Here is a 60,948-nt window from a genome sequence, read left to right as displayed (position 1 = left end):
AATAATCAATTGAGTTGTCAAATAAGTAAGTGGTGGTAAAAAATGTATGAAAGATGCCACACGTATAGATGACCCACGCTGAACTGTCCCGCCAAACTCAATGACAGGGGGGCGCTACCATCGTTCAACTATATGGTTTCCAACATGGCAAAAATCTGAACCAGCGATCCGGTATTGACGGTGGCGCCCCACTGTCAATGTCATCGACAGGACAATCCAGTATTTTGGAACTATACTCCTAAATTTCACTTCCATCTAGGCTGTCTGTTTAACGAGGCTTTTATTTTATTTTTCAGGTTTTAACATGACAAAAACAATCTCAAAACTATAGGACTAGCGTTTAACCAGAGTAAATACAAATGAGTAGGTCATCTTCATAGAAACGCACCGAGCGCGGTTTGTATGTGAGCGCGCCAATATACGTATGCGGCGCGCACGCACACACTGACAAAATTTAGCGGGGATTAGCGGGGAGTTGCAGTATTTACTCTGGTTTAACTACGTCAGTGCCTGAGGTACGAGAGGGTGTTTTAACGTCAAACGTCAGTGAGACTTCAGATTTTCTTCAAATTTGTATACCTACTATAGTTCCAAAATACTGAACTGTCCTATCCATGACATTGACAGTGGGGCGCCACCGTCAATACCGGATCGCTGGTTCCGATTTTTGCCATGTTGGAAACCATATAGTTGAACGATGGTAGCGCCCCCCTGTCATTGAGTTTGGTGGGACAGTTCAGCGTGGGTCATCTATATGTCATAATATGTCAATGTCACCCCTGACTGAAGAACTGACTGAGTTAAAGCTCTGGACCTATAGTTCGTATCATACGATTACAGAACATAAATCAATACAATTTTATAAAAAAAAGAAGTGTGCATGCAAAGAAATCATTGTCCAATTTTATTAGAGATGTTTCAGAATATTAAACATAAATCACTTAAAAATATTCTCAAAACGAAAGCAAAATAATATTATTTTGTCTTCTACCCATATAGCACTTTTATTTTGTTTTCTTCAAAATCATCATAATTTATTTTAATTTTATAAATTCGTATGTTTATTATATTATTTTAGTATCTGGTATAATAGGAATGTATGGGTATACATTGTGGTATTGTAATGTTGGTGAGCGAGTGATTTGGGGCTCATCAAATGGATCAATAGCGATTTAATGGGTTGATGTGGGGCTTTAATGGGGGCGTGGGTTTTTAATGGGCGGTTGTAGGTCTTTAATGAGTAGGTTTGGGTTTTTAATGGGTAGGTGTGGGTTTTTAATGGGTAGGTGTGGGTCTTTAATGAGTGGGTTTGGGAATTTTAATGGGTAGGTGTGGGTCTTTAACCCTTCATTTGGCAAGACACAAATTGTTTGATTTTTTCAATAAAATCTATTTAGACCTAATTTTTACTATCAAATAAAGTTAAGAAAAATAGTAAAAAAAATATTTGGTTGGTATTTTCGCGAAAAACGATTGTTGCTTATTTACCACATTGCCAAATAGGGGTACTTAAATAAAACATTGAGATATATTATAGAATAATTTTTTTTATATGAAAATCTTAAAAAAATCAATCGTATTTCACATTTTATGCATTAAACGTTTTTTTGGGCATTTTCGCAAAGTCGACAACGACCTTTTTCTCCCACATTTGATAGATGACGCATGTCATCATACTTCACGATCAATATGCCGAGCCAATGTTGGCTTTTTATTTTCTCTTTAGTTTCTGAAACTGGTATGTTACCGTTATCTGCTATAGTTGTTGACTTCAACGCAAGAAAAATGTGTTTATCATTTAAATCAGTTCAGCGGTATAAGTGTGAAGACAGACAACACAGAGACAGACAGCAAATTCTTCCTCTCTCCTAAAATGCTGTGCCCGACAGGGTCCATAATTGCATCAAAAGTAATTACCTACTATACCATCTCTATAACCTTTTGTACCCTTTGCACCACCGGCCTGCACCACTGGTGGTGCAAAGGGTATTTTTAAATCCCTCTTGCACCACCAACAAATAGTGCTGTGCTACCATCGACTGTAAAACTAGTAGTAGACTGTAAAATACTTAATAATTTAATTGTTATAAATAAATCAAACCTACCTAAAAGTTTTAATTTGTGTGTGTGTAAGTGCCTATAAACATTTCACTTCAAACCCACGATACCCCGGACCTACATCCTACATACAACGAATAAAGTACCAGGGCAACATAACCATAAAGGAGCTATACATGTTTTTTTCTCGGATCAACCAAGAAGAATTTGATATAGCTCCTTTATGATTATGTTGCCCTGGTACTTTAGGAATATTATTCGTTATAAAATATGTAGGTATGAATGGTTGTTATTTATTTTTATGTTATGTTGTCTAAATCTGTCCAGTAGTTTCGGAGCCTATTCAGTACAAACAAACAATCAATCTTTCCTCTTTGTAATATTAATATTATATGATTATAGATAATCGTTTTACAGTTAATGGTAGGGCAGCACTATTGGTGGTGCAAAAGGGATTAAAAAATACCCTTTGCACCACCAGTGGTGCAGGCCGGTGGTGCAAAGGGTACAAAAGGTCTCTATAACATTATTCATGTAATACATGACACTCTTTTGTATTAACAAAAAGCTAAACCTATTTTGTTAGATGTTTGGCACTGTAGCTTCTAGGCAACATCGAGGTTCGGAAGCATGTCATGTATTAGAAAACACAGTTTCTACGCCAAATATTGCTTTATATGATTAGTTTGATTTATAATTAATAAAATTTTGACAAAACAAAAACAATTAGAGATGATAAAATAGTACAAAATCATAAAACTTCCGTCGTTGTTAATCTCTTTGCGCGTCATCTTGGCGTCTGACAGAAATATGGATATGAAATCACTCAAAACTCAGTCGACGACCGATTTACTAGTGTTTTGCTGAACTAAGCTTCGTAACAAAATCGAATTATTTGCACAAAACTTATTATTTGGTGCTGTAGAAATATTCAAAGTGGTTGTTGCTTAAAAGCATCACTGCCAAATGAAGGGTTAATGAGTGGTTTGGGTTTTTAATGGGTAGGTGTGGGTCTTTAATGAGTGGATTTGGGTTTTTAATGGGTAGGTGTGGGTCTTTAATGAGTGGGTTGGGTTTTTAATGGGTAGGTTAGGGAGTATTTAATGGGAGATACATGGGTGACTGATGTCCGTTTTCACCATCAATCCCTAATTTTTAAGTGATCTCTATGAAAACAAAATTCCTGTTATGAGTTATCTTAGGGGTCACTTAAAAATTAGGGATTGATGGTGAAAACAGACTTGAGTGTGTCGTCAATTTACTGAGATCGGGTAAATGTCCAAGCATGCTCCGCGTGGCCACTAGAGCAGCAGTCAGGTAAGTGTCCACCTACCGTCCACATGGTAGGGTAAGTGTACACCTACCGTCCACATAGTAGAATAAGTGTACACCTACCGTCCGCATAATAGGGTAAATGTACACCTACCGTTCACGTTTCCACATGATAGGGTAAGTGTACAGTCACCAACCGCGTGGCCACAAAAGTTACAGTAGGGTAAGTGTCCACCTACCATCCATATGGTAGGGTAAGTGTACACTCACCGTCCACGTAATAGAGTAAGTGTACACCTACCATCCATATAATAGGGTAAGTGTACACCTACCGTCCACATAATAGGGTAAGTGTACACTCACCGTCCACGTAATAGGGTAAGTGTACAATCACCGTCCACGTGATAGGGTAAATGCACAGTTACCGTCCACATGATAGGGTAAATGCACAGTTACCGTCCACATGATAGGGTAAGTGTACACTATCCGTCCACACCGCACGAGAGCAGCATCTCGCGCTGCGCGAGGTCTCGCACGAGCGCTGCCAGCTCGCCCGCGCCGTAGCCGACCAGCTGACGTAAGTCGCACACGAATTTGTACACGAACCTGAAAGATGGCCGACAGTGAACATTGAGAAAACTTCCCATGCTAAAACGCACGCGTCTGGATGTTTGTTACTCTTTCACGCAAAAACTACTGAACGGATTTTGATGAAACTTTACAGTATTATTGTTTATAACCCAGAATAACATATAGGCAATAATTTAGATAGATAGATATATGGTTTATTGGCAAAACACATTGACAAAATTACGATCTGTGACAAAATAAATTTCACGCGGGTGAGGCCGCGAGCAAAAGCTAGTATACAGGGTGTTGGTAAATGGGTATATGAGCCGACACTAGCCCATGTTAACATGGTCATATAAATGGTATGGTGAAGTCAGGAAATTGATATCTTCATTTTAATTATTTTAATTTTCATACAAATCGGATTTTAAGAAATTTATTTTGTATGAAAATTAAAAAAAATAAAATGATATCGAATTTCTGACTTCACCATACCATTTATATGCCCATGTTAACATGGGCTAGTGTCGGCTCATATACCCATTTACCTAACACTCTGTAGATTATAACCCAGAATAACATATAGGCTATAATTTATGACGATCTGTGACAAAATAAATTTCACTCGGGTGAAGCCGCGGGCAAAAGCTAGTATACAGGGTGTCATTTTAATTTTTTATTTTTCATACAAAATAAATTTTATAAATGAAAATTTAAATAATTAAAATGAAGATATTAATTTTCTGACTTCACCATACCATTTATACGCCCATGTGTGTCGGCTCATATACCCATTTAGCTAACACCCTGTATAGTATTCCAAACGAATAACTCACCGTTTCCCCGGCACCTTGGCTATCATATCCCCGTCGTAGTAGTATCGCAACGCGCGCGATAACTTCTCATAGTTCATGGCGGGTTTGTGCTTCCGAGCGCCCCATAGGCGCGCCACTCTTTCAGGCTCTAATAACTTGAATTCGCCTTCGGTACCTGTATACAGAGCATGTCTAAATATAGAGCTACCAAAGATATATACAGGGTGTCCGGCGAAATATACAGAGCTACCAAAGAAATATACAGGGTATTCGTCGAAATATACAGAGCATTCGTCGAAATATACAGGGAGCTCGTCGAAATATACAGGGCATTCATAGAAATATGCACGGTATTCGTCGAAATATGCAGGGTATCCATCGAAATATGGCACTCGTCGAAATGTACAGATTACTCGTCGAAATATTTAGGCCACTAATCTCACTCACCGTCCCAGCGTATGACATTACTTATAGAGGGCAGTCATCAAACTCATACAGGGCACTCACCACAGTAGACAGGGAACTAATCTAAATACACAGGTCACTCGTCGAAACATACATGGCACTCGTCTAACTATACAGGGCATCCACCGAATTATACAGGGCATCCACCGAACTATATAGGGCATCCACGGAACTATATAGGGCATCCACCGAACTATACAGGGCATCTACCGAACTATACAGGGCACTCACCAAAGCAGACAGGGCAATTATCTCACCGTGCCAGCGTATAACGTCGTAATTCTCAGCGCTGGTGAGCAGTTCTAATAGGAACTGCCACAGCTGCACTTGGCCGTTGTTGCCGGCTCGCGCTGGTAAGTCTTCTGTTGTAGGCGTTGAGCGAGTCGTTTTGTCGCTAACTTATACAGGGTGGTCATCAAACTCATACAGGGCAGACATCAAACTCATGCAGGGCAGTCACCATAGTAGACAGGGCACTCACCATTAGTCACCATAGTAGACAGGGCACTCGTCTAACTAAACAAGGCAACCACCGAACTATACAGGGCATCCACCGAACTATACAGGGCATCCACCGAACTATACAGGGTATCCACCGAACTATACAGGGTATCCAACGAACTATACAGGGTATCCAACGAACTATACAGGGCATCCACCGAACTATACAGGGTATCCAACGAACTATACAGGGCATCCACCGAACTATATAGGGCATCCACCGAACTATAAAGGGCATCTACCGAACTATGCAGGGCACTCATCGAAAGAGGGCAATTATCTTACCGTGCCAGCGTATGACGTCGTAATGCTCAGCGCTGGGCAGCAGTTCTAATAGGAATTGCCACAGCTGCACTTGACCGAGTCGCTTTGTCGCTAACTCATACAGGGCAGGCATCGAACTCATACAGGGCAGCTTATACAGGGCAGTCATCAAACTCATACAGGGCAGTCATCAAACTGTACAGGGCAGTCATCAAACTGTACAGGGCAGTCATCAAACTGTACAGGGCAGTCATCAAGCACATACAGGGCAGTCATCAAACTGTACAGGGCAGTCATCAAACTGTACAGGGCAGTCATCAAACTGTACAGGGCAGTCATCAAGCTCATACAGGGCAGTCATCAAACTCATACAGGGCAGGCATCGAACTCATACAGGGCATCCACCGAACTATACAGGGCATCCACCGAACTATACAGGGCATCCACCGAACTATATAAGGCATCCACCAAACTATACATGGCATCCACCGAACTATACAGGGCATCTACCGAACTACACAGGGCATCCACCGAATTATACAGGGCATCCACCGAACTATATAGGGCACTCACCAAAGCGGACAGGGCACTCACCAAAGCGGACAGGGCACTCACCAAAGCAGACAGGGCAATTATCTCACCGTGCCAGCGTATGACGTCGTAATGCTCAGCGCTGGTGAGCAGTTCTAATAGGAACTGCCACAGCTGCACTTGGCCGAGTCGCTTTGTCGCTAACTTATACAGGGCAGTCATCAAACTCATACAGGGCAGTCACCATAGTAGACAGGGCACCCACCATTAGTCACCATAGTAGACAGGGCACCCACCATTAGTCACCATAGTAGACAGATTTATAGAAGCAGACATAATGCAAGTTTGTTAAGGCAAACTTACATATAATTTATAGAAGCAGACATAATGCAAGTTTGTTAAGGCAAACTTGCATATACTTTATAGAAACACATTAATGCAAGTTTGTCGCTCGGAAACTAGAAAGTTTGATTTAAACTTGCCTCAAGTTTACATACTTGCCATGGCAAATTTGAAACAAAGCTTCATTTTTGATACATCAAACTTACTGCAAGTCAGATTCAAGTTTAAATTGTTATCTGGGCAGGGCACCCACCATTAGTCACCATAGTAGACAGGGCACTCACCATTAGTCACCATAGTAGACAGGGCACTCGCCAAAGCAGACAGGGAACTAATCTAACTACACAGGTCACTCGACGAAACATACAGGACACTAATCCAACTACACAGGGCACTCGTCTAACTATACAGGGCAACCACCGAAATATACAGGGCACTCGCCGAAGTAAAGACCTGCATACAGGGCACTAATCTAACTACACAGGACACTCTTCGAAATAGGGCAATTATCTCGAAACAGGGCAATTATCTCACCGTGCCAGCGTATGACGTCGTAATGCTCAGCGCTGGTGAGCAGTTCTAATAGGAACTGCCACAGCTGCACTTGGCCGAGTCGCTTTGTCGCTTACTTATACAGGGCAGTCATCAAACTCATATAGGCCAATCACCACAGTAGACAGGGCACTCACCAAAGCAGACAGGGAACTAATCTAACTACACAGGGCACTCGTCGAAACATATAGGGCACTAATCTAACTCACCGTGCCAGCGTATAACGTTACTTATACAGGGCAGTCATCAAACTCATACAGGGCAGTCATCAAACTATACAGGGCACTAATCTAACTACACAGGTCACTCGTCGAAACATACAGGGCAATAATCTAACTAAAGAGGTCACTCAACGAAACTTACAGGGCACTAATCTAACTACACAGGGCTCTTACCGTGCCAGCGTATGACGTCGTAATGCTCAGCGCTGGTGAGCAGTTCTAATAGGAACTGCCACAGCTGCACTTGGCCGTTGTTGCCGGCTCGCGCTGGTAAGTCTTCCGCTGGAGGCACGGAGCGAGTTGCTGTTAGCTGGAAGACAATAAGATTAATATTAAACAACACGAATAAACTTTAAAAAAATCTTAGAAAGCAGTTCTTTCTTTTAAAAACAAAAAACCCAACTGCGTAAAAATGAACTTAAAAGATAAATAGAAGCCTTAGTGTTCACAAATGTGCATTATTTTGGGAACACTAAGGCTTGTTTTATTCTAATCAATTTTTATAATAATTTTATAATAATCAAGAATAATTTTATTTTAATCTTTTTAGTTAAATAACATACCATTTTTGTAAGCTACTTAAAAATCCCTTTATTTTGATAGGTTTTGAGAAAAAAAACATTTTTTTAAGACATTAAGGCGCCTGTATTCGACATGGCCGACGTGCTATTATGATAAGAACCTCATGCATTTACCTTACCTTTGGTTTTTTCTTTATGGCTGACTGCTGCATATTGTCTATTTCTAAAGGGTCTTTGTTCGCCGGGCTTTCTTCACTCTGCACGACAGCTGTGAAATATATATTATTTATTAACTAATCTACACTAACATTAAACGATTATAAGTTTATGATTTTGTTTGCAGAAATTATTTTTTGAAATTATAGAAAGAAAAGGGCCTATAACTTTTTTTGAAGTGATTAAAAAAATTGTACTAGTAGAAATAAAAATGAATTACAAATAAAGAAACACTTACTCCCAAAATGTAGAAACAGTTTTTATGAGTTTAAATTATTTGATTAATAAATCTTTGCTCACCAATAAATTTACATTTCCTTAGCAATTCGAAGTGCGTCCAAAATATGTCTCCAGGATCAGATGGCACTTTTTCTCTGCAACAAAAAATTAAATTACATTTTTACAATTTTTTCTTACATCATAATTTTAAAATATCAACGCTTCACTGTATTCATTCACGCTTCACTGTATAATTATGTGACATTTGCTTCCACGCTTAACTGTATATGCGACTAAATCTGCATCCATTCTTCACTGTATGCATCCACTCTTCACGCTGCACTGTATATGCGACATCTACATCCACGCTTCACTGTATATGCGACTAATTGTGCATCCACGCTTCACTGTATGCCTTCACGCTTCATTGTATATGCGACATCTGCATTACGCGGATTCACGCGGCACTGTATATACACTTTTCACTGTATATGCGACTAAATCTACATCCACACTGCACGCTTCACTGTATGCATCCACGCTTCACGCTGCACTGTATATGCGACATCTACAATCTACATCTGCACTCAGTATGAATTCACGCTGCACTGTATATCCAATTACATCTGCATCCACGCTTCACTAATGCATCCACGCTTCACGCTGCACTGTATATGCGATTAAATCTACATCCACGCTTCACGCTGCACTGTATATGCGACATCTACATCCACGCTTCACTAATGCATCCACGCTTCACGCTGGACTGTATATGCGATTAAATCTACATCCACGCTTCACGCTGCACTGTATATGCAACCACATCTGCATCCACGCTTCACTAATGTATCCACGCTTCACGCTGCACTGTATATTTTATGCATCTACATGTGCTCACTTGAACTCCTTGTTGCTGAGGCTGCACAGGCGCGCGCCGGACAGCGCCCAGTCGGACAGCCGGACGCCGGCCAGGTTGAACTGCCGGACGGCCCACTGGATCCACAGCTTCACGTGTTGCACCGACCTGGGAATATTGGAATACATTTATTTTCAGAAACTAACCTACATACATACAGGGTGGAAACGATAAGTGATCTCACTCGATTATTTCTAAACTATACAAGATATCGAAAAACTGGTTACTGATCCTGAAAGTGCTTCACGAGCTCTTTCAAACGGTACCAATAATAGGTTACATAATAAATCGGATCTATCCTGGCCGGCGTCACAGCATAAGGACGGCTTACTGAAGATGTAACAACACTTGTCAAAACTCATTATAGACGCGGGTCGTCCGGTATCTTGACTCTACAGGGTGTTAGGTAAATGGGTATATGAGCCGACACTAGCCCATGTTAACATGGGCATATAAATTGTATGTTGAAGTCAGAAAATTGATATCTTCATTTTAATTTTCATACAAATCGGATTTTATAAAATTTATTTTGTAGAAAATGTAAAAAAATAAAATGATATCAAATTTCTGACTTCACCATACCATTTATATGCCCATGTTAACATGGGCTAGTGTCGGCTCATATACCCATTTACCTAACACCCTGTATAACTCTATAGTCATTTTAGAACTGCGTGTGGGGGCAAAAAACCTTACATTCCCAGACTGGGGCCTAGGCCCACCCTAGAATGGGGCCAGCTCCCGCTGAAAATTGACCCTAGATACGCCAATGATTCTCATGAAAATGAAAAAATGAAAATGTTTTATTTTATAAATAAAGTTGATTAACAAGATACGAGGGCGGCACTGAAAATTTCGGGAATCAAGGAAGTGAAACAACATTACTATTTAAAAATGTATTTATTGCTTTTTAAAGTATTCTCCGCGAAATTTGACACATTTTTCCATACACGAAACCAATCATTGAAGCAACCATTGCATTCGGAAGTTTGGGTCTCCAAAATGGCCGTTTTGTAGGCTTCCACAGCTTCTTCAGGTGATGAAAATCTCTGACCACGCAATTTATTCTTTATTTAAGGGAAAGTATAGAAATCATTAGGGCTTAGGTCGAGGCTGTACGGCGGATGGACTAATAATTCTATGTTTTCTTGCTCTAAAAACTCCTTTGTTCAGTGCGCGGTGTGAGAACTCGCATTGTCGTGATGGAGGATGATGCGGCGGTTGCAGTTCTCTTTACGGAGTTCAGAAACGACCTGTGGCAAACAAATGCTAGCATACTAATCTGCATTAACCGTTCTTTGTCCCCCAAGAGGAATAGTCGCAACATGGCCGGTTTTGGAGACAAACGTGGCCACCATTTTTTTTGCAACACTCCGTGAACGAACAATTTTTGTTGGCTTTAATTCATTTTCGAACACCCAAACTCGTGACTGGTTTTTTGTTTCGGGTTCGTACGCGTATATCCATGATTCGTCACCTGATACGATGTTGTATACAGCATTTGAGGATCCTGCATGTAATCTCCCGAGAGTTCTGACGCACCAAGTAACGCGAGCCGCTTTTTGCTCTTCACAGAGCGAATGCGGTATCCATCGGGAAAACAACTTTTTTACACCTAATTGTTCATGCAAGATTATTTGTATTTGACTCATGCCAATGTCTAAAGTTGCCTGAATTTCGCGGTATATCACATGTCGATCTTCTTCAATCAGCTTACGCACAGCATCAACGTTTTCTTAGGTGACTGCAGTTTTTGGACGACCTTGACGGGGATCATCACTGAGCTTGACACGTCCACGTTGAAATTCAGGAAACTAGCGATAAATTGTGGTTTTGGATGGGGCTTCATTACCAAATGCAGAAATCATCCGGTCAACACACTGTTTTTGTGTTAAACCACTTCAAAAGTCATAATAAATCATCGCTCTTGAATTTTCTCGAGTCAATTCCATTTTCTCAACGACTAAACAAGTTTGACAAGACCTTGTGATACGACCGAGAATCTTTTTTTAAATAAATAAATGGTATACGATTTTTAAAACCCTGGACTTTGCAATTAAATAGATTTTAATATGACTGGAACAGTGGAAATATTCCATTCCCGATACTTTTAGTGCAGCCCTCGTATTTTGGTAACCATCCTTTTAAGTATAAGAATACCTGTAGTAGGAGGTTACCGCTCTTCCAAAAGTATTAACATACATTCTTAGTTAGTGTGTTTGTGGTGTATTGAGTGAATTTGTGTGTAGTGTTATGAGTGGTGTATTGAGTGAATTGTATCTCATAGAGGTAACAAAACTTGTCACAGACTCACCACAGCCGCGGGTCGTCGGGTATCTTGACCCTGTGGTCGTGCTTGAACTGTGCGTCGACCACCCACTTGACTGTGGACTCAGTTTGACCGCTGACCGCCTCCATATCCACGGCACCTTCGTCTTCCGTCTGAGGAAGACATTCTTCGTCTTCTTCTTCGTCTTCTGGGTCTGAAAGTAGTAATTTTTTTTTTATCCACAACCAGGAAGCTCTTGGCCTGTATCTCACCTGATGGTAAGTGACGATCAGGCCGAAGGTGGAAGCGAGCTACACCCGGAATCCTCAACCACGGAGGAACTGGCTATCTTACCTCTAACTGCCGGAACACAACAATGCTGTTAACATAGTTGTTATGGCGACAGACTTAGGTAAGATGGTGGTAGCTAGCCAGGCGGACTTAGAACAAGCCCTACCACCAACCAAGCCGAACAGAAAAATCTGCCCCCACTGGGAATCGAACCCGGGACCTCTGTGTCTAAAGCAGGTGGTCTTACCACTAGACCACAGAGGCGGTTGTTTCACAGTTGCTTCACTGGTTGGGTTATTGGCGGTCAAGCTGTAGATCCTGGCTCCACAGGAGTTGCAGCGGTGGGACCGAGAGGGAATATAAAAAGAAAGCCAGCGTCAAATAGTTACCAAAGAGTTCACAACACATCTTTCATCATCATCATCATCATTTCAGCCATAGGACGTCCACTGCTGAACATAGGCCTCCCCTAATGCTTTCCATGTTGATCGATTGGTAGCGGCCTGCACCAAACACATCTTTGGGTGTGCAAAAATAACGTGTCACGTGACCGTGTGTGACGTAATTTTCTATCGCTCCGCGTAGTCGACAAGACTGCGAGTATTGTACTATGACGTCACGGGCATGGAGCGAGGGCCGGCCGCCCGCCCGCACATTTAAAATTAAATATCTTGGAAACTAATTGACGTATCTAAAAAATAATTCTTTCTCCCGACTTCGTACGCGTGAAAATAGTTTGATTGTTAAACCCGTTTTTGAAACATATTTCTTTACTGCTCCGCCTCTATTGGCTGTAGGATGATGTTGTATAGCCTAAAGCCTTCTTCGATAAATGACAGAAGAAAGAAACGTTTAAGTGTTTCATCATCATCATTTCAGCCACAGGACGTCCACTGCTGAACATAGGCCTCCCCCAATGACTTCCACATCGCCCGGTTGGCAGCGGCCTGCATCCAGCATCTTCAAGCTACCTTCACGAGGTCGTCGGTCCGTCTAGTGTACACACAATCGGGCGCGTCATCTCCGCATTTGCTTCCAGTCGCTATATTCAGGAGGTCGTCGGTCCACCTAGTGTACACACACCGGGCGCGTCATTTCCTCATTTGCTTCCAGCGCCTTCAAGCTGCCTTCACGAGGTCGTCGGTATACCTAGTGTACTCACCAGTCGACCCGCGGGCGCGTTATCTCCTCATCTGGTTCCAGCGCCTTCTGCTACTTTTACGAAGTCGTCGGTCCGCCTAGTGTACTCACAGTCAGGCGTCGGTCGCGTCATCTATTCATCAGGTTTCAGCTGCATCCAGCGCCTTCCTGCTACCTTCACGAGGTCGTCGGTCCGCCTAGCGTACTCACAGTCGGGCGGCGGTCGCGACTTCTGCTCCTCTGGTTTCAGCTACATCCAGCGCCTTCAAGCTACTTTCATAAGGTCGTCGGTCCGCCTAACGTACTCCACAGTCGGGCGACCTGCATCTATGGTGAGTCTATGACAGGATGAAGAATGTCATGGGATTTGATGTTCAACCACATTAAGGAAGCTTACATGTTAATTCTTCCTGCAGTACCATCCTGGTCTTTCTATTTATACTAAGCAGGGTAAAAAACTTCGTCACCGCGATGCAGGATTGTAGGCGCGGTGGAGTGTGCTAATCAATCATGTGTCAACGCCATCTGTTGAGGGTTACTGCCAACAGCTTGTAGTGCGTCCTTCCGAGTTGGTTTCACCTGCATCCAGCGCCTTCCCGCTACCTTCAGGAGGTCGTCGGTCCACCTAGTGTACTCTCACAGTCAACCTCGAGCGCGGCATCTCTTCAATTTAGTTTCCAGCTGCATCCAGCGCCTTCCTGCTTTCTCTCTTCACGAGGTCGTCGGTCCGCCTAGTGTACTCACAGTCGGGCGTCGGGCGCGTCATCTATTCATCAGGTTTCAGCTGCATCCTGCGCCTTCCTGCTTTCTCTCTTCACGAGGTCGTCGGTCCGCCTAGTGTACTCACAGTCGGACATCGGGCGCGTCATCTCCTCAACAGGTTTCAGCTGCATCCAGCGCCTTCTGCTACCTTGACGAGGTCGTAGGTCCGCCTAGCGTACTCACAGTCGGGCCGGCGGTCGCGACTTCTCCCTTCCTCTGGTTTCAGCTACATCCAGCGCCTTCAAGCTACCTTCATAAGGTCGTCGGTCCACCTAGCGTACTCACAGTCGGGCGACCTGCATCTATGGTGAGTCTATGACAGGATGAAGAATGTCATGGGATTTGATGTTCAACCACATTAAGGAAGCTTACATGTAAATTCTTCCTGCAGTTACCACCTCGGTCTTTCTATTTATACTAAGCAGGGTAAAAAACTTCGTCACCGCGATGCAGGATTGTAGGCGCGGTGGTGTGTGCCATAGTCAATCATGTGTCACCGCCATCTGTTGAGTGTTACTGCCACTAGCTTGTCGTGCGTCCTTCCGAGTTGGTTTCAGCTACATCCAGCGCCTTCAAGATACCTTCACGAAGTCGTCGGTCCACCTAGTGTACTCACCAGTCGACCCGCGGGCGCGTAATTTCCTCATCTGGTTCCAGCGCCGTCCTGCCACCTTCACGAAGTCGTCGGTCCACCTAGTGTACTCTATCTTTGTGGCTGTAATGATGATGATGTTTCAGCTGCATCCAGCGCCTTCCCGCTACCTTCACGAGGTCGTCGGTCCACCTAGTGTACTCACCATTCGACCCGCGGGCGCGTAATCTCCTCATCTGGTTCAAGCGCCTTCCCGCTACCTTCACGAGGTCGTCGGTCCACCCAGCGTACTCACAGTCGGGCGTCGGGCGCGTCATCTCCTCGTCAGGCTTGAGGACGTCCAGGATATTGATCTTTCTCTCCGTAGCGCTGATCTGAATGTTGACCTGTACAACTCCCTCGCCTCTAATGCACTGCTCGACGAGGGTCTTGTGGTTTTCCAGCTGTTGGAGAAAGAAAGAAATATTATACAGGGTGTTAGGTAAATAGTTATATGAGCCGACACTAGCCCATGTTAACATAAGCATAAAAATGGTATGGTGAAGTCAGAAAATTGATATCTTCATTTTAATTATTTTTATTTTCATACAAATCGGATTTAATAAAATTTATTTTGTATGAAAATTAAAAAAAAAATGATGATATCAAATTTCTGACTTCACCATACCATTTATATGCTCATGTTAACATGGGCTAGTGTCGGCTAATATACCCATTTACCTAACGTCTAACACCCTGTATAGTCTGGTCAGCGAGCACGTAGAATTTTGTCCAATGACCCCAAGCTATCCATCCTTATCGCTCGCTCGTAATTATGTTGCTGTCGCGCTCGCACACTCACTGCGGGCGCGCGTCGCACAGTCGCGACAGCAATATAATTACGCGCGAGCGATAAGGATGGGTAGCTTGGGGTCATTGGACAAAATTCTACGTGCTCACAGACCGGGCTTTAAAAGCGAAGGGGCACTGACTGACTCACTCATCACGAAATCTCAGAAACTACAAGTGCTAGGAGTCTCAAATTTTGCATGGGGGTTCCTTTCAGAACGTAGGTGCTCACTAAGACTAAATTCCCTAAAGCGGTAAAACGGGATCCACGCTTACGAAGTCGCGGGCGGCCGCTAGTAAATTAATATTTCCTTGAACAATTTACTTTGCACATCTATGGGTATATTTTTGGAGTTGGTGCCCGATTTTGGTACGTTACTTGAGCTTGGTATTTATTTGGCAGACACATTATTGATAATTTCCAAATAATTAGTTATGTGTAAGGCCCAGAACAGACGGTGAAACGCAAATGCAACGAAACTACAACTGCTAGTTACTTTTGAGTTGCATCTAAGTTTCTGCCATAGCGTCCGTTGAGAGACCACACATGACGCGACCAGTTTGAAACTTTCAGTTTCATTCATAAGAATCATCAGAAAGTTGCAGTTTCGTTGCAGTTGCGTTATATATACCCACCATCTTAGCGTCCTGCAACCAGAACGTATAGTCGGCCAAGTCAGCGCCCAGCCTGGCTTCTAACATCGCTCTCAGCTTTGATAGACGTGTGCGGATGTCCATCAGTTGGATTATCACCTCTTCTGTAAATAATACATAATAATCAGGTAACCGAAACTTTCGGATATCCGAAATAAAAAATATCCGTAACCGATACAAAAGTTCGGATAAAGGCGGAGTCTAAATCAGGGATGTTGATGTTATGGAGATCCGTGACCATAACCGAAACTTTCGGATATCCGAAATAAAAAAATATCCGTAACCGAAACCGATTCAAAAGTTTCGGATAAAGGCGGTGTCTAAATCTTAATGTCTTTTAATATTTGTTACTTGTATACTCAATAGGCTAGATGACAAAATTTCAATTATTTGTCCATCAGACAGATAATTAGAAAATATTACTCATATTTTTTATTTTCTTTCATAATCAAATAATAACAGTGCTACATCGAGTTAAAATGGCTCGTTACGGCACGCTTGAGTAGATTTTTTACTGAAAAGTGACGTCACGTGACATTTCAACTCAATACATATTATATTAATACTATAATAATTCGATTATGAAAAAAATTAAAAAATATGTCAGAATTTTTTTTATTATCTGTCTGACGAACTAAATAGAATTTCGATTTCATTACCCAGTCATCATCCCTATTGTAAAATTAATATTTTATAACCTCTTTTTGCTTTTCTTTACAATCCGAAAAGGAATAGATGTCGTAAACAGGGTTCGAAATTATCAAGATAATTACGTTTCGTGATAATTATCGGATAATTATTAACAGTGTAAGATACATTTGTCATATTGTTTCATAAGAAATTCTGATGTTTGTTACATTGAGAATGTTGCGTTATGTTCTTGGTCGCTAGTCGCATAAAGCGTTGTGGCAAATAGATAAATATTTTGACGCTAGTTAACGAGTGATCGTTATGGGGCTAAATAGATAGGTTTTAGAACTGGTAGCGCATTTTCTTACATAACTTTTCAATTCCTATCATTGGAGGTCCGAAAATATTTCTCATACAATTTGATACCATAATGATCATTCTTCATAAAAAATTTAAAACCTACATATTTAAAAACATAATCATTGATATTCATAATATCACTAATCATACACTTAGTTTTTACTAATATTTGTTTTCATATATTTTGAACTTCTAATGATCGAAACTCATAATCATTCGAATAAATAAGTATAATATTCATAAATGTGATGTATCCTAATATTTGTTTTCATAAATTTATTACTCATAAGTGTATTTATCCATATTATTGAAAATCATGATGTCTATATTCGTATTAAATCGTATTTTAACATTAAATTAATTTGAAATGGTCCAAAACAGGCAATATTTTGTGCCACAAAACTAACGTGACAGAAACGAATCGCTGCAAAACCGACTCCACGTAGTCTTGTCTGCCCTACCCCTAGAGTGTAATTTAAAAGCCGGAGGCGCGGAGGGAGGGCAGCCCTCGCCCGCTGTAACGAGGCTCAGGCGCCCGGGTGAGCTGGAGCGGCTGAGGCTGGTCGCCGAGGCGCCGAAGGCGCCGATGGCGATCCAAAAAGCCGAAGCTGCGGAAGCAAGCGTGGGTGCCTGAGCCTCGTTACGCAAGGGCGGAAGGGCTGCACATCCCGCAGCGCCGGAGACGAGGAGATACCAATGCATGCTGCATGCTTGCTTTCATGCTGCATGCTCTGCATGCTTATCTACTCTATTAAATTATATATGATTTTTTTAAAGATACGAGTATGTCTGTTATAAAGTAAATTATTCTGAACAACAACATTATGAGTTGAAGTATGTTCTTAGTAACAACATTATTAATTAAAACAATATGATCAATGAATGATATGAAGAAAAAAGATCTGAAAATAAAAATTATGTATTTTAAATGGTTCTTAGTAGTAACAGTATTGATAAAAAAATTATGATTACTAAATGTTATGAGCTCCGATGGTAGTAATAAAAATGTATGAATAAAAAAAGTATGAAAAATAAAATTATGAAGAGAGATTATTATGAACACAAATCGGTAGTAAGACAAAGAATAGAATAAAGAATTTTATGTGAGCCAATATAGAACCTTTAGAACTATCTATGTTAAATAACGTCCACCACAGTCCACACGAGTTTGAAAACTTCGAATACAGTTCACTTTTACGAGCGCATTTTTTTGTTATTATCAACTGATAATTATCCATCTGTTATTATCAAGATAATTATCCTTTCGAACCCTGGTCGTAAACATGTCTTACCGCTGGATTCGTTACTCTGCATGGTATCATCATCGTCAGCTGTGTCGAACACTGCCAACGGTGTCTGTAGCATTTCAGCCCCGGACTGCATTAAACCTGTAATTTCATTATGGATATTTAAGCAAACTATTTTTTGTGATTAATCTGTAAAAGCATCTTTTTGAGTATAGTTTTATACTCTACTACTTTTTTGGGATAAAATCGATACTTCTAATGCAATGCAATAAATGATTTGATTTGATTTGATTTGCTAAGGCTGAGTTGTACGATCTTACTTTTACTTTAACAAACGTCAAAAATCTGTCGTCAAAAATATGTTTGTCTCGAAGCGCTGGTAGGGCCCAAAAGATAAGGAGACATGAAAAGTGCCCCCTAAGGGCTACCTTTTCTTTTTTTATATTAACTATATTTTGACGTTCATAAGGTAAACTCCATACAACAAACACCGGCGATCTCAGGGTTCCACTAAAATCTAAAATCAAAAATATTTATGCAGTTTAGACCCTAAGTGGCACTTATGAACGTCAAAATATATTAAATAATAGTTTTCCGCCCGCGGCTTCGCCCGCGTGGAATTTTGTCTGTCACAGAAAAACTTTATCGCGCGCGTCCCTGTTTCAAAAACCGGGATAAAAACTATCCTATGTTCTTTCCCGGGACTCAAACTATCTCTATGCCAAATTTCATCAAAATCGGTTGCGAGGTTTAAGCGGGAAAGCGTAACAGACAGACAGACAGAGTTACTTTCGCATTTATAATATTAGTTGGGATAAAAAAAATAAAAGGTAGCCCTTATGGGGCACTTTCATGTCTCCTTCTCCTTATCTTTTGGGCCCTACCAGCGCTTCAAGACAAACATGTGGCAAGTGCTAAGAAGAAACGCCGGAACAAACTAGCTATTACAAATCGTGAATATTCTGAAAATGGTCAATGTTGTATAGTACTTACTTTTCTACAAAACCTAAATAAAAGCAAAAATACAACAGTATCTTTCTTAATTTCAGTGGTTGGCATTGTTTTTATTTGTAAACCTCATCAAAAATCTTAGTACAGAACTGTGGTACAGAGCATCTCATCATCATCATCATTTGAAGACTCGAGACATTAAAAATTATTCGAAAAACAATAACAATACCAATTTGCATTGTGAGAAGGTCAAAGACAAGGAAGTAATACTCCCAATGTTATTTGATAGGCCAGAGCTAAGGGCCAGAGCAAGAAACGTAAGGTGGCGTCACGTTCATAAAGCTGCTAGGACTTACCTAAATCACTTTCCGTGACAAAATGAGGAACCATCAGCGGATCAGAAGATTCCACCCCTGTTGCTTCATCAAAACTATTTTCCATTTTTATCGTTCTGACACTCAATATATCACTAAAATCCGTCACTTCCATCTTCGTAAAGCCAACAACACCAAACACAACTTTGTACGTGTTGCGTCAAACAAAAATACAACAATTCACCCCTGATAAAACTTTTTCCCTTGATGATGAATAATTTGAAAATTATAGGAAAAGGAAACAAGCAATTCCACTTCCGCGTGCGCCAAAACGGAAGCCATCAACCTTTTTTTGACACATCGCCTCTATAGTCTATGATGTTAGTGATGTGCTAGTGTTCTGTAACTGATACTCCGAAAATATCTAGTGATATTACGCTTGAAAAAGGACTCATAAAATGTTAAGAGACTTGTCAATAAATGAATAAATTAATAACCCCGCGGTGTACATCCCCTGTTTTGACACCCAGCGTGTGGGGATATGCTGTCCATCCTCTTTGAAATCACCTCGGAATTAAAGGATAAAAAATTGTTGAAAAGAAAACATCAACGCATAATAATTTATAATTCAATACTTTATTAACGGTAAAAATTAATAAACAGAGGGCTTAGTGTGAGTTTACATCAAACTTCGTCACTACATTGTGGGCTGAGTGTGAGTTTTGGTGTGAGTTTCTAGTGAGCGCGTTTAAAATTTGTATGAAAATTTTAGTTTTTGAAAGTTTCCCGCTAGGGGCGCTGTACAGTACGTCATACATTTTAATGTCATTTTTTGGCGCGCTCACTAAGTAGTGAGCGCGTTTGAAAAAAACTCACACTCAACCCTTTGAGTTCCTCACCTCAGTATTATTCTGTAGGTATTGCTAGTATGATTAAAGAAAGTAAACAACAACTTTATTATTAAGTAGGTACTCTATTAATTAGGTATGTAGATACGTTTGTATTTACAAAATATTACATGGTAACAGTAAACAGTGTGGTTAGATACTAGATAATTAAAGCATTATAAAATCTTAAATTATAACTTAATTTCAGAAAATAAACGCATTCGTTAAAAGTATAAGTCTTGAAAAATGTTGTTAAGCGCACACTAACACACATAAAATACTTAGTAAAATAAAGATAATAAAATATGAAAATTAATAAATAATCAGTATGTACTTATATCCGTTCTAGCACCCTTATACAATATTTGCTTATTAGTTTTAATGTCCTAGGTACTAGTTAGGTATAATTTTATTACAATAAAAAGTGACTGGATTGCTTAACCCTTCATTCGACGGAATTTTTTTTTAGTTAAATTTATAAAACAGTTACTGATTTCGTTTCTTAGCCTGTCTAGGACCCCAGAAAAAATACCCAAAAAAATCTGACTATTTCAGTTTCCTGAAAAACCTATGTCTAGTATACTGGACGTTGCCAAGTTCATAAGAAAGTGACGCTCTCCAACCATGTCCAGTATACTTCCCGTTGTCGAAGAGACAGAAAAAAGAAACAAGTGGTTCCGTAATAAAATATTAATTATCATCATCATAATTTCAGCTTTATGACGTCCACTAATGAACATTGTCCTCCCCCAATGATTATCAGGTTGGCAAGTGGGCTAACAACCGGCCAATCTGATAGTCACTCTGTATCCTGCGCCTTCCTGCTACCTTTATGGGTTCATCTGTCCACCTTGTGAGTGGACCTCCTACGCAGCGGTTGTCGGCACGTTGCCTCCATACTAGAACCTTGCTGTAGCCATCAGCCATCAGTTCTGCGTGATGTGCGCCCTGCCCATTGCCACTTCAGCATGCTAATCCATAAGGCTATATCAGTGATTTTAGTTCTTTTACGGATCTTCTCATTAGATGTCGCACAGAAACACCAAGCACAGCCCTCTCCATGTCATGCTGTGATATAGAGAGGGCTTATTGTGAGAAGTAACCTTTCAGTAGGTACCATTATGTGATTACTGGGAACACACTTGGACCTGTTGCTGATTTCTTCTCCTGCACTTGGACCGCCATCAAGGTGGCGTTTTGTGCAAGCACTTCAGCACCAAGGGTCAATACGGAAGCTCTCTGGAAAGACTACAGCACTGCTCAAGCTTCAATCAAATCGAAAGCCTCCTCATAGTCCACGTACGCCAAGCGTTATGGCAAGTAATACTCTTTGGTCTTCTGTATAACCCTGCCGCAGTGTATGGATGTGGTTTATGGTTACAAAGACTTCTCGGACACCGGCATGTAATAACCCTCGCATAAAAACTTGTAGATATGGCTCGGAAGCGTGATGGGACTATAATTCTTCAGTAAGGTGTTATCCCCTTTCTTGAATAAAGGTACCACAACGCTTCTGGTCCATGCCTCTGGCATTATTCCCTCGAGTAAGACAAAGTTAAAGATTTAGCTGTCTATATTCATGTGCTCTATGCAAGAACTGATGGAAAAGCAGGGTGAGAAGAACAATTTTCTCATAAAAACCAGTATCTATATGAAAAGGAGTAGTGTTAGGCGGCACCAATGCTACTAAGGCTTGTTTTTTAGAGTTGATACTCTGAAAAACGGTACATAGTGAGGCAGAATATATTTTATGTGTCGATCCCTAAAATATTATTATCAAAACCCACAAAAGTTAATTTTCTAACAATTTGGCAACGGGAAGAATACTGGACATAGTATTTAGCAGTTACTTTACTAGTATTTCGACGACGGGAAGTATACTGGACATGCAAGTTATGGGTGTCGTAAAACGAAAACAAAACTCTCTGACAGTAAATACATTGTAAGTAACTTTGCAGGTATCCNTCCACTAATGAACATTGTCCTCCCCCAATGATTATCAGGTTGGCAAGTGGGCTAACAACCGGCCAATCTGATAGTCACTCTGTATCCTGCGCCTTCCTGCTACCTTTATGGGTTCATCTGTCCACCTTGTGAGTGGACCTCCTACGCAGCGGTTGTCGGCACGTTGCCTCCATACTAGAACCTTGTTGTAGCCATCAGCCATCAGTTCTGCGTGATGTGCGCCCTGCCCATTGCCACTTCAGCATGCTAATCCATAAGGCTATATAATAATAATAATAAAAATCTTTATTTGGCACGGGACAAAAAATGACAAATACAAGTGTAAAAAAGTACATAAAGAAGAAGAAAAAAAATAAATAAAAAACAGTAAAATAATCCAGCAAGACCAGTAAAGATCCCGAGCCAAAAAGGCGCCCGCTCAGCGATACTCGGGACTTATGTGAAAGTCCCGACGCTGATTTTCAGCGAGTACCCTTCCCTANTGGAGTTGGATGGAGTTGGATGGAGTTGGATGGAGTTGGATGGAGTTGGATGGAGTTGGATGGAGTTGGATGGAGTTGGATGGAGTTGGATGGAGTTGGATGGAGTTGGATGGAGTTGGATGGAGTTGGATGGAGTTGGATGGAGTTGGATGGAGTTGGATGGAGTTGGATGGAGTTGGATGGAGTTGGATGGAGTTGGATGGAGTCGGATGGAGTCGGATGGAATTGGATGGAATTGGATGGAATTGCATGATTTTTATTGGTAGATGATGAAAATTTGAAAACCTAACTTTAAAACCAAACTATCCTAGCTATCGCACTAACCGGCAAACCTAACTTACTGTCGAAATTTTTGTTCCTTTCCAGTCAAATACTACTCAATTTTAATTTATTCCATTTTATTTTATTATAATTCCATTCTTTTAAAGTTTCGACCTATGGTTTGCCACTTAGGTTTTCGATAGCTGTGTTAGGTTAGGTTTTCCAGTTAGGTTTTCGAATTTGGAAAATATGGAATTGAATGGAATTGGAATTCCATACAATCGCATTCAATTTCTTTAAATTCCATTAAGTTCCATCTAATTGAAGTCAATTCCATTCAAATTCATTAATTCCAATTAATGCCATTAATTACATTCTATTTCATCCATTCCATTCCATTGCATTGCATTTCATTTTCAAATTTCGAAAACCTTAGCTAGCCTATCCTAACCTATCTATCGAAATTTGTTGTACACGATGGCATCGAAAAAGTAGTCAGTTTCAGTTTAGTTCCTTTCCAGTCAATGCCATACACTTTTATTCAAATCCATTCGATTTAAGTTAATTCCATTCAATTCTATTCCAGACAATTTTGTTCAATTTCATTAAATTCCACTAATTCTATTCAATTACATTCCATTCCATTTCATTTTCAGAATAATTCGAAAACCTAACCTAACTTATCGAAACCTTAACCGGCAAACCTAACTTACGGTCGAAATTTTTATTCCTTTCCAGTCAATTACCATTCAATTTTATTTTATTCCATTCAATTTTATATAATTCCATCCAATTTCATTATTTTCAGTAAAGGACAGTGCCAATCCATGTATGGAAGTTGGACCAAGTGCTGCCCAGAATGAAACTATAGTGCATTTTGTTCCTCAGGCCAATACTAATTTGTAAACCGAAGCGCACTGAAATCTATCCCTGGAGTTAAGAGAAAAAAAGAGTTTTGTTTTGAATTATTTACATACAAAATATCATCTATGTATACCTACTACGTATAAGATTTCGCGATTTAGGCATTAAATAACACTCGCTATGTTGAACTTAACCATACTGCATCCGTACACCTTACTTTAGTACGACTTCGACATTATTTATAAGCGATTAAGCGCTTTTTCAGTAGTTTAGTTAGTTGACCGAAATTAATTATTTCCAAAATGGAGCAAGAAGTTTTAGCTTACCTACAATAACTTCAATAATCGATTGTAATACAACAAAAAATTGATTTTTCGCAAGGATAGATTTACTAAAACTTCTTGCTTCATTTTGGAAGTAATGATTTCTGTCAACTAACCAAACTATTGCAACAGCGTTAGATCGCTTGTAAAGAATGTCTAAGTCGCACTAAAGTAAGGTGTACGGATGCAGTATGGTTAAGTTCAACATAGCGAGTGTTATTTAATGCCAAAATCACGAAATGTTATGCGTAGTACGTATATATCGATGATATTTTGTATGTAAATAATTCAAAACAAAACTCTTTTTTTCTCTTAAGGCTTGGTATTTCTGCTAAAGTAGGTATTTCGCGCTGTCAAAATCTGCGCGCGCAATACTTCGCCGAAGACAGCGCGCCAAAGAGCTCTCGCGGCTACACAGTATAGAAATACGCAGTTGGTTAGGTTAGATGACTTCCTTCCGTTCAAGCGTCACACTCACAGCACTTTCTAATACAAATCATATCCAAGTGAAACAAATTAAAACAACNAACACATTGAGTTCAAGATATACGGTCAATTTTTTTACGGAGATTTATTTTCGTTCAATGGGAAGTATATCGCACGTCGTCGAATTAAGGGTTAAAAACTTAACCTAAGTATTTAGAGTGGCGGATTTACAGATTTGCCGCCCGTAGGCTTGGGGGGGGGGGTGTTGATCTTATTAGACTGGCCTGGCGAACATTGATAATAATAATATTGGAAATACGTACTTGTACTGTACTGTACGTACTTGTACTTTGTGTATGTAAAAAATAATTATGAACTAAATCTGCCACCCCTTAGGGCTATATTTCACCGGGACACCATGGCGGCGCAACCAGTTGCGCCACCGTGGTGTCCGTAAGCTACCAAACTAGACACCATACAGGCACCAGAGCCACACGACACTGAGGAAGTATCAAAATGGAACTTCAAAAGGACAGTTCTCCAAACAAATCTACAACTTCCTCCCAATATTTCTTTTTTAAAACTCTGTCGGAATAATCTGATGAGGAATTATCCCAAATTGATGGTCTACTTTGAATTTCGATAATAAACCTTTCTGTATCGAAATTACCCATGGTATGCAATTAACAAACAACTAAAATATTAAAATAAGCAGTTAAAAATAAAACATAACAGTGCGATACGTGCTGCATGCAATGAGGTGGGGGCGTCACTGGCGGCCGGACTGGCGGCCGAGTGAGTGAGACACCATACAGCGCTATAGAAATTAGTGGTGGCGCGACCAGTGTGGCGGCGCAACCAGTAACATTCTGAGCACGCGTCCGAGTTGGTTGCGCCGCCAAATTGGTTGCGCAACCAAACGGACAGTGAGTAACTCTATAGAGAGCTGTATACATTTTGTTGGTAGCCGGCGACTGGTTGCGCCGCCATGGTGTCCCGGTGAAATATAGCCCTAAAATTTGCCGCCCTTGGCTTCAGCTTACTCAGCCTGCTGGTATCCGCCACTGAATATTTATCTGCTACTGTAAACGGGCTCCAAAACACCAACGATCTGCGCGTAAGGAGTGTCGTTTCGATTGAAAAATCTTGCTCCCGATTGCACTGGCTGGACTTCCACGTACTGTACTCTGGCGGTAGCCTTCACAAAAAAAGAATATGTTTATTATAATATTCGTATTCGCCGAATAGGAGGTACTTAGACATTTACCGAATATTCGCATTCGGTGAAATAATTACGAATACGAATAGGTACTTTTTTGAAATTTTGTCACACACGCGTGTCTCCGAAGTTCCGAACACTATAACCACAACGACACGACGGGAAAACCCTGGTCAGTATGTAACAAAGTACTAGTAAGTAAGTAAGTTCTCTTCCGATTCCGAAATTTGACAATCAATAGCAGGGCGATTGTGTAAGTATTACCTATTTTGTTTTGTGATTAATTACAAAGTAAAGTGAGTGTGTGAGTGAAAGTAACAATAACAGAAAAAAATGTTTGTTGAATTACTAAAACACTAACCGTAATAAAAAGAATTCAATTTATGAGTATTTCATGACTATGTAGAGATATTCGTAGTCGTATTCGTCGAATAGTAGATTTAATATTCGTAAAAGTAGTATTCGTTGCATGACTAGTTTATACAATGTCAAGTGTTATAAAAAAAAATGTAAACGCGTGAACACTGCCAACCAGAGCCCCGATTACGGTAACTTTTAACGTCTACAATCCAGACGCGTTTCTGATTCTGCAATACGATTGGTCAAAACAGCTGACGTGCGCTGTTGAACGACCAATCGTATCGCAGAATCGAGAAGCGTGTCTGGATTGTTGACGTTAAAAATTACCGTAATCGGGGCTCAGATGCGACAGACTCTCTCCGACCTTCCTGCGTTTACAAATCCTTTTTTTTTTAAGTTATTCTTGTGAACGCTACAATGTAACCTTGTTGGTGATCAATGAGGGCTATCGTTTTTATACTTAAGAGTTGGCACCCCTGGCGATTGACAGGACCTTACTCTACAGTGGCGCCATCTTGACGAGTGCAAATGCGATAGTCCTCCTACCGCTTTCGCGCTCACCAGTTGGTGCCACTGTCTTCGCTACTAGCAAGTGACAGGACCTTACTCTACAGTGGCGCTAACTAGTGAGCGCTAAAACGATAGCCCTCATTAAATAATTTATTAATTAACTAACTTACATAGGTCTCAACCTCGTGAGCAGCTGGCTGTCGAGGCTTGGATCTCTTGCAATACATCCAAATAACTATTGAAAATAACAATACTACGCCAACACCGGCTGCGGCGCTTACTGTTACCGTTGTGTCAACTGTTAAATAAAAAAAAATTGTTAAGGTCATCATTAGGGATGTTATGGATAATTATGTAGTTAGATACGGTTACGGATATAGGAATAATATTATACCGGTTTCGGTTACGGTTATATTTTTTATTTCGGATATCCGAAAGTTTCGGTTACGGTTACGGGTATCTGTGCTTTAGAATGCAATTTGCAATATTTGTCCAACACGGGCCGTACACTTTACATCGAATAAAAAGTAATAAAAAATTAAAATTGATACTAGATGGCATTATACAGGTAAATACAAATAAATACAAATACAAATACAAATCTATTTATTCAAAAGTAAGTACATGCATATAAAAACAAGCAACAAATGTTTAAGTACAGACATTAATGTATCTTACAAAATATTATGATTCTAAAAACATTGAGCTTTGCTTCCTAAGTTAGGGCAGAGCCCTGTATTTTAGGATAAGCAAGCGCTCTTCCCATAGCGAAATTCGCAAAAAGATACATTTTATAGCTAACTAGGTAAATGTAATTTTTGACACTGGTCAGTCAAATCGGACTGTTATGCCTTTTTATTATAATGCTATACAAAAAACTATCTGAAACTATCCGAAAGTTTTGAATCGGTTACGGTTTGTATATTTTTTTTATTTCGGATATCGGAAAGTTTCGGTTACCGTTACGGATATCCATAACATCCCTTTTATCATGACTTTATCATCATCATCATTTCAGCCACAGGACGTCTACTGTTGAACATAGATCTCCCCCAATGATTTCCACATCTCCCAGATGGTAGCGGCCTGTATCCAGCGACTACCGGCTACCTTTGATGCAGCAAGGTTCTGGAGTGGAGGCTGCGTACCGGGAAACGCACCGTGGGACGTCCACCCACAAGGTGGACCGACGACTTTATTATAGGTATAATTTTTTATTTTTTTATTTAATTATTATTAATACACAGGGTGATTTGTAACGAGTGAACATTCTTGTAATGGATCATACTGGATTTTTTTTTAACAGAAAAAGAGAGGGTATTTATTTAATATTTATCTCACCTGGATTTGTTGAAGGGGCATCAATGATCAATTGATCATAAACCAAGTGTGCTACCTGAATTACACGATTAATAATATATTCTTGTGACTCCATTTTTAGCCTATATTTTCCGCCTATACACACATAATCAGTGTTGGTGTTGTTGCCCGCTTTAGTTATGACACTTAGGGGCAACTCTAAAATGCGGCCATCCATTTTTGCTTCTCCATTAAAATCTCTTTTAACCTGACCATCTGAAAAATATTTTAAAAGGGCAAAAAAGAAAATATTATAGGGTGTTAGGTATGTGGTAGTAAGGATATCCTGGATCCAACCATTCAGGATCCATATAGCCTAAGGCCTTATCTTTTCAACAGCATAAAATATAATATGAGTGTGAGTTAACATCAAACGCGTTCGATATCAACTGCGTTAAAAAATTAAAATTAAATGGAGTTCTTATAGTTTCCGCTAGGGGCGCTGTACAATCCGTCTTATCCGTCATACATTATTTAATGTCACTTTTTTACGCTGCCGATATACGTACCTTTTGTTAGTTCAATCCAATTTCGAAACAACATTCCTGTGCATTTCAAGTCAACGTTGTCATAATAATTGATTATTTTATTGTCTTCGGAAAGAGCAAGCTCATTCGCCACTTCAACTGAAATAATATAATTATAATATTAACTACCATTATTATTTTAATACTAATCACTAGCAGGCTCTGGATTGGAACCCCCAAGGAAAACGCAAACATGGTCGCCCCAAGCAAACTTGGCGGCGCACTGTGGCAGACGAGGCAAAGAAGATCGGCAAGACTTGGAGCGAGATCAAACGCGAAGCTCAAGAGCGAACGCGATGGAGGACTGTTGTGGACGCCCTCTGCCCCATCTAGGAAACATAGGACCTTAAGTCACTAGCTATGCCCGTAACTTCGTTCGCGTGAAAACAGTTTGAATAATATTTCCCGTTTTTCTTTACTGCTCCGCCTCTATTAGCTGTAGGGAAATCGGACCAGTAGTTCAAACAAACAAAATCTTCAGCTTTATAATATTACAATATTAGTAAAGCCCGGCCGCCGAGCACGTAGAATTTCATCGCTTTATCGCTCACGCGTAATATATTGCTGTCGCGCTCGCACACTCACTGCGGCCGCTCGTTGCATAGTCGCGACAGCAATACATTTATAATTACGCGCGAGCGATAACGGTGGGTAGCTTGGGGTCATTGGACGAAATTCTACGTGCTCGGCGACCGGACTATAGTAGATAGATAGTATTTAAATCTAGTCACAAAATATGACATAATGCGTAGTAAGTATTGTTTGAATGTGTCCCTTCACAATCTCTTGTCTCGGTCTCAGTCGGTCGCTTGTCTCTATCGCTATGCGAACGACCAAAAACGTTTAATCAACTGTTTTTTTAATCTTTTTTAATTAACGCTTTGTGTTATTATCATGTCAGAAAGGCTGTATTGTAGTGGTCTCCTTCTGCGAAGAGGTGATGCTGCAGAAGGAGACCGCGGCACGGGCTAGGGAAGTAGATCCCGAAGCCCACGCGCTCCGGCGCAGACGGCCGGCCGGGGGGAAGAAGGAGGAGATTCGTTCGCCTCCTTCCGCCTCCCTAGGTGAGACCAGTGGGTGTTAGGCCGGGGGCCCATCACCCACATTGCACGGTCCCACCCTGTCTGGGGGGTCTACCAGTGTACCGGTAGACCCCCTCTTTAGCGCGGGAGGCCCGGCAAAGGCTGGGCCATGCGTCGGCACGGCGTGGTCTGAATCTGTAGGACCCCACGTCGTGCCAGTAAAACGCAGAGGGTGCACCGCAGGTTTTTAGTGGGTATACTTGTCGGGTGACAGCCGCTATTGCTGCCATCCGACAAGGAAGTCCCACATAACCCGTCGCTTCCCCGGAGGCGGCGGGTATACGCAAAGTATTTTCCTGCGCAAAAAAAAGGCTGTATTGTAGTAGGTATTACGCTCCGTGAAGGTCTAAGCCTAGTCGCAGACCACCGACTATTATTGACCGATAGTTGGGTCGGGCTGTTAATCAGTATGGAGATGTATGAAAGTGCGCACATTACATCGATTTGGTATCCGATTCGTCATACAAATTAGGATCGGGCCCAACTATCAGAGTAGGCGCACACCGTTGATTTTTCGTCGGCCGATACTTTAGTCGGGCAGTTGATCAGTATGGGCATGTATGGGAGTGCGCACACTACGCCGATTCGATTTGGCCGATTCTTCATACAATTTAAAATCGGGCACAACTATCGGCCAACTAAAAATCAAAGGTGTGCGCCTACTCTTAGTCAACTTAAAGTCGGTGGTTTGCGCCTAGGCTGAAGCCTGAAGGCAATACACACACACACTTGTCACTATCTAATAACCACTGATTGCGTCGGCGATGGCGATCGACGCGCGTTCTGTAATTCGCCTATGCACGCGATCTGTACCTCTAGCATAAATAACTAGAGATGAAACGGATATCCGGTAACTATCCGGTAGGCCGGATATCCGGCCTAAATTTACTATCCGGCCGGATACCGGATAGTAACTCACTATCCGGCCGGATACCGGATATTAAAAAAACTACGACAATTTCCTATTAATAAAATGAAATGCATTAATCTTTGAGGTAAATGTCAATAAAATGGCTTATAATAATGACGGCTTTTATTTAAAGTCAAAAATGTTACAAAAAAGCCATATTAAAGCCTTCCAAAAAACTAAAATCTTTTTCTGGGCTATTCACTTTAATTGCGAATACATAAATAGTAAATATCTGTTAATGTCGAGATATTGCCAAATAAAAAGCGGCCTTTTTTTCACTGATGAGCTGATGACATGATGCAGTTCAGTCAAATTACGCAGGCAAGTAAACTAATTTAATTTTCGCTATTCAATCACACACTCAAGATGGCAACCGAAATCGCCCGAATTGATCTACCCCCTAGACAAGTGGCAAAATCTGACATTATATTCGGACGGATTCGATTTTCGAAAAGTGTGACTAGTCTAGTCTACTAATAGACCCACTGATCGCGTTCGAAGCACCTGTGCGGCGCTAAACTCGTCACGACATGCAACGAGACAATGGGCCAACTATCCGGCCGCCGGATATCCGGCTATCCGGCCAAGAAGCTGAACTTTCGTCTTCGAATCGTTTGCGTATTCGACAAAATTCGATACTCAACCTTCGAATTAAACGATAACGTGACAATTTTGATTCTCAAAATAAGTTTCGTGCAACCATTTCTCATATTAAGTTCACTTTACGCATGTTCACAAGGGCGCTGTTGTAGTTTTCGTACTAAATCTTTTGATGGCGATTCGAATACGCAAACGATTCGAACTCGAAAGTTTTTCGTGCTAGCCGTACTGCACGCGTTAGTTTGGCTGAGCTTAAGATTAAATATCTTGACAACTTACAGAAGCTTCTATTTTTATCTATTTGCACTGATAAGGATAAGATTTCAGTGCTAGCCACGGTCAAATTATTGGGGGATTCCTCCACCAAACATTGCATAGTCGTGCCGTGATCAAATCGACTGATCTTTAAATTTATTGATGCAGAAACGGCATTTGAGGTCGATGTGCTCTTCATTACTGTATAATTGCCTGAAACAAAAACCGATCAAATGTGAGTCAGACTTGCTCACCAAGGGGAACCCTTGGTGAGCAAGTCTGACTTACAATTAAACGTAAAGTAAAAAAAGCCTTACAATTAAACGTAAAGTAAAAAATGTAAAGTCTTCAGCTGGGCTAGGATGCGGCTGCAAAAAATGTATTGAATATGCGCTTCTGTTGGACGCGCGCTGCCAAAAAATAGAAATAAACCACAGTTTTTCGTGTTATAATAAACAAGCCTCTAAAAACTAACAATTTTTTTGGAATTATGTTATACTAGCTTTCCGCCCGCGGCTTCGCCCGCGTGGAATTTTGTCTGTCACAGAAAAACTTTATCGCGCACGTCCCTGTTTCAAAAACTGGGATAAAAACTATCCTATGTCCTTTCCCGGGACTGAAACTATATCTGTTCTATGCCAAATTTAATCAAATCGGTCCAGTGGTTTAGGCATGAAAGAGAGACAGACAGACAGAGTTACTTTCGCATTTATAGGTAATATTAGTATAGATTGTTTCTCGTGAACTTTTAAGGAAAACTATACCGGTTTTAAGATAGATTAGTTAGTTTAAGAGTACAATTATTAAGTATCTGATAATAATCTAAGATACATACCCTTTTTCTGGTGCCACTTAATAATATTATGACCTGTAAAATTCACAGTTTCACACACTAACTCGACGTTATCGCCTTCTGTATAGTTTAAAAAAGATTCATTCCGAGTTAATTTTTTTTCGATTCTGTATACTGAAATAAAAAATCATAAGTTTTAGAAACTATAAAAAATCATAAGTTTTAGAAACTACTAGCTTTTTCCCGCGGCAAATGTGAAAGTTTGGAAGTCTGGATGTTTGTTACTCTTTCACGCAAAAACTGCTTAACGGATTTCGATGAAACTTTGCAGTATTATTGTTTATAACCCAGAATAACATAGGCTATAATTTATGACAATCTCTGACAAACTAAATTTCACGCGGATGAAGCCGCGGGCAAAAGCTATTTGTAATAAACGCGCCGGTATGCGTTTCAATGGAGAATGTTCACTGATTTTGTTTTTTAGCTTTCTGTATTCTCTGTTAAAAATAAAAAATACACGTGAAAGAAATATTTCGATACGTCAAGTTTCCAAGATATTAAATTTTAAAAGGTGCGGGCGGCGGCCTGCCCGCGCTCAATGCGCGTGACGTCATAAATATAATATTATGGTACTGGCTCAAAATTTGTATGGGAGGAATCACAGTATTATACAATGAGGAGAAATCTTGAATGCTGAATAAAATCCACTTTCGGCACAGTCATGTAATTCGGATGACCATGCAATATTATGATTACATGGAGCTGATCTGATGATGGAACTGGAAGGTGGCCATAGGAACTCCGGAATAAAACGACTTAACTACATCGAATTTGGGCTCGTTCTTAAATTATTATTTATAGCTCGAATAATAGCATGCAAAACTCACCCTTTTTTTTATCTGATAGTCGTTCATCTTCTGATGGCAGTGGTTTTACTGAATTATTATTATCATTATTTGGTGCTGGAATTAATCACACTTAATACATAGGTATAGTCTGGTCTGCGAGCACGTAGAATTTTGTCCAATAATCCCAAGCTACCCATCCTTATCGCTCGCGCGTAATTATGTTGCTGTCGCGCTCGCGCACTCACTGCAGGCGCCCGTCGCACAGTCGCGACAGTAATACATATAATTACGCGCGAGCGATAAGGATGGGTAGCTTGGGGTCATTGGACAAAATTCGACGTGCTCACAGACCGGGCTTTAATATAAAATGGTTTAAAGAAAGCACACACATCACATACTATAGAGTGTGTGAGGGTTGCCAAACCAAATGACCCTATTATCGAGAGAAAAAAGTATTTTTTACACTATACAGGGTGTTAGGTAAATGAGTATATGAGTCGACACTAGCCCATGTTAACATGGTCATTTATAAATGGTATGGTGAAGTCAGAAAATTGATATCTTCATTTTAATTATGTACTTGCGCCATAAGCTTGGAATGGTTTATTTCTCCAAGTTCCTATCTAAGCCAGTGGTTCCTAACCGGTGGTCCCTGGAGGCATTCCAAGTGGTCCTCGAAGACATCGTAATAAACAAGTGACGTGACGTGATGAGTCGAGTTGACACAACGCAAACAGCGCACAGTGGGCGAGAAATCGACCTCCCCTTTGACATAGGATTTTGAAAAAAAAAAAAGAAATGAGACAGGAATTTGGTAAAATGGTCCCTCGTGACTGAAAGGTTAAGAACCACTGATCTAAGCTATGCTAAAGTACCATGACGTGTGCTATAGCACCTAAGAACTCTAACGCCCGTCTTCACAAACGATGCTTGCTTAAGTGAAGCAGCAAATCGAACGCACAGCATTAAATAGACCTCTATGATTGGTTAGTGTGTCACCCTGTCCGTCCACGCGCAATGTGAGACCTCATAGTAATATAATTTGTGAATACGGACGTACTTAAGCTTTGCTCTAAGAACAAAGGAATTAATAATTTAAAGAAAAAACAGAAAGGAGTGAAAATACGTACCAGTGCTAATTGCACAGTTCGTAAAGTTTACCGTTTGCAGGCAACCTTTATTTGTTAAACAGGAATCATTGTAATCCCCTAAAAAAATAATTATAATGAGTAGGTACTATTGGCAACAGTGTTAACTGCCCATTGCCAGTCATGTCATCTCGTTCTATCGCAAAGAATCGCCATTTGATTGGAGCGAGAGCGAAAACGGAAATGGATAGTTAACAGTGTGGCCGTTTCAGTAGCGGCGTAAGGCCTCAGCCTCGAACTTAGCGGGCAGCGGGGTGGGGGCGCCCGGGCGGTCCGCCCCGGGTGCCAAGCATCAGGGGGTGACACAAGTCGCGCAGATTAGTACTCACTGGCACATCTGCATGGCAAATTTGCGGTGTAGACGGTTTGCGATTGTCATCTTCGAATCGGTAGGTAACCCCCAAAATCCTGGGGGGTACCAGGGGGTGCCTTAGGACTTATAACGGGGGGGGGGGAGGATTGGTCATCGCCCCGGGTGCCAACCCATGCTACGCCGCCACTGGGCCGTTTGTACCTATACTTACTATAGCCACAAAATTAGCCAAGTGCGTGTCGTGCCACGCGCAGTGTAGGGTTCCGCAGTTGTCCGTCGTTACCACAATATTATAATAATTTCAGAAGCAATAAATCATCTAAAGTCACTTTTAATATCGTCCCCCCCCCTCTAAAAACTAAACATTTGGCTTGAAAAATCTGAAAAAAATCATGATAATAGCCTACTTTTTATGAACTTTCAAGGAAAACTATAGAGGTTAAATAAAATAGATGACTTAGTTTAAGAGTAATAGTCGTTTTATAAAATTTCATACCTAATAAAAATTCCTTAGAAGAAAATATTAAAAGTGACTTTAGATGAAGTAATTGCTTGCTTCTGAAATAGGTATATTGTGGTAACGAAGGACAACTAAACCCTACACTGCGCGTGGCACGACACGCACTTGGCCGGTTTTTTTACCCTTTGGGTACGGACCCCTAACAAATTATATAGGTATGTTACGGTAAATGTGATAAATTGAAAATTATGAATAATCGCCGGTTATTATGAATAATTACCGACAGTCGAGGTAAAAGTGATAAATTAATCACATTTATCAGTGATTACTTAATAATGCAACCTTAATACTAACAAATATCATAAAAGAGAACACCGGCTCGTGTACGGTGCTCGTGTACAGCCACACATTTTGAACGTTTTTATATCATAATAATATATTAGCTAATATAATTTCGCATAATGACTTTGGAATGTTTCTTGCGTAATATTACTTTTCTTTTACCAAATCATGAGGTAATTATTCATAATAACCGGCGATTATTCGTAATTTTCACATTAATTATCACATTTACCGTAACATATACAACGTGTCCCAAAATTCAAGGATAAGCCGACGCCGCAGGACGGACATAGTCATGACTACTTTAGGAAAAATAAGGAAAAAAATCTATCTCAATTATTTTTTTACTTACACAATAAATTATGAAATTCGACGAAAATTGACACCCCTTATGATATTTTACATTACCACGACCACAATTTTTCAAATATTCCTGTTTTTCTGTTTATATCGACAACTTAAGTAGTGCTGCTGTTCACCCCAACTCTTAAAACCCCCAGAATCCTTGCAGTTTTTACACAAAAGTTAATCAAAATATGTTATTTCCTTAAAATTTTCAACGATTTTTACTTTCACTCCACTTTGACTCATCGTTTTGTAAAAAAAAAGTATGAACACTACTGCGGCAAGTTTTTTATAAAGTTGACGCAACTATCCAAGATTCCAAAATGGTATAATGCTCTAAGAAACCTAGTCGCAAAAAAGATATGCGTACCATTTTTACAAGCACTTCGCTTGTTAGTTTTTGATTTTGAACAAAAAATGTATGAATCGTCGATGAATTTTAGATCTCAAATACTCGACACACAGTGGTGCTACAGCTTTGGTGCCATAGTAACAAATGCTAAGGCGGACGTATTCTGTCAGAAGACAGCACTTTTTGTTATTGGCCGACACTTTTGATTTTGAACAAAAAATGTATGAATCGTCGATGAATTTTAGATCTCAAATACTCGACGCATAGTGGTGCTACAGCTTTGGTGCCATAGTAACAAATGCTAAGGCGGACGTATTCTGTCTGAACACAGCACTTTTCTTTTTATTGGCCGACACTTTTGATTTTGAACAAAAAATGTATGAATAATCGATGACTTTTAGATCTCAAATACTCGACGCACAGTGGAGCTACGGCTTTGGTGCCATAGTAACAAATGCTAAGGCAGACGTATTCTGTCAGAATACAGCACTTTTTTTTGTTGGCCGGCACTTTTGATTTTGGACCAAAAATATATGAAACGTGGATGATGTCCTTTCAGCTCAATCGGTTGAGGAGAGCTGGTTTTGAATTCAGTTGCAAGATTTAACCCATACTAACTAACAAGCGAAGTGCTTGTAAAAATGGTACGCATATCTTTTTTGCGACTAGGTTTCTTAGAGTATTATACCATTTTGGAATCTTAGATAGGTAGTTGCGTCAACTTGCCGCAGTAGTGTTCATACTTATTTTTTACAAAACGATGAGTCAAAGTGGAGTGAAAGTAAAAATCGTTTAAAATTTTAAGGAAATAACATATTTTGATTAACTTTTGTGTAAAAACTGCAAAGATTCTGGGGGTTTTGAGAGTTGGGGTGGACAGCAGCACTACTTAAGTTGCCGATACAAACAAAAAAACAGAAATATTTGAAAAATGGTAGTCGTGGTAATGTAAAATATCATAAGGGGTGTCAATTTTCGAAGAATTTCATAATTTATTGTCTAACTTAAAAAATAATTGAGATATATTTTTTTCCTTATTTTTCCTAAAGTAGTCATGACTATGTCCATCCTGCGGCGCCGGCTTATCCTTGAATTTTGGGACACGTTTTATATGTCGTGGTCAACTAATTAGGGACAGATAGAATACTAAGCAATACTAAGTGTTCATATCCTATTATTGTGAGCTTCATTCAATATTACTGGCTGTTACTTTGTAAACATATTGACTATCAAGTACTCTATTTAACAGAATACAATAACAACAAAAAACTTACTACTTTAGTAAAAAATCTTAATCAAATCACATGAATCGTTAAGTATGGTACGGACGGTCTGGCCACCTAATTAGGGACGCTTAAGTTTTTCCTTGTAAATTAAAAAAAATAAAAAGTAATAACTTTTATTCTGTTCATTTGTAATTTCGGCGTCAATTTGAAAAGCGATATTCTTATCTTGCGAGTTAAAAACTCATCAAACTATTAAAGGTAATGGGCTGAAAGAAAAGCAACAATGCGCTAAGTTATAATCAATCTTTATCAGTGTGGATGGCCATACCGGTAAATTTCAGATCATCTGAAATGTTCCAAAAACATGAATCTACAATGCAGTGGCTTATTTCAAAATTATGAAACCACAGAAAATATGCCTAGAAGGAAGAGGCCAATAAAAACAACCCCACACGATGATCGCAGAATGGTCACTCTCGCAAAGAGAGACCCCTTTAAGGGTTTCGTTCTGATCAAGAGCGAGATTTTTGGACCAGATCTGATAAAAAAAAAAAAGATAAAAGATCATTTATTCACCGAGACAAGGTAATACAACAAGGTAGATGTTACAATAGTTATTATACAGTTCAGCTTATCTCACCAGCAAGCTAGTGTGTGATTATTACATAATTTTTTTATTGACCCATGCATAGTTAAAATAAAAAAAATAAAAATCAGAACTTTCCAACTACAAACAAAGAACAGATAAATTATTTGAATTACAATATGTCAATAAAGATAATGTCAGTAAATATACGTCAGTTATTCGAATACAGTCAAGATTGACTGCTGGAGTATCTGCGAGGACCGTCAGAAGGTGACTGGTGGAGGCAAAGCTTGTAAGAAGAGTTCCTCGAAAAGTTCCTGTAGANCTAAAACCTTCTTGTTGGTTCAACCTGCCATTATTATTTCTATTAAATAAAAAAAACTATTGTAAATTGGTCAATGTCATCATTGCATTGCACTGATGGGATAGAAAAATAAACAAGCAAAACCTTATTCGTTAGCAAACGTCATATTTATTTAAATGTTAGCAGCACTGTTTTCTTGGACTGTTATGTTGGCAGGTTTGACTCTTACAGTACCTAGTGCAAGCGAAAACCGACACTAAGGTGACGAACCTTTTCATTCCGCGACTGTACTAAACCAAGCATTTTCCAAAAAATATTAACTGCTTACCAAATTTCAGCTTTAATTACCCAGATATAAGACCAAAAGTTAAGTTGTATTAATATTTTTGTATTTAACCTATTCCCTTTGCCTCAGTTTCGTTTTGTTAACACGTCAGATACCTTTTTCATTTTGCTTAGATCCTTTTCACTTATATCTCTGGCGCTAAATCATCTTAACAGGGCGTGACGTGGAATACTTTATATTCTGACCACGGTAAATACCGTGACGCGTGAGTTTTCAGGCCTTCACGGTCGTGGCTTTTCAAGTGTTTCCTTCTTTTTATAAGATCTCGAGCTGTAGATCTGTATACAGGGTGTTAGGTAAATGGTAAATCGAGCTGTTTTCAAAAATGATGATATAAAATTTATGACTACACTAGTATTTTTTGATACCTACCATTTACCTAACACCCTATAAAATGGTAATAAATCAGTTTTCGTTTCAGTGTTGGGAAACATCTAAAGTGAGACTCTCTTTAAAATAGGAATTGTTGAAATAGAACTTGAGTCTACATTTTAGTAGCAAAAGTGTGTTTTACAAAACCTATTTATTTAGAAATCTAAATATGTATCATAATGATTTAATAGCTAAACCCGGAAAAACAATATCAGTCGTAGGTAAGTACTTAATGGTGTTCGTTTCAAATGGTAAAAGTCTTCACGAAGACTCAAAATTCCTACTGTTTATTTAAGGGTGTAAACCACCACCCCCATTAATATCCACTATCACGTTCGTGTTTCCCATTTAACATGACCTATTTCGGAAAATGGATTAATCAAAACAATCAATATTTTAATGGGATCTTGTTTCGGGTCTGAATGATTAACGACACTGCAATTTTAAAGTCGGAAAAACAATTATTGTGTTGAAACAGATTAATGACTGAACAGCAACTTATGGGATTAATGACGGGGGGTGTGCAGGACTGTTTATTTATCCGGTCACAAAAATATACGGAACGGTTACGAAGACCGGGTAATCGGAGCGGAGTAGGTACACGGAGTGGGCTGTCGACGGACGCGGTGAAAACGATGATGCGGTGGACTGTAGACTGTGGACTGTATACGGTGGCACTCCGGTAGACGGTGTCTCCAGTCGTTGCACACTGAAGTTCGGTGGGTGGATCGTTGACTCGTCTTTGTCGAAGGACGGCGTCGATACGGTGCGCGGTGAAACGTATCCGAAGTCACGAAGCAATAACGGTGTCCGGTTCTGATGCTGAAGTCGTCACTATGATCACTATTCTTCTATCGCGGTGAGAAGTCTTCCTGTAGCTCTTCGGTCGGAGGAGGTTCACTCTTGATCTGTTCGGAGAACTGTCTTGAGTAAAACTGATTGACGGATCGGTCCGGCGGCCGGTTTATATACCGCTCCAGCTCGCCTACTAACTAGAAAATCGACGGTTCGCCCGCTTTCTGGAAGACGCGAGTACTTGCTCTAACGCGCGGGACTCGTAAACAAAGTTTTAAGGCATCCGGATATGAGCCTTATTTCTTATGCGCTACGGTCGGTTATCGCGGGCGCGCGTGCTATTGCTGTCCTTTGCGCGCTCGCACTGTCTCTTTCTTTTCAAGTACTTGCCGCGCGCCGATGATTTATAACATAACTATAGCTATAAGTGCGTATATGTATTTGCTGCGGTTTCATTTGATATTTTTAGGGTTCTGTAAGACGAATCTGTAGTCGTCCTGCACATACTCCCGCCGTGCAGCGACGGACTCGTCGATGCAGAAAAACAGCTAGCAGGACGGCTGCTGTTTCTGCTCGGTGAAACGGTGGCGGAGGTGACTATCACGGTGACGGTGTTGCGGATCTGTATCTCCCGCCGGTACTGGAGTCTTCGTTCTCCAATTTGTTACTGTAGTTTGGCGTTGTCTATAGAAGTCTGCTGTTGAACGCCGTCTGTCTTTACTTCGCGGTGTTTGGCGTGGTACGGACGATGAGCGGTTCATAATGTTTCTACGCTGTACCTCTATATTTCTTCCACGCCCTGAAGCCTCCCGCCGGTATGGAAGCTGCGATGACTCCTGTCGGTTTCTATTTGATGACTCCCGCCGGTTTTTTGATGACTCTCGCTGGTTTTGGGACGATCTTCGTTTTCTATTTGCCTTTGAACAATGGTTTCGGTTAGCGCCTGATCGATTTTTATCCGCAATTTCATCGACGTGCGTAAGTGAAACTATTGCATTCACTTTTTCTGTAGGCGCGGTGGTTTCGTGGTGCAGTATCCTGTGATGAGTCTTCCTGCAACCATTAACTTTACACTGTATCCCTGGGCATCTGTGTGCTCTATTCCAGGGTCGAAGGCAGCGGTAGCACAGGCGTTTCTGTTTGGCAATGTCCCAGCGTTCACTACTATGGGCTTGTTTCATCTCGCTGCAATCGGTGACGGAGTGGTTGCTCTTGCAAACTGGGCACGACGATCTCTGTACTCTTCTGTTTTCTTCGATGTGGAAGACACGCTGAGTAGGCTGTGGTTTACTGTATCGATAACTGTCTGTACTGTAAATCGGTTCGGGAGCGGCGAACTTTGCACACTTCTCGGCCTCTCGCTCGATGAAGCGGCTGAACTTTACGAGGTCCGGTTCTTCCTCTGTGTGCTCCCAGGCGTAGTCATACCACCGGTAGCGAAGCGCCGGTGTCAACTTCTCGGTAAGACTATGAACTATCTCTGGGTTGTACAGGTAGTGTGTTCGCTCAAGTGCACGGAGAGTCGCTACGCTGTTCTGTATTCGGGTAGCGAACACACAAACCTGTTCCGGCGAATCGGTGAGTCTCTGTAGTCTCCTTAAATTTTCCAACTCGGACAGGGCTATTGAATCCGGTCGGCCAAAACGCATTTCCAATGTGCGCATAATGTCTTGCGCCTTCGCGTTCACTATTAGCAAGGAGGTCACGGCTTCCTTGGCTCTTCCTATGAGTGACCGCCGGAGTCGTGCGATGTTTTCTAACTCGCTGAAAGAACTCGCTGTTTCTGTATAGGCTGCCTTGAAAGCCAGCCAATCATAGTGCGCGCCACTGAAGTTCGGCAATTCTGCCACATACTGTTGTTGCTGTCCGGTGCGCGCTGCGGTTGCGATTGCTGTGGCGAGCTCACTGAGGTCAATTTTTGATGACGTCGGCTGCGGTACGGTGACGGTTACAGGGGATGGCGGTTGTAAGTCGCCATCTCCTTTCAAAGATGCCGAGTCATCTTCACTATCGGCGGACTCCATTTCTATAAGCTTGCGGTGGGCAATGGCAAGCTCTAATTGTAGGCGGGCTATCTCTGCCTCCGCCTTGGCTAGTCGACGGGCGCAATCGGGATGCGCGAGCGGATCTCGCGGTGAAGCCGTCGAGTGCTGTTCTTCTCCTGTGACGTTTGCTACGGATGGAGGCTCCAACTGTATTAGTTCCTCTTGCGCGGTAACGGTGAGCTGCTGTGATGACGTCACGCCTTCTGGTGGTGGCGTCATGGGTGGCGTAGCTGGCTGCGATGTTTTCGCCTTGCCTTTTTTTGAACGTGCCACAGGCATCTTCTATCGGTGCTGTAGTATGCCACTTCACGAAGGCCGCTTCGGTGTTCTCGAAGGTTCTATGTCTTCGGGATCGGTAGACAACGATCCGGCTCGAAGGACCAGAAAAATGTGCAGGACTGTTTATTATCCGGCTAAAAAACTGTACGGAACTGTCGGAGGCCAGATAACTGATGATTGGAGTGAATGAGCGGAGTGGGCTGTCGAATGCGGTGAACGGAGAGCGGTGGACTGTATACTGTAGATGCTCCGCTGACGGTGTCTCCAAACTCAAGACAGTTCTCCGAGCAGATCAAGAGTGAACCTCCTCCGACCGAAGAGCTACAGGAAGACTTCTCACCGCGATAGAAGAATAGTGATTATAGTGACGACTTCAGCATCAAAACCGGACACCGTTATTGCTTCGTGACCTCGGATACGTTTCACCGCGCACCGTATCGACGCCGTCCTTCGACAAAGACGAGTCAACGATCCACCCAACGAACTTCAGTGTGCAACGACTGGAGATACCGTCTACCGGAGTGCCACCGTATACAGTCCACAGTCTACAGTCCACCGCATCATCGTTTTTACCGCGTCCGTCGACAGCCCACTCCGTGTACCTACTCCGCTCCGATTACCCGGTCTTCGTAACCGTTCCGTATATTTTTGTGGCCGGATAATAAACAGTCCCACACAATTTTTCTGGTCCTTCGAGCCGGATCGTTGTCGACCTATCTTGAAGACATAGAACCTTCGAGAACACCGAAGCGGCCTTCGTGAAGTGGCATACTACAGCACCGATAGAAGATGCCTGTGACAAGATCCAGGAAAGGCAAATCGAAAGCATCGCAACTAGTTACACCGCCTATGACGTCATCACCGGAACCGCCTATAGAACACATGACGTCATCACTACAATCCGCTACCGCGCAGGAGGAATTAATTCATTTGGAGCCTCCATCCGTAACAGACGTCACAAGACAGCACTCGACGGCTTCACCGCGAGCACCGCTCACGCCAATCGACTGCGCCCGTCGACTAGCCGAGGCGGAGGCAGAGATAGCCCGCCTACAGTTGGAGCTTGCCATCGCCCGCCGCAAGCTAATAGAGATGGAGTCCGATGATGACGATGACTCGGCATCTTTGAAAGGAGATGGCGATTTACAACCGCTATCACCTGTAACCGTCACCGCACCGCAGCCGACGTCATCGAAGCAGTTTATAGATTTAACAGAACTCGCAACAGCCATCGCAACCGCAGCGCGCGCCGGACTGCAGCCACGGTATATTGAAGAATTACCGAACTTCAGTGGCGCGCATTATGATTGGCTGGCCTTCAAAGCAGCCTACACCGAAACCGCGAGTTCCTTCAGCGAGTTAGAAAACATCGCACGACTCCGGCGGTCACTCATAGGAAGAGCAAAGGAAGCCGTGACCTCTTTGCTCATAGTGAACGCGAAGGCGCAAGACATTATGCGCACATTGGAGATGCGCTTTGGCCGCCCGGACTCCATAGCTCTGTCCGAGATAGAAAATCTGAGAAGACTACCGAGACTCATCGACTCTCCGCAACAGATTTGTGTGTTCGCCAGCAAAATACAGAATAGCGTAGCGACACTTCGTGCACTTGGGCGAACACACTACCTCTACAATCCAGAGATATTGTATAGTTTAACCGAGAAGCTTACACCGGCGCTTCGCTACCGCTGGTATGACTTCGCCTGGGAGCATACCGAGGAGGAACCGGACCTCATTAAGTTCAGCCGCTTCATCGAGCTCGAGGCCGAGAAGTGTGCCAAATTCGCCGCTCCCGAACCGATGTACAGAGAAGACAGTCACCGACACAGCAAACCGCAGAACACCCAGCGTGTATTCCACATAGAAGAGAAGAGAGTACAGCAGAGATCGTCGTGCCCAGTGTGCGACGGCAACCATTCCGTTACCGACTGTGGCAAGCTGAGAAAAGCCATCAGCAGTGAACGCTGGGATATCGCAAGACAGAAACGTCTATGCTACCGTTGTCTTCGTCCCTGGACAAGAGCACACAGATGCCCAGGGATACTGTGCAAAGTAAATGGGTGCAGAAAAACCCACCATAAATTACTGCACCACGAAACAGTTGCGCCTACAGAAAAAGTGAATGCAATAGTTTCGCCTACGCACGTCGATAAAATTGCTAATAGAAATCCGTCAGGCGCTATTAGAAACCGAAGATCGTCCCAAAACCAGCGAGAGTCATCAAAAAACCGGCGGGAGTCATCGTCAAATAGAAACCGACAGGAGTCATCGCAGCTTCCATACCGGCGGGAGGCTTCAGGGCGTGGAAGAAATATAGAGGTACAGCGTAGAAACATTATGAACCGCTCATCGTCCGTACCACGCCAAACACCGCGAAGTAAAGACAGACGGCGTTCAACAGCAGACTTCTATAGACAACGCCAAACTACAGTAACAAATTGGAGAACGAAGACTCCAGTACCGGCGGGAGATACAGATCCGCAACACCGTCACCGTGATAGTCACCTCCGCCACCGTTTCACCGAGCAGAAACAGCAGTCGTCCTGCTAGCTGTTTTTCTGCATCGACGAGTCCGTCGCTGCACGGCGGGAGTATGTGCAGGACGACTACAAATCGGCCGAGCGGAACCCTAAAAATATCAAAAGAAACCGCAGTAAATACGTATACGCAACTATAGCTATAGATATGTAATAAATCATCGGCGCTCGGCAAGTACTTAAAAAGATAGAGACAGCGCGAGCGCGCAAAGGACAGCGATAGTACGCGCGCCCGCGATAACCGCCCTTAAGATCTACGAAATAAGGCTCATATCCGGACGCCTTATAGTTTGTTTACGACTCCCGCGAGTTCGAGTAAGTACTTGCGTATTCCCGAATACGGGCGGACCGCGTATTATTCTAGAAAATAGGCGGGATTTTATGGGTATAAAAACAGGCTGCCGGGCCGCACCAAGAATAGTCTTCTACAAGCAACCGAAGAGAATAGTCTCCGATAGCACAGCGAAGAACAGTCTACTCTCGCCGAGCGCATAGTGAAGATAGTTAATAGAAGAACGACTACAGCATAGACCTCGGACACCGTTATAGCATCGCGACTTCGGATACCGTATTGACCGGACTCCTACAGCGTGTGACATCGACCGCACCGTGTTAACCGTATAGAACGTCACACTGTACATAGTATAGAAGCCACGAGGTACGAAGACGTGGCAACGATCCACCACCGATTATAGTATAGCAGTGCAGAGATTGGAGACACCGTCAGCGGAGCTTCTACAGTCTACAGTCCACCGCTCTCCGTTTCACCGCATCCGTACAGCCCACTCCGCTCATCCACTCCAGTCACAGTTATCTGGCTTCCGACAGTTCCGTACAGTTTTTTAGCCGGATAATAAACAGTCCTGCACAATTTTTCTGGTCCTTCAACTTAAATTAATGATAGAATATACAATTTGTTGAATGATAATGTTGGACGAAGTGTACATTTTTTATTTATTGGTAAGGTAATGCTGATTAACTACGTGAAAATAAACTCTAATTTCATTTTGATTCGAGAAATAAGTATAAGAAACTTTAAACTGTAATTCGGGGAAACTTATACCTATACTTAACAATGTCTACCGAACTCATGCAAATGGATTCTAGTGAAGAGGTTAAGTAGGTATGTTTTTCATAATCATAATTTCAGCCATAGGACGTCCACTCCTGAACATAGGCCTCCCCCAATGACTTACCTACACATCGCCCGGTTGGTAGCGGCCTGCACCTTCGCCTTCCTGCAACCTTTAAGAGGTCTGTTCACAGGACTCCATTCGCAGTGACTATAATAGTAGATGGAAGGGAATTGAAATAGAAAATAAATACACCGGTCTTCGTTGGCTCAAGGTTTTCGTTTTGCAACTTCGCACTTGGAATAGAATTCAAAACAACAGCAGAGGGAAATATGTTCAGCGCACCCTTTTATTATAAAGCATGAAGATCCAGTAGATCTGGAATAAACTAAAATAAACAAGGAATAAAAATAATTCAATCCATTATTCATGATTCATTACAATATTATGTATTTGCATCTCATCTGTGTGTTTACCAAGAGTTTACATTCTCTAGCAACTGCGGAAAAAATTGACATCTAAATAAATATAACTCAAAGGTGACTGACTGACAAAGTGATAATATCAACGCACAATGGGACGGATCGGGCTGAAATGGCAAAGCCAGATTTTGTATGGAAGGTGGCGTCTTTTTTTTTTCGCGCGGCCATCGACCAAACTTTGTTTTTTGATTTCAAAATAGTGTTTTAAACCAAACTTACTATGGCATGTATACCTCTAAACTCAGTCTGAACTGAGTTACGAGCATTAGAAGTTTAATTATTTTCATACTAGATTTGCTTTTTGCGCGCAAGTTTTGTAAGAAATTGCAACAAAATATTGCGCTATTTTTTTATTGCGCTGATTCTGCTGCATACTGATGTCTGGAGCCTTTACTGGATGGTATTGTTTGTTTACACATACAATGTCATTATTTTGTTGCAATTTCTTACAAAACTTGCGCCCAAACAGCAAATCTAGTATGAAAATCATCAAACTTCTGATGCTCGTAACTCAGTTCAGACTGAGTTTAGAGGTATACATGTTATACTAAGTTTGGTTTATTACACTATTTTGTAATCAAAAAACAAGGTTTGGTCGATGGCCGCGAATAAAAAAGACGCCAATTTCCGGCATTGTCTTTTGGCATGCAGGTAGATATTATGACATAGGCATCCGCTAAGAAAGGATTTTACGAAACTCCACCCCTAAGGGGGTAAGACGGGATCCACGCGTACGAAGTCGCGGGCGGAGCGTGGTTAATTATATGACAAATTTTACAGCGCCCTTAGCGGCTACTTTCAAGAACTAAAACCTTCATATATTTTTTGAAGTAGCCGCTAGCGAGCACACTTAGCCTAGGCGCAGACCATCGATTTTTCGTCTGCTAATAGTTTAGTCGGGCAGTTGATCAGTATGGGCATGTATGGAATTGGAAGTGCGCACATTAAGTAGGTACACCGATTCGATTTGGCCGATTCTTCATACTTCTTTCTTCCTCCTTTTATCCCAGTGAGCCTACTGCATCAATGTCCTGTTCGTTTATTGTGTACTCAATACACCGTGAAAATACGGGATCGCAAGCAAAATACGTAAATTGTATTTGAACCGGTCAAAGGAGCACCAGGCTTTATACGAGACGGTGGCTTCAATTTCTTATGGGAAATGACGCTTTTATTTTAAAAATGGCTACTGTGATGCATTCGGGCCTTTTATTTTGAAACTATATTTAATTTCATTTTTTATTTCTATTTGTCTGCCTTTCAGAGTTCCCTTTTATTGTGAAACTGTATTTATTTTATTGTCTGCCCTTAGTTACATTTCTCTCACACAAAGAGTGACAGTGATAGACATACTTGTTTACATGAATAATAATAAGGAAGACGGGCTTTAACTTTTACACGAACGTAAATAAATATCGAAATACAGAAAAAAAAAACAGAAACAAACGCTCAACTTCTTGAAAAAAGAACAAAAAAAAATTAAAGTGACAATCGAGTTCGAAGAAAAAACAAAAAAATCGACATTCAAATTTTAATTTTTTTGTCGTTGGCCAGTACACGATGACTGACATTGCACTGTAATTTCAAAATATTGTTTTATGGACATTTTTATTTCACTGAAGCTTTTTTTACTATATTTTTTTGTAAATACGGTGTCAATGTCTCCTGAAAACATATTGTACTATTTACTATTTCTACAAACGACTTTTTGAAATGACAGCATTGCATCTTTTATCCATTTCTCTCTTTCATCTTTCACATTCATACTTGTTACTCGTCGTTATGTCATATCTTTGATCCCGTTCTATCATGTCTATGCCGAGACAAGCGTTTGGCTTTCATATTTTCTGTCACAGTTACTTTCAAACATCTTGTCACATCAATCTTAACTTTTCATATCTGTCACACACTGGTTGTTTGTCAATTGTTTTACGTACAGCACATCAGACTATATTTTGTTGCAAAATAGCACCTTATGTAGGTACCTACTCGTACTTCTGTTGTCTCCAGCATTTTCGATTTTCTTTTTACAGCACAGTTATTTTTAAATGAAACCTCTAATGTGCCAGTGGAATTCCAGGTACCTGTAAGCGCAGCGTGAGACGTATTCAAAATGGACAGGGGACATTTTAAAGATTGCAAGAAGGCGCTAGATGCAGGCTGCATCCAATGGGCTGTCTACAAATTATTCGGGAAGATCTAATTTAGTCAAAGTGGACGTCCCGTGGTTGAAATGATGACAATGATGACCCACAAGGTGGACCGACGACATCGTAAAGGTAGCACAGGAAGGCGCTGGACGCAGGGCGCTACCAACCGGGCAACATGGAAAGCATTGGGGGAGGCCTATGTTCAGCAGTGGACGTCCTATTGCTGAGATGATGATGATGATGATGCTGATGATGATGAAGATTCCAGTGTTTATCGTGCTTCACTGTCGATTTAAGTATCGTATTTTTATATAGCCATTTAAAACCGTTTCATGATCGTAACATTTAACTTTACCCGTCAGCCGCGGTTGGTTTTACGCAAACCGGGACACATTTGCGGTTAGATCCCCTTTGTGATAAATATTTACCTACACTCGGCTATTTTTGGCTACAAGCCTTGTAGATGGTCTAAGCCTCGAAAATATTGGATCTCGACATTCGTTATCTAGGTAATCTAAGGACTCGTGAAGAAAATATCATATTTTGTACGTGTAATGCCGGCTTAATCTTCTATACGAATTATTCTTGCTTCATTCTTGTATTAGCTACAACGTGAGTGTACCAAAGATTAATTTGTTAAAGTCCTAGGTCAGATTTAATGTATTAATTTTTTTAATTATAGGTTAGGTTTTCAGATAGATCCAGTTTATTATGTAACCTATTATTAGTACCGTTGGATAGAGCTCATGAAGCACTTTCAGGATCAGTAACTAGTTATTTGATATCTTGTATAGTTTAGAAATAATCGATTGAGATTTACTTATCGTTTCCACCCTGTATAATTGGGTTGAATATTTGGTTAATTTTTTGATACATTCATAAAAAAGCGTATCTTACTGAGTTCCTTCCCAAGAAACTGAGCATAAAATTAAATGCTACGCATATTCATACCAATTTTGACATCAGTGTGCTTACCATGAGTTACGTTAGGTGTGCTCGCTAGCGAATACGTCAAAAAAATCCATGAAGATTTTATTTCTTGAAAGTAGCCGCTAGAGGCGCTGCACGATATGTCATATATTTAATGTCATTTTTTTTTACGCAGTCGCTAGCAAGCACACAAAACGTTAACTCATGGTAAGCACACAGTAATTGCTCTCGCGCGTACAATCACTTAAGCACACATCAAATATAGTGACGTCATTTGTCACTGTCAAGTTGGCGATCATAAAGTCAATAACGCCGTCGTGTCATCTTTATGTGAAACACCTGAATTCTTGGTAGCTCCTACTTCTGCAAAACGATTTATAACGTCGACTCTATATGTCTCTTTCACACATTACATTAAGTGAGAGAGATGTGTATATCAGAAAGTATCGAATTTGCTTATCGAAGTATGGCATCCGTCATTTTTTATTAATGTCAACGAGCCTTTACGACCCCGAAAGGGGTAACGATGAGCTACTTTCTTAATAGGAATATGTAGGGTGAGATGTCAAATAGGAAAATTGGCGGGAAAATGTATCTTGTTGCGTATTTTTTATTGTAAAATTCGGATAAATTTTTGGTAAATTTTTGGTACGTGACTAGCATCAACACTGTAAAGGCAGTCAACAGCATATCAAACTTTAAATTGTTGAATAATAGTGCCCATTTCACCACTATACAAAATGCTACAGTGTGTATTTAACTTGATTGTGACGACATAATGTATATTGTTGTCATCTTTTTTGCAAAAAGTCTAATGCCTGTTTCCATTAATTACCAGATTTTTTTTTACTGTCTAACTAGCCCATTTTATTTGGGGTCGGCCCCCCTTTACCAGAAATTAAAAAAATATGTTTTGATGCATTAGGCAATGGGGTTTAGATACCAAATTCAAAACGTTTATTGCACATTACAATTTATATGTTGTTGCAAAATAGAGGTAGGCATGCGGCATGACAATGTGACTATTAAGTTATTTATTTATATATTAGGGACATCAACAGCTTACAGATTTAAATGTAACATTAGACACTTAATACTATGGAAAGCCAATAACAGATATCCACGTAGTAGCTATTTATATTGATTTATGTATCTGATTTCTGTATATATATTTAACTTGATTTATGTTTCTTCGTCCTTGCCTTGTTAATATTAACTGTAGTGAAAACCTCGTTACTTTCAGAACCATAACCACTGTCACTTAATCAAAATTCAAATTAATTTCATCCCGAACCCTACTAGCCAGTTGGGATTAAGGAGCAAAATAAACAGAGAGAGGGAAACATTATTGGGATCTATCATACAATAAAAAGATAAAGAAGGCCCATAATAGACTTTGAAACTTATGATTACAATATTTGAGTTTGAAGTTGAATACGACAAGCTGAGATAGAGTAAAAAATAAAATAACTGCTTTATTACTAGCTGATGATTTGGAAATAAAGAAGATGTAATCAGGGTAAAACAAATTAAATAATAATATCCTTAGAACATTATACATCTATACAAAAACCCGCCTCTATAAAGTCCCCAGAATTCTCGAGTTCGATTCCCAGTGGGGCAAGATTTTCTGCTCGGTTCGGTTGGCTACCACCATAACAATATTGTGTTTCAACTAAAATAGAGACTTGTGGTCTCAACGATGTGGATGGATGGATGTAACGTGAAAGTTTAAAATCTAATATTGTGTTTCAGCAGTAATAGCACAGAATAATAATAGGTAGTAATTGTTGACATTGATCCACCAGCTCGCACTTCGCCAGCGTTTCGATGACTCTTTTATAATGCGAACAGCTAGGGACTGGAATTCGTTGCCTGCTGCTGTCTTTCCCGAAGACTATAATCCGGGCGTTTTCAAGGCGAGAGTGAATAGGCACTTACAGGGCAGATATGTACCATCCTAGATTGTGGTCAAATATCAGCCTTGTTATGCATAAAAAAAAGTAATATAACCAGTTTCTCTGTGGTTTAGGAATCTGGCCGAAGCTAGCTTCTATCTCTTTCTTTCGATCGTCACTTTCCATCAAGCGCTATGTAGGAAGGCTTCTTACAAAAAAAAAAAATTCAACTGGCTTATTAAGACTCAGTCGCACCGCGACTATAACGATAACTGCTGTGTTTTGTATGGAGTTTGACAGACTTTTGACGTTTGTTAAAGTTAAAGTAAGATGGTACAGCCCAGCCTAATAGACTCTAGGCTTACTGCTTCAATTAAGTTACACTGTATCCCCGGCAAATATAGCTTTTGTTTTAAAAGGACGCCTGGATCGGATTATAAGATTTGGACAAAGCTAACAATCACCAGCATTGTAAGGAATAAAAGGCGGCCATCTTTGAAGCTTAGTGCGGAGATGAGACATTTGATATTTCGGCAGCGACTTCTAGTTTATTGGGTACTTCTGGCGACGGCCTTATCCACGTGTTTTTGATTTGTTACCAGCCGCGTTAGGATACCACGATAAAACTTATCGAATTTCAGATGTCAAATATATGGACTTATCGTCTAAAATCGATAAAATGCATCAATAACATTATCGTGGCGCGTATCTTAGCCATGACTTACTTGACTTAACCCTTATTCAAACGCGAGCTGGTATGGATTTTTTTTACAAAGTTGAAGTGGATTTTGGGTAATTGTGGGTCACTTATTTCATATTTTTGATCAAAATTTATAAAAAAATAGGGGAAGGGGTAGTTTTTTGGGTGGTAAATAATTTACCATTATCCATTTATGACTACGAATTATTAAATGTTGGTGGTAAAATAGTTACCATTGTCCGTTTTGGTTTATTTTTGGTTCTTGACTAGTGACTTCCTCTTGGTTCTACCTATATTTTATTAAATATTTTGGGAATGAAATAAATATATTGTTTTTATATTTATTAATATTACTTATTATGCTTACAATTAGGATGCTTACCTTGAGTCTGAAACTAACAATTCACTAATTACGTAACGTCAAAACGTTACGTAAATAGATATCAAAATAACTTAAAATTTCTCCAAATATTTATTTATTTTTATTTGTGCACATACAAAAAACAGCAGTTTTTTTATATATCATCAAACTTTTGTCAAGACGGGATCGGACAATGGTAAACTATTTACCACTTCTTTAAAATGTCTAAATTATATGAATAAATCAATTGCAGACGTTGCCTATAAGTGAGATTATACAATAAATGTTATAGTTTAGGAATTTGAATCCAAAAAACACTTATCAGAATTTTCGTTGAACAAAGTTTCAAAAATACCAAAAACGCGCGCTAAAAACTTGAAATTTTTCACACCAAAACCGTTTGGTTGACTTTGACATTACCTGACAGTGACAAATGACGTTGAAAAGTTGTAAAATGGCATAGATAAGTAAAAAAATATATTTAAAAATATAAATAAGTGACCAAGATATCTTTAAGTATTACCATATCGAAAATTAGGATCCTTTTTTTAAAGTAAACAAAGTGGTAATATATTTACCTTTATTTGAATAAGGGTTAAGGTCCTATGTCCCCTAGATGGGGCAGAGGGCGTCCACAACAGTCCCCCATCGCGTTCGGTCCTGAGCTATGTGTTTGATCTCGCTCCAAGTCTTGCCGATCTTCTTCGCCTCGTCTGCCACAGTGCGCCGCCAAGTTTGCTTGGGGCGCGTTAGCGTTTTCCTTGGAGGTTCCAATCCAGAGCCTGCTTGGGGATGTGATCGGGATCCCTTCGGAGAATGTGGCCAATCCAGTTCCACTTGCGGCGCTTGATCTGCTGGTCGATCGGAATTTCGTGGCAACGTTTCAATAGCTCGACGTTGGAGATTTTCTCAGGCCAGTATATGCCGAGAATTCGGCGAAGGCAGCGGTTGACGAAGACCTGCAGCTGGTGCGAGATGACCTTGGTGACCTTCCACGTTTCACACCCATAGAGCAGCACGGATTTAACGTTGGACCCGAAAATTTTGATCTTGACCCTTCGGGTCAGTTTCCGTGACTGCCATACGGGGCGAAGTTGTGCGAAGGTGGCTCTAGCCTTGGCAATACGCGAAGTGATGTCCTCTTCGGTACCTGTAGTCTCTGACACGACGCTCCCGAGGTAGGTAAAATTGTGGACACGTTCCACATCCTCTGCACCCATCCGTAATGGTGTGCAATTCCTCACTCCAGATCGCATCTCTTGGGTCTTCCGGCAGTTAGCCCTGCATTTCATAAAAAGCTAAGAATAACTGAGGTCTTTCATAAAAAGCTAAGAATAACTTGAGGAATCTCAGGTTAAAAAAATACAAAAATTTAACACAGCGCCAAAAGTTTCGAAGGATTTTAGATATTATTTTAATGACAAATATAGGTATTTATAGGTAAAATCATTAACCAATTTAGCAAAAACCATCCTCCTCTAACCACCTCTAGATTTTCTTCATAATTTCAAATAATACCGGTTCTAATTAAACTGGTTGAGTAAATCAAGCAAATGGTTTCGAGGTAAACTATGAATCAAATTAAATACATTATGTGCTCCACTTTGCTTTGCAACAGTAATTACAGTGAGCTTAGTTAAATTATTATGATTCTGAATATTTAATGTTGGGTATAAAATTATGAGTTATGTGAGGAAATTACCTTTGCCGTATGTAGTTTTGTTAAAATTTCATAAGTTTTATTTACTTTTGCGCGAATATAAAAGAAGATTTAGTTTATAACATCATGATAGTGAAAATCCTTTCAAAATCAGTGCACCAGTTTCAGATATTAGTCGAAACCACAGTCAGATAAAAACTTTTTAAAGCAGTAAGTAACCTTCTTTTTAAATTTACATTAACCTGACAAAACTGGGAATAAATACGGGTGATTCGGGTAGCCCTAGTGATAGCCCTAGAGATAGATAGATAGTGGTAGCCCTCTGAGCGTCGGCTTGACACTACTTTTTGGGACACCCTGTATATTTAGAAATCCTCACCCGAAGCAAGATTATCACAGCATAATGGTATTCACACAGCATAAATGATCCGCAGTACCAAACATGGTTCAGCTATTAGGTAAAGCCACAAATTCCAGATCGGCTGCTTAATCCAAATTGCTGGCAGCAAATAACTCACAGTACCTACAATAATATTTGGACTATCAGATCAACCTTTGGCCCTGATGATAAGATACAATTTCGAATAATACTTACCTTTGTATTATTGTTTTTAAATAAAAGTGGTGTCGTACTTTGCTGATTTATTATATTGATGGTTCAATTCGTTTTTAAAGTAAGGTGATATCGTACATTGCTGATTTATTTCATTCGTAATCTGTGCCTGGTTTGAGCCAATCCATTGACTTTGAAAGCGACATTTGAAATAAAACCGGTGTAGGAGATTGGGATAGGAATGGGATGGGATACCTTCGATTGAGCAGACTCCACAGGACGGTCCAAGCTTGGTTCTTCTTTCACTTTCACAAACACTTGAATTTTATTGAGATGAGTTTAGCGCGCGATTTGTGTTTATTTGAATTGGTTTATTTTGGATACTTATTTAGTAATTAACGCCCAGATAGGTAGGCGAAGCGGCGCGTTGCGATGCGAGAGCGAGACTGAAGGTGGGAGGGAGAGGATAGGAAAAGGACTGTCAGAATGAGTGATAGAATAGTGTGACATGAGTTTGAAATGTATGAGGTTTTAATGCTGGCGCGTACAACTCCCCCGGCCTAGAGGTCTTCCTCTAGATTGAGTAGCGTTTGTAAAAAAAAGTTAAAAACGTAAAAAAACATGCGTTAGAGAGAACTAAACGAGTTAAATTAGCGTTAAAGTTGTGTTAAATTATAGTTAAGGTTAAAATAAAGTTAAGAACATTATTTGAGTTACTGTAAAGGAAGAGGACAAACTCTAACTACAGGCCGAACATAAGTACCGGTTGCAGTGCGAATCTTTAAGGTGCGAATGATTTTGTCCTTTCCGGGATGTACTTCCACAACCACAACCAATGGCCAACAAAGAGGATGCGCATTGTCATCTTTTATAACAACAACAGAGCCCACATCTATCGGTTTGGTCACCGTATTCCACTTTTCACGGCGTTGTAGAGAAGTTAAATACTCCTGACTCCAGCGACGCCAAAAGCTTTGCACTAATTTATTGACTAACTGATAACGCGTTAACCGATTGTCAGAAATATCAGAGACATTCTCTACTGGTAAGAATTTCAGTGGAGTTATATTGAGAAAGTGATTGGGAGTGAGAGCGGATATNATTAACTGCTCCAAATACATAGAGGCTTGTACTCTTATGTCTTGGTATTTTTCTAATAGGTTGTTCCAAATTATGTAATAGTTCTCACCAGTAGGTGGAATACCCGAGCAAATTGTAAGTGCTTTTCCGGAAAGTTTTCCTATAAGGTATTGAGCCTTTTCACCTGGAGACAAACCAGTGTTCTCATGAATAAGAGTTTTAAAATTTTGGTAGAAAACGGGCCACTTGGAAGGGGCTCCGTCGAAAGAGACTAGTTCTAAAGGCGGTAATTTTTTTACGAAATCCTGTTTGCGTCGCTCTGTGTTGGCCTTTAGTTGTGCGATGGAGCTTTGCACCGAAAGGATGTTACAGTACAAATCGTCAAACGAGTTGAGTGCGGCAAATGTAGGTTTGAGTTCCTCATCATTTTTCATATAACACAAATTAAGTTCGTCAATAGTATCAAGAAAATCCGATCTTGTTTTTTCAATCGAATGCATGCGAGACATGAAAATTTGTTCAATCTGAGGGTCGGAGACCTTTAGGCTGAGGTCGTATAGTTCCTGAACCCTCTGAAAAAGCGCTTCTTTTTTAGCTTCAAGCAAATTAATTTTGCGTTTTACTCCCTCCATTGTATTGTAGGTGAGCAAACACACGCACGAGAGCTAGCGTTAAAAATGAGTTGAGTTGTGCGTATTTATTTATAATCCAGTAGGAAAATAAAATGCGCAGCGTATGTAAGCGAATTTGAAAATGAATTGAAATAAAATTTTAAAAGATTGAATTTAAAAATACACGTGTTTACAAACAACGAGTTGACGTTTGAGTGAATAGTAATTTCTAGAATGTGTCAAATGTCAAACGAATCGAACTTTCCAGAAAGAATGTGTCAAACGAGCGAATTTTTCTAGAATTTTCTAGAGAGTTGTCAAAATGACGGATGCGTGAAAATGTGTAGTTGTGATTTTCTGTAAGTGTAAAGGATAGGAAATGAACCATGCGGCTCGGTAGGACCAGAAAGGAGTTGTAGGAGATTGGGATAGGAATGGGATGGGATACCTTCGATTGAGCAGACTCCACAGGACGGTCCAAGCTTGGTTCTTCTTTCACTTTCACAAACACTTGAATTTTATTGAGATGAGTTTAGCGCGCGATTTGGGTTTATTTGAATTGGTTTATTTTGGATACTTATTTAGTAATTAACGCCCAGATAGGTAGGCGAAGCGGCGCGTTGCGATGCGAGAGCGAGACTGAAGGTGGGAGGGAGAGGATAGGAAAAGGACTGTCAGAATGAGTGATAGAATAGTGTGACATGAGTTTGAAATGTATGAGGTTTTAATGCTGGCGCGTACAACCGGTATTCAAATACCTGTTTTATTTCAATAAATGTCTCCTTTGAAAAACTTGAGTGTCAGAAATAATGACTGAGAATAAAATTTATTTTAATAAAACAGATGCTCTTGGCAAAGGGTCTTTTTAAAAGAAATCTATGTAGGTACATAATAAAGGTTAAAGGCGCGCATTTGTTCTATTTAAAAAACCATGCTATTATAATACCGTATTACCTAAAATATTCTTATAACATCAATCACTGCCTTGCAACTGGAGTACTCCACTAGCTCCAATTGCAAGTGCATTCCAATAGCACCTACTTACAAAAAAAAATTCTTCGTAATTTTTGCAAAGACAATGTGAAATAGGTAGATAAGATGTAAATAAAATTAAACTGGTAATTTTTATATTCTTTAAATAGACTTATGCCCGTTTTCACAATCAATCCCTAATTTTTAAGTGACCCCTATGGTTAACAAATAACAGGAATTTTGTTTACATAGGGGTCACTCAAAAATTAGGGATTGATGGTGAAAACCGGCATTAATGTCATAAAGATTTTGTTTTCTTGTATATAGCTGTTAGTAAAACTCTTTCACAGTACAATGCTGTGAACATTCCATATAATGACCGGGATTCATATAAATTCGGAATAGGGCACGATATCATTCCCTAAGGTCATAAATTCCAACGGGATCTGGTATGAACGTTACACAAAGCCCTCGTGCTGGGCGCAAAGAATTATCTGCGATTGACTTATTTATGGCTCCATAAGAGCTTATAATTTGAGTTTCATTTGCATTCCGGAAAGTTGAAACGTACCTGTGAAAAGCGAAACGAAAAAAAATAGTGGGTTAGAATAATTTGGTTTGGAAGAGATGTGATGTAGTATACCTAATCAAAATTAAAAAATCTAAATCAAAAATATTTTATTCAATTTAGACCACTGGTGGCACTTATGAATGTCAAAATATAGTAGGTATATAAAAAAAGGTAGCTATTTATATGGCGCACTTTACGTGTCTCCTTGTCTTTTGGGCCCTACCAGCGCTTCGAGACAAACATTTATGGCAAGTGCTGAGAAGAAACGCCGGAACAAATACATAAATTGGCTAACTTTGTATCATTTCATTACAAACAATATTTTGAATACACATTTTTTTTGGATCAATTAAAAGTAGTTTATAAGAAAGGAAATGATGTTTATTATTATAGAACTTGAACTTAGTCTCCGCGTGTACGTGGCAAACGTGCCTAAGTATGTAGATTTAAAAAAAATGCTGGAGGATCTTTTTTACCTAATAGGTATTATGAAGATTACATCTCACTGAACGAGTTAAGTAGGTTTATAATCGAGAATACCCTCTCGCAAAACGATCTTCACTTAAGTCTATTAAACTTTCAAAGTACACCCCTAAACTAAACGGCTCCTTAAAATTTTAAATTCACCTCCATCCCACGAATAAAAGTTAGCCCATTATAAATCGCATTATAACAATAGGGATCGTTTTGCTCCATTCACGGCTTATTGCCCACCTAGCGGCAAAACCCTCATTGACTGTTTGAATTATGAATTGGCTTACCTTTTGAAGTATTGCAGCGAATTCAACTTAAACGATTATTTTTTTTATGTATGTTTGTCAGCGATTAAAAAAATATTTGACTCGAAACAAGGCGGATATTTGGTCAGTATTATAGGCAAAGTTTTAGTTGTTAAAATTCTTAGTACGTTTTAAAAGGTTTACTTTACCAGCGGCTAATGTGTTAACATAAAGTTCAAAATTGTGCATTTAAAATTACCAATTTTTTTTACTCCATATTGTATGTTTTGAGATTTTTACCAAGATTGTGATTTACTTAAAAATACGCTTTTAAACTACGCTAGTAAAATCAAAATGTGCCTGGACTTATAATGTTTAGCCACTTTTGTTTAATTTCTACACAAAACAGCTTTCTATTACTAACTAAGAAGGCTACTTAGTAATAGAAATTACCGTGACTTATTCGCGTCCAATAGCTATCTTGGATTAACAAGTTATTATAACAAGAATTTATTAATACCAATTCATCCACCTTCCGCTGAAACTCCCTAACAAATCAAACAAAAGTGAAATCTGTTCAGGATATTAAAAGGAGAATTACAGAAATCAAAGCATTTATTTCAAATGAACAAAGTTTATTGGGAAGTTGTTCAATTTTCAGTGAACGGGATGAAAATTCAATTATAATACGGTTTAATTCAGTAAGGCTATTATTATTCCTACCAATAAGGAAGAAATGTGAAAGAGGCGCTATTTTTTTGCAAAGATAACAAAATCTCTTTTTAGACATTACAAAAAACAACTGCCAATTTCCATTAAGGTGAAATAAAGCTTCCTTTCTATAGAAGTTCGCAAAACTTAGGCAGGCAAAGTTACATGCAAATAACTGAAATTTAAAGGCAAGGGTTGGGGAATGGCGACTACAAACACTAGACTACTAAGTTGACCGTACTTATTTAGTATTGAAGTTAGTTAGGACAACCTAGTTAAGATTGAAGGAAGTCACTGGATGCAAATGACCCAGGATCCGCCTTAGAAGTGTGACTTTATAAGGATGAGGTCTATGACTTCAAAACAACTTCATCAACATTTCAGTACCACATAGCAACATAGACCTCCCCCAATAATTTACGTAATGCCCGGTTGATAGGCCTGCATCCAGAGCCTTTCTGATGTTATCGGTCTTCAAAAACATTGGAAAGCTGTTAACTACTTTTATGTAGATAGGCTTCTATCTGACTAGTTTATAAAAATAGTTTTGCGTTCATACAAAGACTTGTGTTGGGCCTAAAGTGACATGCTCTGTTCTCTGAAGACAAAAGACACAAAAAGAAGACCTTTTGTGTCTTGCCTCTGTTCGTTCGTTCGTTTCAGCCGAAAGACGTCCACTGCTGGACAAAGGCCTTCCCTAAGGATTTCCACAAAGACCGGTCCTGCGCCGCTCGCATCCAGGCACCTCCCGCGATCTTCACCAGATCGTCGGTCCACCTAGTGGGATGCCTGCCCACGCTACGTCTTCCGAACATTTCCGTCACAACTAAAATATCAGTTATATTGTTTGTGTCATCCAATCCACTGAAAAACAAACCGTAAACAAATCGATTAGCGGTGTCTAGTTCACATCGACACCGTTCTACCGCGACATTCGAGCCTAATCTTACCTCCGACCTACTCACCTACATTTAGATAGCACCCGATACCGGCCTAGCGATAACGATTAGGCTGTAGACACACTGAGATTTTTTCTTAACTTTTTAACCTGTTAAAGGTTATTTATTCCTAGAATGCGCGCCGTAATAAGCATTTTCCGCGCTATTTTATCGATTTTACGCGATAGGCTCATACATTTGTCGTCTAAAATCATCGATAAGATTTTATCACGGCGCGCATCTTTTTTTTTTATGGGACTTTTCCAGCTTCACCGGGCAGAGTGGCGAGTACAGAAGGTACTCTAGCCGTTTGGCGATCGTCGGTGCGCGTGCCGACGAGGCCGATGTGTGGGCTTCGCGCGCATCGTACTTAGTCCGGCAGGACTTTTATAAGCAAAATGTGCTTGAACGTCTCTGACGTCATAGGTTTCAAAAATGACGATATTGCTAGTTACTATAATTGCATTTTAATTAGGACGATTTAAATTAGGCCTCAAAAATTATTTACTGCCGAATTAAGGTTGGATGCTAAAGTTAAAGTAGTTTTTTTTTTCACTTTCACAAAAAAACTGTACCGCTACCTGAAAGTAGCGGCGTTGGAATGCCGTTTCCGTTTCATATTTTCGAGTCTATCTGCTACGTACCTATTAATGCAAGTATAAAAACTATCTATACTAATATTATAAATGCGAAAGTAACTCTGTCTGTCTGTCTCTCTTTCACGCCTAAACCACTGAACCGATTTTGATGAAATTTGGCATAGAGATAGTTTGAGTCCCGGGAAAGGACATAGGATAGTTTTTATCCCAGTTTTTGAAACAGGGACGCGCGCGATAAAGTTTTTCTGTGACAGACAAAATTCCACGCGGGCGAACCCGCGGGCGGAAAGCTAGTAAAAAAAAATTAAAAAAATT

General features: G+C 40.3%; 1 protein-coding gene and 3 long non-coding RNA genes across 6 annotated transcripts; 1 reads left to right on the top strand and 3 right to left on the bottom strand.

The window, feature by feature from the left end:
- The first annotated feature begins 712 nt into the window (after positions 1–712).
- On the top strand, positions 713–3,225 carry LOC114365072 (uncharacterized). The gene is made up of 2 exons (XR_003656908.1): positions 713–1,329; positions 3,106–3,225. It is a non-coding gene; the product is annotated as an uncharacterized LOC114365072 (long non-coding RNA).
- Positions 3,226–3,328: 103 nt separating this feature from the next.
- On the bottom strand, positions 3,329–19,848 carry Ets97D (DNA-binding protein Ets97D). Of its 3 annotated transcripts, XM_028321525.1 has the most exons (11): positions 19,544–19,848; positions 18,282–18,377; positions 15,982–16,103; positions 14,813–14,960; positions 11,778–11,946; positions 9,446–9,571; positions 8,629–8,702; positions 8,292–8,380; positions 7,766–7,901; positions 4,737–4,890; positions 3,329–3,936 (listed from the first exon to the last, which is right to left on the bottom strand). In XM_028321525.1, the coding sequence occupies exons 1-11, from the start codon at positions 19,674–19,676 to the stop codon at positions 3,813–3,815; spliced, it is 1,371 nt and encodes a 456-aa protein (XP_028177326.1). In that variant the 5' UTR covers positions 19,677–19,848; the 3' UTR covers positions 3,329–3,812. The 3 variants fall into 3 exon arrangements, with proteins under 3 accessions (XP_028177326.1, XP_028177327.1, XP_028177328.1); XM_028321526.1 differs by lacking the exons at positions 3,329–3,936; positions 4,737–4,890 and adding an exon at positions 7,255–7,407 and having other exon boundaries at positions 7,821–7,901; XM_028321527.1 differs by lacking the exons at positions 3,329–3,936; positions 4,737–4,890 and adding an exon at positions 7,255–7,422 and having other exon boundaries at positions 7,836–7,901.
- A 5,542-nt stretch (positions 19,849–25,390) lies between these two features.
- LOC114365065 (uncharacterized) lies at positions 25,391–28,237 on the bottom strand. The gene is made up of 3 exons (XR_003656905.1): positions 28,140–28,237; positions 26,969–27,096; positions 25,391–25,907 (listed from the first exon to the last, which is right to left on the bottom strand). It is a non-coding gene; the product is annotated as an uncharacterized LOC114365065 (long non-coding RNA).
- Positions 28,238–28,269: 32 nt separating this feature from the next.
- On the bottom strand, positions 28,270–31,614 carry LOC114365066 (uncharacterized). The gene is made up of 3 exons (XR_003656906.1): positions 31,556–31,614; positions 28,667–28,783; positions 28,270–28,373 (listed from the first exon to the last, which is right to left on the bottom strand). It is a non-coding gene; the product is annotated as an uncharacterized LOC114365066 (long non-coding RNA).
- Between the last annotated feature and the right edge of the window lie 29,334 nt (positions 31,615–60,948).

Source organism: Ostrinia furnacalis, unplaced genomic scaffold, assembly GCF_004193835.3.
Source record: "Ostrinia furnacalis isolate ACB-3 unplaced genomic scaffold, ASM419383v2 OfSCF7552, whole genome shotgun sequence".
Classification (NCBI taxonomy): Eukaryota; Metazoa; Arthropoda; class Insecta; order Lepidoptera; family Crambidae; genus Ostrinia; species Ostrinia furnacalis.
The sequence above is the reverse complement of the archived record's forward strand: the minus strand, read 5'-3'. Positions and strand labels throughout refer to the sequence as shown.

Excerpts from the sequence above, each read along its gene's own strand:
- Ets97D (XM_028321525.1), bottom strand. The coding sequence starts at position 19,676 with ATGGAAGTGACGGATTTTAGTGATATATTGAGTGTCAGAACGATAAAA. Across the intron at positions 4,891-7,765 it reads CGACGTCATACGCTGGCACG|GTACCGAAGGCGAATTCAAG; the intron begins GTAAGAGCCCTG and ends CTCTGTATACAG. Across the intron at positions 3,937-4,736 it reads GCCAAGGTGCCGGGGAAACG|GTTCGTGTACAAATTCGTGT; the intron begins GTGAGTTATTCG and ends GCCATCTTTCAG.